We start from the raw sequence: 51,651 nt of genomic DNA on the forward strand, positions 1-51,651 counted from the left end.
TACCGCAGACTTTTCCCTGCGCGCAGCTCCTGTGCCAAGTGCGCAATTGCGCACCGCTTCTCTCACTGCGGTCAAGCCAGCCGTCTCTCGATTTTTTGCAAAGTGAAGCCAGCCGCTCCAACATTTCAAGTGCTCCCGATTCGCAGACTTTATGGCAAATACACGGAGGCGGTTGAGAAAGTCAGTGATGCAGATTCTACAGCGTGGACCAACTTCCCGTTTTTCAAAATAAAATGTGGGTTATTGAAAGCCAATAAAAAGAGACGTGTCAGTATGATCCTGCACTGGTTTTGAATCATGTCACATGACCTAGAGGCTATTGACAAAAATGATATTTTTCATTAAAAAATAATTAAAAAAATATATCAGGAGTAATAATAAAGTACTATGACCCTGCACTGATTTTGAGGCATTAGGTCACATTGCCTGGAAACTATTGAGCTAACGTGCTAATATTTACATTAAAAATTAATAAAAAAAATATCAGGAGTAATAAACTATAAGAAAAAGAGGTGTATCTCAACCACCCAGTCTAGTACTATGATCCTGCACTGATTTTGAGTCATTAGGTCACATGAACTGGAAGCTATTGAACTAAAATGCCATTTCAAAAATTTATATAAAAAAATATGAGGTTTAAACTCCAATAAAAAGAAGTGTTTCCGAAACAGCCAATGTAGTAGGCAAAGTCCCTTAAAGAGAACAAGAATGACACAACCTTCTCTGATTCTGGTGATGCAAATATTTCATGTGATACAATAAACACATACATACTTGTGTCTCATAAATCAGAGGTATATTTCACTCATCTATTGTTACAATTTACTACTGAATAATTTTCTGGATTCTGACTATCCACTTGAGAATATAGTTAAAATTGTAAACTAAGCTGTATTCTAAATGTTGCAGAGGAGAAAGTGGTCTCCATGCTTGTGTCTATATTACTGAAACTGTAAAACAAGAAACACGAAGTTGAACGGACGGCTTCATTTTACACAACGTAGTCTTGCAGCACGTCAAATCCACCACTTCCGTTTCTGATCTTTCACAATAAGAGCCACAGATATAGGTTTAAAACAAACGCCATTTCTCTGAATGTGCGCATGCGCGAGTTCGAGTGACACGCCACGTGACGTCACATCGAATATTTGGCTCAACGGTCCTTGTGACGTCATCAAACGCTTTCTGACGTCACTCACCCAGAACATATAAATACTTCTTGAAACCAAGAAACAGGCTTTTTGATCCAAAGAAGTTGAGGCAACGCTCTTTTCTTAGAATTTCAAAATATCATTCTGAAACCACTGTTTACCGATAGACACATTGATAATTAAACCTTACTGGACACAGTTAACAGTTAACAGACAGTTCCAATACCGCTGATTTAAAAAACACAGCGAAGAGTAACACATTAAAAAACAATAAATATTAAGTTTCAAACAAAAACCGAAAATATGTCTGAAACAGACCAATCCCAATCCCAGATAGGTGACATCCTGCTCATAATACCAGAGCATCTTCTGCCCATAGTGTACAAATATTTTCACAGAATCTCTGCAGCACAGTGGAACTTGTTAGCTGCGGGGACATGCGACTCAGACACAGAGGCAACACTGGTTGATATGTTCACTGAAATTGTACAGACAATCTCTGCACAAGTTCTGAGATATGTCCTTCCACTATTTCAGGAACGCATGTTAAACCGTGCATCTGGTACAAGTGACGTTTTAGTTCTCCCTGATCTGGAAGTCTCCATTGCCGAGACTTTTGCTGATGCTTTTCAGGTCCCACAGGAAAAATGTGAGAGTGCAGAAAAACTGACAGAACTGGTGAGGACTGAGATTTTAGAAAAGGTGATTTCTCTTGTATCTGTGGCCACTGGGGAATCATTTTTGCCAAGGGAGCCTGCCATTTTTGTCTCTAGCTCCACGTTCAGTATAATGTCTCTTCGAGACATGGTGCGTCATGCTACCACATGTCTGAAGACATATTTAGGTAAATTGAACTCTCAGTGCCTGGGACTGCAGCCAGAAAGCACAGAATTTTCCCCACACGAGAGCACAGAATCTGGAGAACAGTACACGGAAAGATGTAAATCATCTCAGAGTGTAAAATCTAAGAACTCTCAATCTGAGAGAAATACCCCAGAAATGAAAGGAACACAGGGACCTGAATCACGTGACAGCATAAAATCTAAACTCTCTGTCTCCTCAGTAACTGAAGCTGTGAGTGACATCCTCACCAAATGGTCCAGCGATACAGTGGACACCAAAGCAAAGACTGGCAAAGCTTTGGTGTCTCTCAGCCCCTCTCCAGATACTCATGATCTAGCAGTTGAAATTGTCAATGATATAATTGATGCCCTTCATTATCCTGACTTTGGAGATGTAGCTGAATGCAGAAAGACAAGTACCTCACAGAGACCTCATTTTAATTTAGAGATAGTACTTAACAAGGTGAAAGACTTTTTTGCAACACGTGCCACACCTAAAGAAGACACCACCAACATCAGGTTTTCCAGGTTTGTCAAAAAACAGTTTGAAAAAACAGTGGCAGAGTTGAAGAGCTTATTTGCGACAAATAAATCCAATTTCCTTGTGAGTCTCAAACAGAGTTCAGAAGAGAAAATCTATGTTGAAAACCCTTTACCAGAATCCCCAAGGCCCACATCTGCTTGCAGTCAGACCAGCAAAAGATCTTCTCCTCTAGATTTTGAGACCATTAAAAGCGAGGTAGAGGCCATATGCGATGAATTAAAACTAACAAAGAAACAGTCAACACATTCCACAAAAATACCAAATTGCATCATGTCCAGTGGCAAGATAAGGAAGTTTGCAAAGGAACTGACTGATAAAATGTATGATCATATGATATGTAGCTGGACATATCACCGTCCCTCAGTTCCAGATGGCAAAAGTCTCTCAGACTCTGTCATCTCTCAGCTCAGGTTGAGGGAACATGGCACTCTACACCACTTTTCTCCTGAAGTTCTGTACGCCATGACAGAGGACGCAGTTGTAAAGTTCTTGCAGCGGGTGTTTCTCTGGATGGAAAACGAGCCTTCATATGAGACAAGTCACAGTGATGAAGTGTTCGGTGTGCTAACCGACATTGAAGACCTTATCACAACAACCCTACAAGAAGAAAACACTGGGCCTGAGCCCCCTGAAGCCAGCGACAACCAGGCAACAGCACGCTCTCTTTCAAGTTATCCATCACCTAGTGATGCCACACTGATTCCAATCAGTGATGATGAGAGTGATGGCTTGAATGATAGTCAGCTGTTGATAAGACAGAAGTTTGAGGAGGCTACGGACAATATCATCCTCCCCCCAGAGGATTCTCACGCCATAGTGAACAAGTATTTTAACAGAATCTCTGTAACACAGTGGAGCTTGTTAGCTGCGGGGACACGCGATGTAGAAACAGAGGCAACACTGGCTGATATGTTGATTGAAATCATACAGACACATTCTGCAGGTGTCCTAGCAATGGTTCGTGAACGGATGTGCAGGAATAATTCTCAGGCTGATGTGAGCAAAGCCTTGGAGAACCTCAACATTCGACTAGGAGTCTCCTTCAGTGATAGCTTTGCTGATGCTCTTCATGTCCCACAGGAAAAATGTGAGAGTGCAGAAAAGCTGACAGAAATGGTGGAGAGGGAGATTTCTCAGAAGGTGACCTCTCTTGTGTCTGTTGCCACCAAGACTTCTGTTTTGCCAGAAGAGCCTGCTGTGTTTGTTTCTAGCTCCATGTCGAGCTCAACAGCTCTTCGTAGCATGGTGTTACAAGCTATCGCATGTATAAAGAAGTATTTAAGTAAACTGTGTTGTCATCCAAAAAGCACAGACTTTGCAATAGAAATCTCAAAGCCAGAAGAACCAGAGCGGGGTGAATCATGTCAGAGCATTAAATCCAAGATCTCTGTCATCTCAGTGACAAAAGCTGTGAGTGACATTCTCACCAAATGGTCCACTGATACACCAGACCTCAAAACAGAGGCTAACAATGATACTATTCCTGTCAGCACCGGCCTGGATGCTGAGTTTATAGCAAGTGGAATTGCCAATGATATAATTGATGACCTGCATTCACCTGACTTAAAAGATATCGCTGGATGCAGTGACAACAGCACTTCAACGGGACCTCAGTTTAATCTGGGAAAAACAGTGAGCAAGGTGAAGGACTTTTTTACTTCACAAGCTGGACATGAAGAAGACACTGCCCATAGCACTCAAATATTTAACAAACACAGCTTTTCTGAATTTCTCAAAAACCAGCATGAAAAAACATTGGGGGAGCTGAAGAACGCATTTATGAAAGAAGAAGCCGCCTACATTGTGAGTCTCGAACCGGCTTCAGAGAAGGATGGCTGTGCTGAAGCCATTTCAACAGGAGCTATTCCAAAATCCTCAAGGTCCAAATCTGCTTGCAGTCAGACCAGCAAAAGAACCATCCATGTATTAAAGAAGTCTTCTACAGTAGATTTTGAGACTATTAAAAATGATCTTGAAATGTTATTTAATAAATTAAACCTGACAGGGACACCTGCAACACACATGCAAAAAAGGCTGCACAACATCATGTCCAGTGATGAGATCAGGAAGTTTTCAAAGGAACTGACTGATAAAATGTATGATAATTTGATGGATACCAAGACATATGAGCGTCCCATATTTCAAGTAAGAAAATGTCTCTCAGACTCCGTCATCTCTCAGCGCAGGAGGGACACCACCACTCAGTTCCACCTTTCTCCTGAAGTTCTGTATGTCATGACCGAGGACGCAGTAAGAAAGTTCTTGCAACACGTGTTTCTCTGGATGGAGAACGAGCCATCACATAAGACATGTGAGCAAGTGTCTGGTGCAGTAACCGACATCAACCACCTAATCACAACCCTACAAGAAGAAATAAACAGCAGCAGACAGCAGTCCCCTGAGGCCAGCAACAGCCAGACAACAGCACGTTCTCACCCAAGTCAATTGCCAGCTAATCCAGCTAATCATGCTGCACCGAAAGAAGACCTAACACCAGAGTTTCTTGAAGCCAGGGACAGACAGATGTCATCCCCTGTAGCAGAGAGGACAATGAACAGCATCATCTTGGCTTTGCTTTACAAGGTCTTCATTAAGGGCGGTAAGGAAGCACGACGTCGTACATGGCTTCAGCATGACTTTGATTCCCTTGTCAATCGTCTGCGAGACAAGGTGCTGAATGAGATCGATGTCGATGAGGTTACAGCAGGAATAATCACTGAGAAGATGAAAGAAATCAACAAGGCCATGATGAAAGACCTTACCAAGGAGTTCGGCCCCCCAAGACGCCTCCTGAGGGTTGCAATGGTGTCATCAAGATATCCATCTTTTGATGATGCTGTTGTGAAATATCTCAAAATCCATCTTAATGACCTCACCAGTCCACGCCCAAAGATGCCCAAAGTTGCCAGGATTTTCTCAGCAGTGGGAAAAGCCATCACCAAGTATTTCATGTTCTGCACGTCAGTCACCTACTCTAAATAACCAAGCCCCCACCTATCACTGACCCCCACTTCTTTTAACATCTGGAATCTCACAGTGGGCATTTTGATTTTAAAGTGGACGTGTTCCATTTAGGTATGTAGGCAAGCCACAGCTAAATCGAATACAACCACACTTGAGTTTGAAAAGTCAAATTGTCCACTGTGAGAGACGTCCTGAGCCGCATGGCAGCTCAGTGTTTTAACACTGTGGCCTCACAGCAAAAGTTAGGGCTGGATTCTCAGCCTTAATCATTGCTGTAGGAGTCTCTATATGTTCCCTTTTCTCCGGGTGCTCCGGTTTTTGGCACATTTCAATATTTGAAATGAAAAAAAAACACACAAACAAACAAACAAACACTGTGAGAGACGTCCAGAGCCACATGGCAGCTCAGTGTTTTAACACTGTGGCCTCACAGCAATAGTTAGGGCTGGATTCTCAGCCTTAATCATTGCTGTATGGAGTCTCTATACTGTCCTTGTTATGGTCCCTTTTCTCCGGGTGCTCCGGTTTTTGCCACATTTCAATATTTGAAATGAAAAAAAAAAACACAAACAAACACTGTGAGAGACGTCCAGAGCCGCATGGCAGCTCAGTGTTTTAAAATTGTGGCCTCACAGCAATAGTTAAGGCTGGATTCTCAGCCTTAATCATTGCTGTATGGAGTCTCTATACCGTCCTTGTTACTTTGGTTTTTCTCCGGGTGCTCCGGTTTTTGCCACATTTCAATATTTGAAATGAAAAAAAAACAACAACAACAAACGAACAAACAAACAAACAAACACAGCAAGAAAAAAATAGATGAAAAATAAACTAAAACATCTAAGTCTCTTTTTGGTAATGTTACAAATACTCGACTTGATTCTAAAAAAATCTTGAATGTGTTCATTAAGTGTGTGTTTCATTTTCAGTTCAATACAACAAAATGAGCTCCACAGTAGTTAATGTAAATTTTGTCTGATTGAATTAACAAGAAAACCTTAAGTGCGTTTGCCATTGCTAAAACTTTAAAAGACTGAACTGCAAGGGAAAAATCTTTGCTGAAGTTTTCTGAGTTACAAGTTCATATTAAAACACCACAGCATTTACTTCTATCACAGAGAGAACTGTATGGTGTGTTAACGTATAAGAATAAAGTTTTTAGTCAGACAACAAGACAGAAAATTACTCTAAGTGTATCATTTAATAATATGTCAGATTTCAAAGCCTTCATCATGAGACCCACACATCCTCAAACCGTTTCATGGGGAGCTCAGGTTATGTCTTGTAGGATTCTTGTTGTCGTTCTGTTCTATTGTGTAGGAGAATAGAGCTACATGTGTTGTACGGTACACAATGCGTTTCTTTTTTTTCCCAAACATATTTTTATTAAACTTTTTTCCCAAAACCTTGCGTGGAAAGGGACAGTGTAAAATAAAGCACTAGTAGAAGTGCAGAAATACAGGCATTTAAACCTGACAAAGATACAGAAAATAAAATAGATAAATAAATTGAAAAATAAAAAAATGAAATAAAAAAAATAAATAAAATAAAAATGAAGGACAAGAGTTCAGGAAGTCTGACAGACTAGAAGCTTGACTGTGGGCATAAAGAACTGTTCCATGTTCTGACTATCTGACGGATGTTCTCATTATGATTTCCTGTTTCACAAATGGGTGAATTTTCGAACATGTAAACCCCTTCACACACACCAAAAAAACAAAAAACAAACAAAAACAAACAAACAAACAAACAAACAAACTCTTTAACTCTGCCACTGCCGGTCCCAAGCCCGGATAACAAAAGAGGAGGGGAGAGTGAGACTTTATAGTGACTAACCACAAATATGTTACGAAAAAAGGAGATAAAAATAAGTAAATAAATATGTTTATGAGAGGAAAGGGGGGTCACCAACATCAATCAATATGGTTAATTCTGTGAGAGTCATAAATATGCACCCCAAATTACAAAAGATTTGGATGAAAGATTTTCAAGATACACTAACTCTAAAACTGAAAGTTTGACCTGATGGTGGCGCTGCAGGAAAGGTCATATCATCACCAAAACCAATAGGGTTCATACTCTTGTGGTCATTAATGTTGTCAGTAAATTTGAGAAGATTTGGATGGAAACTTTTCAAGATAAATTAATTCTAATTTAAAAGTTTGGCCTGATGGTGGCGCTAGAGGACAGGTCAAGGTTTCATTATCAAGGGGTTATTTATGTATTCAACAAATAAACAAAGTGCCTGACACAAAAACTTGGTCAACAATTTTCTGTAAATCATTTTCTGGAGGCAAATATCCCTGGGGTCAGATGGACCCCAAGGGTAAAATGTGTTAAATGGATAATAGGAGGATTAAACTGTTGAACAATTATAATCCAGAACTGCTGGACATGAGGACACCTCCATAAACACAATGAATAAATGATCTGACAGCAGATTAACATTTAGTACAAAGTTCTGACAGAGTTGGATTCATTCTGTGTCTGGCTTCAGGAGTGAAGCCGATGCAAAATCTTGAATTGCCTCTCCATGGCAGAGTTAGACACCAGGACCTTGGAGGGCTGGCTGCACAGAGCATCCCAGTCCTCAGGCTCTGTTTTACCAAAGTCAGATTCCCATCTGCCTTTTATTTTAGCAGAATTATCTACATTCGAGATTATAGAAACTCTTATGAAGCTTTTTAGTGAAAGATTTAAGTATATAATTTACCATTAGGGATTCTATAGGAGAAACAGCCAGTCCTCCAGTGAAATCTTTCAAATTACACAGAATAAAGTTTTGAACTAGTAAGAATTTAATGAAATCCCCATTGGTGACCCCATATTTGCTTTTCACTTGATGGAATGTGAGGACTGAGCCTCCCTGAATCATATCCCCAACAACTTTGATACCGTTGTGCTTCCAGTCAGCGAGGCCAACCTGAAGTCCAGGCTGACAGTCGCATGAATAGGAGTTAACAAAGAGAAGCAGTTACTGTACCCTTCCAGTTTCCTGACTTCACACCAAATGTTTAGCAGATTCTTTAAAAGCACATTATCTTTTATTAGTGTTGCAACTCTGTCAGGAGAGATATATAACAAATGCTGCAAGGGGATCCTACCTAAAGAAGCTGATTCGCAACTGAGCCAGACAGAATCAGTATCACCTATGAAACTTGAACTGTGCAGCCCACAGGTAAAATGAAAATAAAGGTGCTGGTAAGCCACCAGTTTTAACAATACAACGACCAACATCTGAAAGAAATACAGGAGATGTGGGAGGATATTCATTTTGATCAAATGAATACGACCTAGAAGGGACCGGAGCAGACCACACCACCTATCAAGGTCCCTTTTTATCATTTGTAAGAGACGGGCAACATTTAATTTATATAGGTCCTTTAAACACGGTGAGACGTTTATACCTAAGTATAGGAATCCTGCTGGAGACCAGCGAACATTGTTGTCGGGGAGTAGCTGGATACAATTATTATTTTTTTTAATGGTTTATTTATTAGTAAAGTTGAGGCTTCAAGTAGCATACAACTGCAATTTAACATTTTTCAACAATACAAATAGAAGAAAAAGAAAGAAAAAAGAAAGAAAAGACCAAACAACAATAAAGAGAAGACAAACAAAGGGGAAAAACAAGGATCTACAAGAAAAGAAGTGTACTGTGCACTTTGTCTTCCCTTATAATAACAACTTGAAAAAACAAAACAACCCCCCAACCCCACAAAACCCCTGTATTTAATGATTCTTTGCACTCAGAGTAGTGTTAACCTATAAAAACTGCCATGTTTATAATGTAAATATGAAACTGTATTTGTGTATACACATACATATGTATATACACACACACACATATTCACACACACATATAAAGAGAAAAAAAAATGAAGTCCAGTTGCAAGTAAAACTACAGGTCAATCATCACATTTAAGATGAGGTAAAGCATCTATGAAGGCTCCCCATATCTTTCTAAACGTTGTGGGCCTTTTTCTGACATTATAGAGAATCTTCTCCGGAGTACAGTATGATGTTAATTCATTGATCCAGTGTCCTTGTGAGGGAGGGAAGTCAGATTTCCAGTTTACTAAAATACATTTTTTCCCAGCAGTACTAGCAAATAAAATGAAGCGCTTGACAGAGTTGTATAGTTTCATTTGATTCAATTCTCCAAGGATCCAAATTTTTGGATCTAGTGGAATAGTAATTTGTATAATATCTGAGGTAGTTTTGCTGCATACAATTCTGAATTTTACTCAGAGTTATTGGTTTGCACAGATCGTCTCTTTGTTCATCTGCTATTTTTGGTAAATCCACCATTGCAGAAAAAAAAGTCAATCATATCTTGCTTTGAGAGAGGATAAAAAGTGGACAGCTATTGATTAGGTTTGTTAGCAAACTCATACATCCTTTGCCTCATGAAAAACAGATTTTTCAGCCTTCTTTGTTAGTAAACTCTCTAATGCTGCCTCAACCACTTGTGTATTATTTCTTAGTTCTTCTTCTTCATCTTCTGATGGAGATAAGTTGTATTTAGTCTGGAGTTCATGCAGTTCCATCTTGAGTTTCCTTTGCTCTGTTCTACTGTTCTTATAGTGGTATAAGGTATGATCAGGCCTCGAACATAGGCATTCATGGTATCCCACAGCAGACCAGCAGAAACATCAGGGGTCTTTTAGAAAAATCTCAAAACTGGTTCAGAAACGCACTGTATCTCCAAGGTCGGCTTTGACCCACAGGATTCAAGTTATTTAAGGTTATGTGTTGTGATCTATCAGATCAGTCTGATCAGCTGCAACGTCCAATCAGTTATTAAGGGGGCGTGTCAGCCAGTCAAAAGACTTCCGTGAAAGCTGCATTCATGTAACCTCGATCTTCGCTCCTCCAAACCTAAATAAGAGACTTGGGACGGACAAGCAAGCTGGCACACCAGCGGAACTACCACTCCCACATTTCACATTTTATTTTTTCCCGTTTCACTATCCAGTTAAAAATCTATGTTAATTGCAGGTCCGTGATGCTCAGTTTTCATTTAATCTGCGTTTCTGGCGATCCAGGTCATAAAAATTAACTTTATGACTAATAGCCAGTGGAGTGGAAGCGTCTGTCCCCCAGACGAGAGGCGGTGCGCAACTGCGCATGTGGCACAAGAGCTGCGCGCAGCGAAACGTTTTTGACCGCCTCTCTAATAATTAAAGTAAATCATTAAAGAAAACACGAAGACTTAAGTGCTCTGGAAAATATTCTCCTGATAGTTCTATTATTCCATTTTCAATTCCTGGTCGATCCATCTGATCAGGGATGTCAGATTTAATTAAAATTGTGGTCAAGTGGAACTCGTAATTAATGCTGTTAGATGTGGAATGTAAAATGTATGGACTAGTTAAGAGTATGCACAGTACTTACTGAATAATCCATTATTTAAAACCAATCATAAAATTATGACCTGAAATATACTTGAGTATATTAAATGTAAAATTATGCAAGTGGTTGGGAGACAAACAACATATCTACTTCATATCTACATTATATGGACAGTATATACTGTATGTGCATAGAAGTACCAAAATTCACAGAAAAAGTTAGCATAAGCATGTGCCCATATGATAACAATTCAAATTTTATTTAGGAAAATGTCTCCTATTTCTTCCTCTTTTTGTTTTAAGTTTCACGTTGCGCAAAGGTAGTATTTATTGCAGTGGTAGATTGTTTCACAGTATTCGGGGTCACTGAGTTTATGGTTTCGTGGTGCAAAAACAGCCACTAGACACTTATCACCACTAGGTGGCCGCACAGGCCAGATTCTGGTGTTTCCAACGTATTGTCTTCATCATGCTTCCTCTCCAAAAAGAGAGGGAGAGAGAGAGAGAGACTTGAAAACACAGGGAGAGTTTTGCAGAGAGTTAGACATCCAGGCTCTGTGGATTTCTCTGTTGCATGGCCTGGTCATTAACACAAAGCAGCCAGAGTGGGAGGTCGTGGAGCTTTTCTCATCTTGCATGCTGTCTGATGATGAGAGGGTCCCAGCAACAGTGAGACCCACAACACTCATGCTTTCTGTCTCCAGCCTCTGAGTTACCCTCACTGCTCTGCTCCACTTTGGATTATCCGTAGATTTTTTTCTATGCTGAAGACGTCTGTGGATGATTGAAAGAAGAATCTGCAAGGAGGATTAACTTTGCCACCAACTTTTACTTTATTGAAGTTATTCATCACCTCATCTGTATGAGGTTTTGTGCAGCTGGAATAATGCCTCGGTGCTCCTGGTTTCCTGTGGTGTTTGGTGCTGTGCTGGTTGTTCTGGCTGCTGGGAATGCTGGACCGAACCAGGACAGGAGGCAGGCTGGGGCGTCCTCATGCTTTGGAGGCTTTGATCTTTACTTTGTTTTGGACAAGTGAGTTATCTGACACACATTACCTGACACATCATAGTCAAGTGAAAGCAAGTCATTTAAACATCTGTGAGAAACATACAGACAATATATTAGTTTTGATTCAGAGAGTTTGTTAACTTGCATTGTGGACTGAGCTTGACTGGAATATTTCACCTGTCTCTGCTGATGGTCATAACATATTGCTTTGTGCATTATCATGAAAGCACATTCATGCAGAAAGTAAATATTTATTTTTTTATGTTACTCTTGTGCTTCTCCCATTATGGTCTGCAAAATGTTTTCATGATGCCTTCCTCATCTCTGTTATCCTTACGCCCCCTGGTGTCATGTCATGCAGGAGAGTGAATGGATGGACTGATGATGCATTACTCTGATAGGCTGTGATCTTCATGTCAACTTTATATATATATGTCTACAACTGGTAATAATTTGCAGTGTGTTAGGTGTTCCCATTCATCAGTCAGCTGCAGGCTGCACAGGCTGTAAGCATCACAGTTAATTGTGTTTGGTGTTCAAGATAGGAGATGCAGTTCACAACCCCAATTCCAAAAAAGTTTGAACACTGTGTAAAATTCAAATAAAAACAGAATGCAATGATTTGCAAATACTTTTGACATGTATGCAATTGAATACTTTACGAAGACAAGATGTTTTATGTTTAAACTGATTAACTTTTTTGTAAATATTCACTCATTCTGAATTTGATGCCAGCAACATGTTGCAAAAAATTTGGGACAAGGGCAACAAAACACTGAGAAAGTTGTGAAATACTCAGAAAGCACGTGTTTGGAACATCCAAAAGGTAAACAAGTTAATTGGTAACAGGTGACAGTGTCATGATTGGAAATTGAAGAGACGTCCTCAAAAGGTTCAGTTATTCACAAGCATGGATGGGGTGAGGTTCACCACTTTGTGAGAAACTGTGTGGGTAAACAGTCCAACAGTTTAAGAACAATGTTTCTCAACCCAAAACTGCAGGAATTTTGATATTTCACCATCTACGGCACACACTATCATTAAAAGAGTCAGAGAATCAAGAGAAATCTCTGCATATAAGGGTCAAGGCTGAAAACCAGCATTGAATGTCTGTGACCTTTGACCCCTCAGGCAGCACTGCATTAAAACTCACAGAATTGTATAAAGGATACTACATGGGCTCAGGAACACTAAGTCAGGAATCCATAATATCGTTAAAAGATTCAGAGAATCCAGAGAAATCTCTGCACAAAAGGGGCAAAATGCCTGTGACCTTTGACCCTTCAGGCATCACTGCATTGAAAATACATAATTGTATAAATGATCCTACATGGGCTGTGGAACAACCTAGCCATATATCAACAACATACAGAAATGTTGCAGACTTCTCTGAGGTCTGAGCTCATCTGAGATGGACTGATGCAAAGTAGAAAAGTGTGCTGTGGTCTGACGAGTCCACATTTCAGATGGATGCAGTGTCATCAGGCTAAAGAGGAAAGGGACCATCCAGATTGTTACCAGCACTAACTTCAAAAGACAGCGTCTGTGATGTATGGGGGTGTGTTAGTGCCCATGGCATCATGGGTAACTGTCACATCTGTAAAGGCCCAATTAAGGCTGAAAGGTACATACAGGTTTTGGAGCGACACATGCTGCCATCCAGACGACGTCTTTTTCAGAGATGTCGCTGCTTATTTCAGTAAAATCAATGCTAAGACACACACAGACTTTGTCGTAAAATAGTTCAGGTACTAGACTGTACTGTAAATTAGTGTCCTCAGCTTCCAAACACTTAAAGAAAAGGTGACATTTGTAACTTAAAGTTGGTTTGAACATTAAATATAATGTCTACTGTAATTAATTGAATGTAGGTCAAACAGTTTTTGCAGACCATTGCATTGTTTTTAATTTACAGTTTATACAGTTTTTTGGAATTTGTGTTGTATTTATCATCATAAAACAGGGTTGTACAGTGAGATTTAGATAATTGTCTTCCCAGTCATTCATCCCTATCAACATAATATATACAATGTGGGAAGTTTTTACCCAGAATTGCTTGCCAGCAAGTGCATAAATGAACTGCATCCTTAAATTTTCTCATCTTCTTGGAGTTCTAAGTGTATCTCAAGTAGGACACAGGATGTTTGTGCTTCCTGCAAATAATTTTGGATACATTTGTCTTGATTTAGAAGCAGTTTCCATGTTTATCTAACCTGGTTTTCGGTGATCTGTGTGTTTCCTTTCAGACATGCAACATGGTCACCTGATCAAAGCCGCCACACTGAACATTTATTTGATCATATCAGTAATATTTTATGGGTCTTTTAGTTTGTTATCATTTTTACAGTTATCTGGAGGATATACATGATGCATTTGCAAGTAAGACTTCAATTTCCATGCTCTACAAATTTAGCTAATCAGGAGTTGAGCAATCTCATCAGTAAAGTCAGTCAAGTGAAAACAGTTCTCCAAATGGGTCAGTGTCATATATGAGCAGTGTTTACCTGAGATTTCCTGACTGGCTCTTGTAGGGAATAAATATGCACACAGCTCCTCTGGCACTGACAATAAACTTACCCAGGCTGTTGCCTTTGGACTCCATCAGGGTACTTACCTTATGACATTTGTGTTTTCCTAACCAGGCTTTAAACTACTTGTTTTTATTACATTTTTACCACAAACCAAACTGTTTGCCAAATAGGTCAACAACATTTATCACTCAACTCATTCAACCCAACATTTTTCTTATCTGGAAGATTTGATTGGAGGGTTGCAGCCTGACATCGCCCTCTCTTTAGCTCTCCCTCCAGAGATGGTGATGGATTTTCCAGCTGTCCTACAGTTCATGTCAGTGCCAGCTCCAGGCACACTGCTGTTCCCCTCAAGGGAAATTAGGCAATTGTGTGTAACAGAGAGTAATTGTTAGCGTGAGCCATGTTTTAATGACACAGATTTATATTAAATGTGCAACGTGACAGCATTTATTGTCGGGCATCAGTTCACTGCATTAGCTGTTTCCTTTTACTGTCTTTTCTCCAGGTGGAATCTGAGGTCGCTTTGCTCCTTCTTAGCAGTGATGTCCTCCACCTGCCCTCACTGTCCTCTCACAGTATCTGCCTGATCTCTCTCCTCTTCTCCTCTTCTCTCTTCTCCGTGTCTGCACTGCCCTTTCTCCATTACGTCCAGATGTTCCAGTGTTTCAGCCTGTTGGCTGGGCTGTTTGTGCTGGGACTTGTGTCATGGTAACAATGGAAACATAGGTGTTTTAAGAAATGATGCAGGGGGGTGTGGGGTTATAAAAACAGCTTTAATAAAAGACATTTTGATAAGAAGCAACAGTGATACACGCAATCTTACAAACTGTTTTGTGTTAACCTGATACAACTGATAATAATTAGATTAGATGACAGATAAGTCTACTGAGAAGCTTCTCTCCTCCTAAGCTTTTAATCCCTGTATTTATTTATTCTCTAACAACAGAGCACATCAAGTAAAAATGTGAATTGAGCCTGCACAGTTTTGAGAGGGAGTTCAAGATGGTTAACATCCTCTCTGACCTAGTTGTGATGACAGAGCTGGTTGCATGAAGGCTTAATGAGGGAACATTCATCTGACTCCAATAACACTGATTTAATTGCAGGTACATTATAAAGATGTTAACGGTAATCTGAGGACTCCGACTTCAGTGCTACTTCTCACAGTAAACCAGCTGTGCTGCCCACAGCGTTTACTCATGCATAACTGTTCTGCAGGTTGTCTCTATTGTCCTTTTCCATGGATGGATCATTGACCTACTGGGCAAAGATGCAAAATGACAAATTCAGAACTGCTACAAAGCCTTGCAAAATGAAGAGGAAAAAAAGACCACAGAGGCACAAAACAACCACAAAGAGACACAAAATTACCATAGAACAGCTACAAAGAGATGCTAAGCAACTAAGAAACACAACAAAGAATAACAAAATGATGACTAAAGGACATGAAATTACCACAGAGGGACATGAAATAACTTAAAAGAGACACAAAATGACTGCAAAGAGATCCAATATGACCATAAAACCACTACTAAGAGATGCTAAACTACAAAGAAATGTAAAACAACCATAAGGAGACACAAATTGACTACAAAGACATGAGAAACTAAAAAGAGTCACAGAATGACCACAGAGACACAAAACTATGACACAAAAGAGACACAAAAGAACTACAAAGAGACTCATAATGGCCGTAAGGAGAAACAAAATGGAAAGAGATACAAAACTACAATAAGACACAAAACAACAGCAAAGCAAAGAGACACAAAAAGACTACAAAGGGATGCAAAACTGTGAGACAAAATAACAAAATGCCACAAAATGACTGCAAAGAGATGCAAAATAACTGTAAAACAACTACAAAGAGATGCTAAGCAACTACAAAGAGTAACAAAACAACAGTTGAGAGACAAAAAATGACCACAGAGGCACAAAACTACGACAAAGAGACACAAAGTAACCACAAACAGCCCAAAGGGGTCCATTTTGTCACAACCCATTCATGGGTTTTTATTATTATTATTGTTAACGTGACAGCAGTAGTACAGAGAAAGGTTGGTGTGATTTTGAGAAAAGACATGCTCACATTAATTGGACGTTTCTCTTCTCAGATCTGGGAGTGTGCAGAATCACTGGACAGAAATCTACCACTTTGTCGAACATCTAGCTCATAAATTCATAAGGTAAACAGTTGTGTCATCAAGCGTCTGTGGGAAAACATGCAAAAGGAACTGATTACTGATCTAACAGAGAATATTTTCCTCTTTTCTTTGCCCCAGTCCACAGTTGCGGATGTCGTTCATTGTGTTTTCCACTGAGGGACGGATCTTAATGAGCCTGACAGAAGACAGGTGGGTGCAGATCCCCTCAGAACTGATTTTAATCCTTCACTTTTCTCTCATCCAGCTGAAGGGAATGAGCGTAATACCAGATTTGGACACAGGTCGCACACAGTTAAGATCCCCCTGAATGTTTATGACCAAGAGGAGATTCCAGACAGATACTTTCCTTCACTGTGATCTGTCTGTAGTGTCTTCGGTCTGGACAACTACTTCATCATGTAGTTTTTGACACATTGTGGGCAGCGTGTGCGTCTAATCTTTCCTTCCTTTCAGCAGAGTGTCTCAGCAGCCACAAAATCTTTTCACTGTTTCCCAGCTTCCCCTCATATCTTATTCTACAAAGGAGTCATTTCCTGTCTATCTGCGTGACGGTTTCTCGAGCCAATACTCACCAATGCTGTTTCAATTCATTCATCTGTAACACATTGCCGATATTTTCTGCAAATGCTGCCCTTATGGAAACTATTATTGTGTTACCACGCCTCACAGTGTCTGGCTTTACTCAAAAGTATGTTCACAAATGAGCCTGACAAAATAAATATTTTCAATTAGATCAGATTATCAACAGTGTGGATTATCTCGTCCTCTGTATGTCCGCTCAGGGAACGCATTCGCAAAGGTCTGGAGGAGCTCCAGGGGGTGACTCCCGGAGGAGACACCTTCATGCACGAGGGCATCCTGAGGGTGAGCGGCCTTTCCGAGCTGGCATCTGCTTTTCCTCTGCTCTGGCTCCAGAACAAACGCCACACGGCCCAGAGAGTTAAACGGCTGTTGTGTTAGAGCACGGAGAAGTTCCTGTATTCACTGCATGCTCCCAGATAGATAAAGTCTACTTCTTCAAACCTGCTTTTCTTTTTTTCACAGGCCAGTGAGCAGATATACTATGGAAACACTGAGGGTGTGTATTAGTTTTCTTACACAGTAAATTATTTTTAACGTAGTGTGCTGTACAAAGCAGAATACTTTTGAATGTATCATTGATTTTTGCCTGTTTATTTTGGTTTTTGCATAGTGCCAGTGGTTCCTAAAATACCTCTGAGGGGCAAAGTTGGATGTGGTTTGGACATTAGTCACATATTTGATGACTGTTGACTTGACAAAGACTTGCAAGTTGACTTGGACGTCACTTGACAAAGACTTGCAAGTTGACTTGGACGTCACCTGGACTTAAACCTTTTGACTGGAAAATACTTGATACGTCCCCCCAAGCCCAAAGATTAAAGCGTGCCACAAGCACTTTATATATTTTAATTTAGAACAGTAACACTTTATTAAGCACTAGTTTTAAAGATAATATCGTTCACTTACAAAACTGGGAAGGTGGTCAAAAAAATACAAGTAAAAAAATTTTTTTATTTATATTATAGCGCACCTTTTTAAACGTTACAAAGTGCTTCACACAAAGCAACTTCATGACAAGCAGATTGTAAAAACAATTTGATCATAAAAACAATTTCCAAGCAAATAAAACTTGCAAAAGGACACTCAATAAAATTCAAGCAAATAAAACTGATAAAACCAGCAGAGAGGGGCTCTCAGTAAAAATCAAAGCAAATTAAACATATGAAACCAGTGACAACGAAAATCAAGTAAAATCAGGAAAGACTGAATTAAAAGAAGTCAAAGTGTCGAAAATTACAGATGGAGACTCACAACTTTCAACTTTGTTCAACATTTGAAGTTGCACAAAGAACAGCATAGTCAAGGCTAATATAATAATAATAATAATAATAATATTATAACATTAGCTTCACAGCTAAGAAACTTGGTAAATCAGTGAGGCTGGAAACTTACCGTTGCATTATGACTTGTTTGGGACCTGAAACGCAAATTTTAGGAGTTGTATAGTCTGACTCAGTGGATGTAGACTGTGGGTCTAAGCCTGCAGTTGGCCGTCGGCATCCTCTATTTGTGTTTTGAAAATCCCTGTTGCTACCATTTTGTCTTTTGCTGGGGTTTAGTCATTTTAATTCCAGGCCTCGCCCACGTGCAAATGTTCCACCTAAACAGGATTTAATATACAGTCTATGGCTCCAACGCACTATATGGACTGTTGTGCTCATTTTTTGTATGTGCAATTTCTACATGTTGCTCTTTTTAAAGTGCAACACAAACTTATCTTTAGTTTGCTCCATGACTTAGACCTTTGTGACGGCTCAGTCATTTCTTATCTTAAATTCGACTGTGAGTTATCAGAAAAGTGATTTGATTATACATTACTATCAAACAGCTGTAATCTTAATAATGCTGCATGCTTGCTTTCCTTTTAGGATAAGATTAGAGTGTGAAATCGCAGCAGGGTGACCAAATCTTGTGTGTCTGCAGGTTATCGCACTGCCAGTGTTATCATAGCTCTGACAGATGGAGAGCTGCACGAGGATCTCTTCTACTACGCAGAGAGAGAGGTGAGAGAGATGAAAAGAGGTTAAATGGGTCAGGCAAATTATAACCAGATGAAACGTGTGATTGATGCACGTGATGGAGCAGATCAAACACAGTCCACCTATACATGAACACTTTGATCCTCTTCCTCTATAGTCTGGAAAAACGGGGTCAGAGTCAGATTTATACGTCCGAGCCCAGTCGTTCTTCTCACATCTGCGCTGGGATCTGATGATTTATTTGCTCCTCAGACCATTCAGGAACTACAGGTGAGGGCGTTCAAAAGCCTGATCCTTTAATCAGCTTGGAGTGCCCTCAGACACATGTTGAGGGCAGGGACAGAGTGGGGCTGACCTTCCTAGTAGCTGCATATGTTTCTTTTGACAGCTGTGGGTGGCCTTAGGTCATCATTTAGTGTCAATACCAGAATCCACAGGCATTATTACTTGGAAATTATTTGTTTGGCACTCAGGCGTCTGTGTGAATCAACACAGTATTGTTAATGACGTCTGAATAATATTATTCACCGGGAACACGGTGTTGCCCAACTTCTTGTAAAATCTTGTTAGTGTCCAGACAAACACGGGCCTTTTTGACTTGCTGTTATGAAATGCCGAGGTGTAATTGAATGCAGGTGCTGAGCTTCTTCCTGTTTTTGCTGTGAATCTGTTGCATACCTGACAGGCCAACCGCTCCAGAAGTCTGGGTGCCACAGTTTACTGCGTGGGGGTGAAGGACTTCAATGAGACACAGGTTTGTTTTGTTTTTGTCTGTACCTTAATGTCTCCTGACAGCTAAGCTTCAGGGATTTAAATGGATAGTATTTTTGTACAGTCAAAGCTTTGTAAAGCAAGCTTTTATTTTGAAAAAAAATTAGTGTGTTTTGTTGATATAATGTACTTTTCTTCTTTATATAAACTTGAATCTTTGAGTTTCAAAGATTACAGGCATCTCAATTAAAGATTTTTAGTTAATTATCAAAATGTAGTGCTTGAGGACAACTACACACCATCACTAAAAATGCTTGTTTTTGCCACTGACAGGCTCACATTCGTTTTAAGTGTTTCACAATCTTATGGAAAGGATCCCTACAGAGAGAGATAGTAGTAGCACAGGAAACAGGAAAGGAGAAACTTGCTCCACTGTTATTGGAGCACAGAGCAAAAGGGGGTGGGACTTAGGAAGGGTTAATTATGCTGTAAGCTTAACTAATAAGTGTGCAGTTGTCACTTGTGATTGTAATAACTTGTTTCCTCTCTAGCTGGCAAAGATCGCTGACAGTAAGGACCACGTCTTCCCTGTAAATGATGGATTTGAGGCCTTGCAAGGAGTCATCGACTCAGTAAGCTGCTCACAAACATGTTCAGACAGCGTTTACATTGAATATATCACCAATAGGACCACTGAGGACTGAGCATGTTGCTTCCAGTAACATGTCTTAAAGGTCCACAGGAAATCTTCTTACTTTAATGGATTTCATGTTATCTCTCCCATCGCTTTGTCTTTAATCCATCAACGCACTGATCAAATAGCACACAGGAAACAGGACAAAATAAGTTTGAAGCACGTTAAGTTATTCCATCCATGGAGTCTGTCCAGGGACAGAATTCCAGGAAAACCTGCTGCGACTGTGACTTTCCCGCTTTTGATCATCACAGTTGACGTCTGGCCAAAGGCGATCAAAGTGCGTGCTGTATCTCCTAAGACCCACCTCAGTGCGTTGACTTCAATTTTTTGTATTTTCTAGCCGGAGAAGTCAAAAACAGTTTGAGGTGAAGGGTCTGTTGTCACTGGGATACAAGGTTTGTTGAGCAGAGTTAAAGGTCACGCAGCTGACTGTCATCTGGAGCAGATTAGCTGCAAACCGAAAGCTGTTGCTTCTTGTTCATGTGAGCGGGGCAGTGGGTCATGAATCAGTCTCCTTCATTCTAAAGCTGTGGTTCCCACACCAAAATAATAAGGGATTAATTCCAAAACTGTGTTGTCAACAAATAACGGAATTTTTTTCATTCAAACCCTTTACCTTTGGTTAGTGTCTCTTTTCTAGTATAAACTTTGCAGTTTTCCTTTTAACAACCCAACAGAGAATCCTTACCAAAAGAATAATAATGATTCATTATCACAGAGCTTGAAAGGTCACAGAGTGGAACTTAGCAGAACTAAGTAGGACCAGTGGCGGATTAGTGAAAATCTTTAGTGTTAGTTATTTTTTAACTGGGATGTTTAATGCATTAAACAGTAGCAGACATTCAATCGAAAGAGGTTTCTGATTCTCCAAATTTTCGGTCAAAAATTGCTCCCAATTCCAGTGCTGCTCTGCACAGCGTTCACGCTCACCTCTCCGAACTGTATCCTCAGATGCTAATGCAGAGATGTAGTTTTAAAAAGTCTCTTCGTCTGTGCTTTTAAGAACGCTTCAGCCTCTGAGATGTTTGTTTGCTTTGATGAGTTCTGTCATGCCTTTCGTCTCGTTTCCTCAGATCCTGAAGAAGTCCTGCATCGAGATCCTGGCAGCAGAGCCCTCCAGCATCTGTGCAGGAGGTAAGATGAGGAGATTGACCCTACATGATTGAACCCATATTGGCCCTGGCTACCTGCTGTATTTGTAAAACTAATACAATGATATAATTTGCTTCTTTAAATATATTGTTTTCTTTTTTCTAACCTTATTAAAACCCAGTTTGTGTAAAAGTAATGAAGTGCTAATCCTTGCACATTTGGTGAAGGTGATAAATAAAAAAAAACATTACATTATTACACTAAATAAGGAAATATTTTGTAATTTATCTCATACACAAACAACTATTTTCCTTAAAGTCATACACTGACAAAGAGATGAGCTTTATGTTATTCCTCATATAATCATGTGACCTATGTTATGAGTCAGTTAGACTCCAGAGGGGTTGATGTCTTACAGTATGAATAAACTATTTATAAAACTTCACTAACAGTAATTGCATTAGACTTGTTTGGAAGGAAATGCTAAATATAAATTCAAAATCATGTTTATTGGCAATTCTCATAAAATTAGGTCATTAAAAATCAGTTTGATAGAATGATATTAAATAATAAATGATGTTAACGAGGGCTCAGGTTCTCCACAGGGTTTGCACAAAGTCTGGAAAGTCTGCAAAAACACTTAATTATAACATTTATGGTCAGATTTCGATTTTCAACAGAATATGGTGTTTCATCTCCACAATCACCAAACTAAACTAAAATCTATTAATATTTTAAAAGAAACAATCCAGTTGACATATTTGTTTACATGTTTTGATCATGATTATTTATTGCTTGGAGACCATCAAAGTTATAAAAATATAAACATTTGGTAAACTAAACAAAGTGTCAATATACATACATTGCAGTGGGTTTAAAGGAATTCTGTAAACTTTTTTTGTAATTGCATTTATACCAATGATTTAACTGTGACAATAAAGGCTTCAAGAGTCTGGAATTTTTTGGTTTAGGTGCCTTGAAAGTAGTTTTATTCTTAGAAAGCTGTGCAATCTCTGTGTCCAGGACCCCAAACAGAACATTTAGGGTTGACGATGACATTATGTCAACATAAACTGCCAACATAGGTGATGCTAATATGTATATTGTTCTATTAATTACAATATTTCAGTATTTCACACATATGTCAATACAATGATAACAAAATCCCTCTCTCTCACTGAAGGCATTTCGAGACAGACTGTGACGAGGCAGTAGTGGTTGTTGAGGGTGTCACATAACATGATGAGATTCTGTGCTTGCAATCATGGAAGAAGTCAGCCTTCAAGACTTTCTGCTAGAAAGCCCTTCCTAACAGTAAGGCTTTAGAGACTCAGGTGACACAGTATACAGAGCAACAAGGTCCTCACTAGGTTGTTGTGTATAAATGGATTAAGCACATGACTTCCACCCAGTGGAGTTTGACTACCATGTGAAGCCTCTTGTTGATTTAGTTGACTTATTAAGTTTTTTTTTATTGTAGTTTGGTTAGGTTTAGGCAACAAAAATAGTTTGACTGTGCAACAAAACCACTTGGTTAAGTTTACAAAAACATCATGAAGGCTAACTTCTTTGGGTGTCACAAATCGACCTTAATGGTTCATTTATTTTAAATTCTGGAGGTGATGTTTGTGTTTCTCCTCTGCTCACTCAGAGTCCTTCCAAGTGGTGGTGAGAGGAAATGGATTCCTCCACGCGCGCAATGTCGATAAGGTCCTGTGCAGCTTCCGCATCAACGACACCCTTACGAAGAGTGAGTGAAACATCACTGCCCCGGACTCACTACATGCACTGTTTCATCACACGAGTGTTTAAACGGAATATGCATCGACTCAAAGCATCAAAGCTGATCGCACAGCTCAGTTACAATAAAAACAGCTGGAATAAACAGATGAGTGTGCAGACTGTTGTAAAAAAAAAAATCCATCCGAATTACAGCAAACTGAGCTTCCCAAAAGTCAAACACCAAGTCCACAGCTGCACAGCTGGACTCCTGTGATCAAACAAACAGTCATGCTGGTGTTACTGGTATCATGGCTTTTTTGTTTTAAACAACACATTGGGTGATTTTACGGCCTGGGATTGAGCTATAAAGGAGAGATAAAGGAGAACGAGCACCACACACGAGGCAGGAGGAGGAGAAAGCCTTAGGCACACAACCAGTTTCCCTACCGGTCTTTACTCGTGGCTTAGCGTAATAGCTGTTAAAGCCACTTCCTACCAGGCCTGCCACAGTAGCTGCAGGAGGTGCTGCTCTAATTACAAAGCAAGATTTTCACCAGCACTGAGGCACAAACAAGATGTCTGCTCCTCTGAGGGAGAGGTGTTTTTTGTTCTAACGTGATGACATGTCAGCGCTCACGTCAGTGCTTCTCCAATGTGTCTGGAAGGTTAGTTTAGAAATGTAGTCTGTGACTGATTACGAGTTATTAGGGGTGTCACAATTTCAGTATTACATTGGAAATTAGCTTTCAGTTGCAGTCAACGATTCTCACAGTATTTTTTTCTCTCCACACAAGCATACTTGTGGCCCACGGCACGTATTCAAAAGAAAGAACAATACTTCAAAGACAACCAAGATGATGTAATAAACCAGATAATGTACGGTCAGTGGATCATTATTGCGAAATAAACCCCTCAGGATGAGTCACGACCCGTCTGATTTGTGTCGGGATTCTGTGTCACCCCGTCGGAGTTTATTTCACAATAAAGACCCACTTGCTGTACATTATCCCTTAGTTGATACCATGTAGACTATCTTTTTGAGTTATTTGAAATGAATTGAATTTGAAAATGTAAGCAACAGTTATCAGAGTATAAAACCAGAAATCTGTTGAACTTTATGAATAAAAACTCAAATACCATAGGGATCAGTGCTAAAAAAAATATGTTTAAATAAAAAAATATATATAATCTCATCATGTCCTTGAAATCGAAAGTCAAATAAAATCATGGATTTTCACAGTTGTGACATCCCTACTAGTGATCCTGTTAAAAATGTAACAAGAAATCAAGTAAGTTATTACATTTAATTACTTTTTGATTACTTTTACATCTACATCATCATCATCTTGAAGATGCTCAGACAGTCAGACAGTTTAATTTATGACTGATTGTTGTTACTGGAGCATTTTGATTGACAGCATTTGTACAAGTGGTAAACAAGCTATAGACTGTGGCATTATGTTAGAGCCCTTTTCTGATTTCATGAGGAAAATATTGTTGAATTTCCAGCACTGAAAGGCGTTGTTGTCGGAAGACATGGCCACCCACCTCGTTGTGGCTGGTTGGTCTCGGGCATGACAGACTCAGGTTGCTTAGACAAGAGCAATGATTGGCTAATTAAAGGCAGTGCAAAATCAAACAAGAGAACCATAAAAAAAATTTGAAGTGCATACTGGTCAATGAATGGAGCCTGTGTAGACACAGAGAGAGCTTGTTGTCAGCCATCCTACCCTTCATGGTGCTGCACTCAAATTTGTCCCAACGGCTTTGCTGATCTGCGTTGTCTATGCTAAAAGAACAGAACTAATGTTGAGTTCCTTTTACACTGGACAAAAAACCCACTAACACCCACTAACATCTGAACTTTGTCTTCAGTGGGAAAAGGTACAATCAACATTCACTCCTGGGTCAAATGACTCTGCAGTAGTCACGGGTATTTGCCAGCTCCCGCTCTGATTGGCAGTGATGGAAACATGACAACAGGGTGGACATGCTAATTTTCACTTTTCGGTGGAGGCAGTGAAGGCTTGTCGCCACCATCACTAACTTTTTGCTCATTTTTCATACATGTGTGCTGCTTGGTTTTGCTTGGTTTGACAGCAGAGATCGGTCTGCTTGAAGGTGTGCGATTACCGATGTCTTTCGTCTTTCTTTCGTCGAGCAGCTGAACGGTGGATTCCTATAAATTCTTCACAATAACAGTCCCTCTTTACTTTATCTAAAAGCTTTTATCATGAAACAGAAAAATAAGGAAATGTTGGGTTTTCATCAGCACAACTCCTACACAGTTGAGAGTAAACGTGAGACAGTAAAATAATGCAGATACCTGAAAATACAAACAGTGACACGGAAGAGAAACTGAACTTCAAACCACAGAGATCAGGAAAAAACAGGGAAGCAAACCTGTATATACATGTCAGTTTTGATGTAAAAACGTTAATTCTGCATATAAGCTTTTTACCAAAAATAATATAGCTGGATGTAAACACCAACATTTTGATTAATAGTAGTTTTCTCGATAACTATAATGAATTACAGTCACATTTATTTTGTAATTAGACTGTCAGTCAGTTTATTGTCTTCTATATTCTCAGACAGAGGAAGGTTTTGTAGGAAAATGTCCTGTTGGCAACTCTCTTAGAGGTTTCTTGTATACAAGTGGTCTGCTTTGGAGTTTAGTACCATGTTGCATGACGGTTAACCATCTTTTGTACTTTCTCATGTATGTGCTGTATACTGAATGCACGATAGCACACATGCAGTACTTATTAGCTATACAGAGAGACTGTTTTCTTCACTGTAACGGTGGTTACTTTGCCATCAACATTCCTGTCTTTCAATCAATTCTTGCAACGAAGTTAAAAAAAAAAAAGTCTCCCTAAGAATTAATCAAACATTAACAATTCTTCAGGATTGTAATTGTTTCTGCGTGATACAACATCCAACTTCCTGCAGACAAACAGCAGACATGGAAACAATTTGAGTAAAATCATCTCCTCATGTCAATCCCATTATGTTTGTATACTCCTCCTTCAGATACATTCACTTCTCTAGATTGTTTACACACATTTCTCTGGAACTTGTTTGCTTCACATCGGGGTAAACTGTAATGAAAATAATTAGGCCACGGTTAGCTCGCCTGGAGATGAATGTGTGATCGGCTATAAGGAAAACCATTTCTCTTCCTCTCTCCGAAGCATTTTTATACTTGCCCTCGCTGGCTCCCCTGCTCCTCCAGTCCTCTGTATGCTTCATGGCGAAATGGTGAAAAGGAAAGCGGCAATATGTACCTGCATGTGTTGAGCAGATGAATCGATGTTTGAGTTTGTGTCTCCAGGAAAATGTAGCAGCAAGTACAGTCAGGTGGACTGGGATTTGGCAGGTCCTGACCTCCATTGTCTCAGTGACAGATGTTGCAACTATAGTGCCATGGACGATACTGAACTGTGTGAATGATGGGAGACAAGACTTTAAAGGTTTAGGAGGAACTATTGCCAAAATACAGCAGAAAATGAATGTAATATTAATATTTTCATTAGTCTATAATCACTGGAAAATAAGAATCGATGTGTTTTTGTTACCTTTGGAAAGAGTCAGGCTAGCTGTTTCCAGTCTTTGATATGGTGAGCTACATCTGTGGGCTGTAGCTTCATATTTATTGTACAGTCTATCAAACACGAATTAGTGCATTTCCCAAACAGCTGAACAATTCCTTCAAATGCAGCCCCAGTTCCAATAAAGTTAGGACTGAACTCATTACAGTGCAAAGACAAGATACTTCATGTTCAAACTGAACTTTTGTAAATATACGCTCATTCTGAATTTGATGCCAGCAACATGCTCCAAAAAGTTGGGACAGAAGCATGTTTACCACTGTGTTACATCTTCTTTTCTTTAAACAACCCGCAGTAAGTGTTTGATAACTGAGGATACTAATTGTGGAAAAAAGTTAAAAGTGAAATTCTTTCTCATTCTTGCCTGATAGAGGATTTCAGTTGCTCAACAGTCCGGGGTCTCTGTTGTTGTATTTTGTCATCGTCTGGATGGCAGCATGTGTTGCTCCAACACCTGTATGTACCTTTCAGCATAAATGGGGCCCTCACAGATGTGACAGTTACCCATGATGCCATGGGCACTAACACACCCTCATACCATCACAGATGGTGGCTTTTGAAGTGAGAGCTGGTAACAATCTGGATGGTCCTTTTCCTCTTTAGCCCGAAGGAAATCGGAAATGTGGACTCGTCAGACCACAGCACACTTTTCCACTTTGTATCAGTCCGTCTCAGATGAGCTCGGGCCTCAGGGAAGTCCGCAGTCTGTTTGTGGATGCTGTTGATATATGGCTTTCGCTTTGCACGGTAGAGTTTTAACCGGCATTTGCTGATGCAGTGACAAACTGTGTTTACTGGCAACAGTTGTCCAAAGTGTTCCTTAGCCCATGTAGGATCTTTTATACAATTATGTGAGTTTTTAATGCAGTGCTGCTTGAGGGGTCAAAGGTCGCAGGCATTCATTCTTTTTTGGCTTTGGCTGTTATGTGCAGAGATTTCTCTGGATTCTCTGTTAATGATGTTTTGGACTGTAGATGGTGAAATCCCTAAATTACTGCAATTTTGTGTTGAGAAACATTGATCTTAAACTGTTGAAGTGTTCGCCCACGCCGTTTTTCACAGAGTGGTGAACCTCGCCTCATCCGTGCTTGTGAAGAGCTGAGCCTTCGAGGATGTCTCTTCAATATCCAGTCATGATCCAGTCACCCGTTACCTATTAACCTGTTTACCTTTTGAATGTTCCAAAAACATGTTTTCTGAACATTTCACAGATTTCCAAGTCTTTTGTTGTCCCTGTCCCAATTGTTTTGCAACATGTTGCAGTAATCAAATTATGTAGAATAAGTGTATATTAACTAAAATGCTACAATTTATCAGTTTGAACATTAAATATTTTTCTTTGTACTGTATTAAACTGAATACAAGTTGAAAATGATTTGCAAATCAACTGTTTTCTTTTACACAGTGTCCTAACCTTTTTGGAAGTAGGGTCGTAACAGCCATTGCTCTAATGGTTAGAACAATAAACCAGCAAAAAATAACTAACATAAACCACCATGTTCTGGGGGTCGCAAACACCAAGCTGATTATTCTGGGGGATACAACTCAAACAGGTTGAGAAGCACTGGACTTGGCAACTAATCGCACACATTCCTGCTGCAAATTGACCTTGCAGACAGTCCGCCACAGTCAATAGTCTCTCAAAGATCGTACGTTTACCGGCATCTTAAGCGGTAATTCCAAATAATTTACTGGTTAAAGTTGAACTCTGGGCACTTGTCTGCACCACACCGTAAAACATGACCTCTCTCTGAGCACGGGGAGTAAACAGTCTAATAAAACATCATGACGCGGATTGCTCAGAATGTTTGCCAGCATCTTTATCCTCAGGGGATTTAACCAGTGGAATTCTGACGAATCAAGTCCCGTCAGCTCTGGACTTTGCTGTAATTTGTCGTTTAAAAGGCTCTCAGTCATGCTTTGATAGTGTGAGGCCATTCTGAGTGCAAGGTGGGTGCAGAGATGAACTCTTAGCGGGACCGTATCTGGGCCAGTTTATATTGGCGCTGATCTGTTTTTGGCAGCTCAGTTTCTGCCCCCCCCCCCCGTCCTACACGGTGTTTCTAGAGAGGAGCAGCCGCGACCCATGCGGGTCTGTTGATTTCCTCAGTTCTGGAGTATGCTCTCCCCCTGCCAGGATAAACAGACAGGCTTGGGCGACGATGCTTGTTGGAGCCGGTCTCCTAAAAGCCAGCTGGACGAGGAGAGGACCTAGATTCGCCTGAAAAACAAAAGCTGGGGCGAAGTTGTTGGGATTGGTGTTTCTGAGAGGGATACAGATGTCTTCAGACAGCAGACAACAAAAAGCACTTGTTTAGAAGAATCGCCCCTCTCAGACAGTTTGTTAATCGAGTTACAGTGAAAGATGTGACATCATTTAGCTTCTGTGCAAAGTTCAGCCTCGCTTATTGGATTCAAATGGAGTCATGCAGCGTTTTTCAGGCAATAACTAATCTTACTGTAATAAGACTAAACCATGACATCAATGAGAGGTGCAGGCTTGGGGAGTAATGGATTACAGGTAACAGGATTATGTAGTTTGGATACGTAACTGTTACAGTTACAGATAAAACATAAAACATAATATCAGGCTAAACAATTTTCACATATTTGGTATTGACATAATCCAAAAGTAAAGGACATCACTTTAATCTTGACTACATAATTATCAGGTAGTTAGTAATTGTATCAGAATACATTTTGAAAGTAATCCTTCCCACCCTGGAAAGGTGGTCCAGATCATGGTTTGTGATTCAGGTTTATATGTCAGTGAATGTTTGGCTGATTTTTTATGACCCTTCTCTTCCAGTGGTGAAGCCTTTGATTGTGGAGGATACATATCTTCTCTGCCCTGCACCGATACTCCAAGATGAGGGGATGTAAGTCCTGTAATTTATTTTAATAAATGTGCGGTTTCATATGACACCATCTACTTTTTGCACGAATGACAGCCAAGACATTTTTCTTTTTCGTTTCCAGGGCAGCAAACCTTTATGTCAGTATGAATGAAGGTCTCAGTTTCATCTCCAGTTCAGTCACCATTACCACTGTGGGCTGTGTGAGTACAATATAAATCAAATCAAACCTTATTTATACAACGCCTTTCATGCAAAATTGTAATACAAAACACTTTTATTTTTAAACTCTGAGTCTTTTTATTGGAATTTAAAACCACACAAAATGCGTGATGTAGTTGGATAGACATAATATGCTCCCCTCCACATGTTTTTGCTCCAACGGGGCCACATCCCTATAAAAGTATTACTGTACCATTTAATCATCAGAATTTAGTTCATTAATTTCATCACATATATACAAATAAATAAATGCAATGTGACAGAAATCATAGTTGAAGAAAACACACAATACAAACAAATAAATGAATAATAACTGGTTTAAGCAAAACATACAGACAATAAAAATGTAACTGAAAGTAAAAAAAAAAAAAAAGTTAAAACTCCAATATCATTGGCGTCTGTTCTTTCTATATAGGTTAAAAATGGTTACTGTATAATATAAAATGTTTGTCTTGGAGGATAGTGAATCTTCTCCAACACCAAGTGATGCATAAGATCTTTAATCCACATCTTTAAAGGTTGGAAGGAATTTCTCCTTCAATTTAAAGAGTATAACTAAAAAAGATGCAAAAACTGTCATGCCTTTTGCCTGGTTTAAACGTAGCTAGCTTCACTTTAGACCAGTGAAGGTGATGCAAAAAGACATTTCAACACGATTGTTTAAGTGAAGAAAATTCTGGCGCGTCCAAGTGCTGATTTGTTCGATGCAACTACTGAGCGCTTGTATTGGATTATATTCCCTTGAAGACATGGTTATGTAAATTTGTGTGTCATCTGCATAATTAGGGTAACATTAAAGTTTTACTTCGCAGAAACAGCATGTTTACTGCAGTCACAAAACTGTTGGCTCTCCAGCTTCTTGCACCATAACCATGTCTACATTCAGCTGCAGAAATAGTCTAACAGGAGGCCGTAGTCCATTAAAGGCTCGTTGTGGTTTGAGATTTATTTTCATGAATACAAACAGTTAAAAAGTGATGAGCACAGTGTGCTGTCATGCTGATTTGGACACGTTCTGGACGTCTGGTTGGCCGATCAGATTGTATAACCCAAAATTCTAATCAGGTTCTAGAAGCACGTCAGGGATTTCCTACAGTATCTCTCTCCGGACCTTTGCTCCAGTAATTAAAACCTTGGTCTTATCTTTGTTCAGCTGCAGAAAGTTGTGACATCCACAGGTTGATATGATCGATGCACTGAAACAGTTTATCAATAAGTACAGCCTTAGGCGATAAAGATATGTACAGCTGTGTATCATCGGCATAGCTATGAAAATTAATACCCTGTGATATAATGGACCAGCATTTAGCTTTAACACTGCACTGTTTTGGGTAATGGTGGATTCCAACATGCTAACACTAACAACAGATAAACTAATGCAACCAATCCAAACAGTGCAATACAAACTTAAGAAGACGTCTAAATGATGGATGCAGATTAATTAAAATATTTTAGTAGTCAGCAGAATCCGTCTTTAAGTACAGTTCCATGGAAGATAAAACTAAAAGAGCCTGTTTCCCCCTCAAAGCATTATAAGCATCAGAGAAGAGGTTTACATATTTGTATTGCTTTGTGCAGTCAGCCAGTGTGTCGGTGTTGACGTGTCTGTCTCTGTCACAGTCTGATGGGACCATCCTGGCCATAGCTCTGCTCATCCTGATGCTGCTCCTGGTCTTGGCTCTCCTCTGGTGGTTCTGGCCTCTGTGCTGCACCGTGGTGAGTCTTCTCAAACGCTGATACACATGCTGCTTTACAGATAGCTTCTGCTCCACTCTTTTTCAAATTACAGATGGCTTCAAACACCGTTGGAATGCAGTGATATTGCTCGCGGATAATAAGACAGAGAGAGATGTCTTTACCAGGTCTGTCTCGTCTGGCGAACACCCCCCTTAGGCATCTTATTAACCTAGACAACATTCCCATGGTGAGAAGGTTAGGGTGTGCGAGTCAGTAAGGGCGTAGGGCCCTTTAGGATTCCTGCAGCTGAATTTAGTCCACAACCAAAAGAGGTCAAGGCCACCGGCTGGACGTGTGGGGAAGTAATTATGCTGCTGTTGAAATAATTTGCGTTTCCAAGAGGTCACAGCAGGTGACCTCGGAGCAAAGACGCTCACAAGGCCAAGCTGAAGCTGCCTGAGCAACAGCATGTTTGTCCTCTTTGGCTGAGGTGCAACTCTGAAAGAAAGACAAGTTTTAATTTTGCTGTTGTGGCTGCATAAATAAGAAGTGGATTATCTTGAGTAGAACCAGATCATTATTTATGGGAAGAGACAAATTTTCAAATGTATTTTTTTGGTGCTTTAAGCACCAGAAGCTGGGTGTCATTTAGTTCCATTAAACTGGAGAGAAGGCAGACATCTCTATGGCTGGTATCTCCAAAACTCTGCAACTCCCACCAAAAAAAAAAGTCTAGATGGATAAATACCACTACAGGCCAGGGGAGAATATGTATTTTTGATTTTAAGTTGATGCTATAGCATCCAAACTTGGCATTGTTACTAGTCTTGGTACAGGTGTCACTATAATATGTAATATTTCTGGAATAAAATGTCTAAACGTGTCGGGGCAATGCATATACTTAGGTGAGTTCTGTACTTACATTATCCCCATTATCCTGTCATATCTTCACCTGTTCTGTTAAAATAATGTTTAAAAACTCCACTAGGCACTAATTAACCGTGTCATTGAAGAAATTGTAAACCTATGATGCAATATGCTAATAAAAGGTTATTTTTTTTCATCAGTGCCTCACAATGTCTCTCTGTGTATTTATTCAGTGGAAGACCTAAACTGGTCAGCGTTAGCAAACTCTTCCATCAGCAACGAGGCAGAATAATTTCAATTTCCAGCCAGTGGTGTGGAAACAAACACTCACACGATATAGCTTGTTTGGGGTTGAAAGGTTTAGAATCAAGATAACTCACCAGAAATGTTTTTAAAAAAGTCTTTATGTCAGTCATCTTATCTGCTCTGGATACAGCAAACAGAGGAAAAACACAGTGTGTGCCATTATTTAGACAGTGGTCAAACTGCCAGCATCACAACATTTCAACAAACTCTCTTGTTAACCAGCCTCATTGTCAAAATCTATATTTCCCCCTTCAAATGAAGAGTGTATTGTCTCTTTGAGAATCCACTCCAATGTTTCCAGCACTGGAAACAGGAAAGTTGAGAACTGCCAGAGAGAGATGTCGGCTTTTACAACATGGCTGTCCCTCCCTTCACTCTCTCTGTTCTTGTCCATTTAGTTTCTGTGCAGCCAGCGAGTGTGTTTAGGAAAGCGATGCTGGGTTACCATGGGGAATCGCTCCATGCTCCAGGATTTGGAGAAGCATGGAGGAAAATGACAAATAAGGATCAGAATCACTTAATTTGCCAACTGCATTTGATGTAGAAGAAACTGTCTTCATTAGAACTGGTGAAAAAAACACACTGACAGCTCATGTGGTGACTTACACTCTTAGAAATAAAGGTGCAAGAACCACAAAGGGTTCTTCAGCCTGTCCCCATAAGAGAACCCCTTTTTGTTACTGGTAGAGCTTTTTAGAAATCTTCAACTTGAAACCTCTTCAGAGAGTTTTACTTAGAACCCAACATAAAAGGTTATATCTAGAACCATCTGTGGGAGGTTCCACCCTATGAAGGGTTCGACAGAGAAGCCCTCTGTCATGCAGTGGTTCCATCCTGATGTTCTAATCAGAACATTTCCACCTTTTAAGAGTGCCAACAATAACCCACCGAGGGGTCCTACTGAGAACCTCTGTATTCCAAGGGTTTTATCAAGAACAAATCCAGGGGGTTCTATCAAGAACCTTTTTATATTCCAAGGGTTTTATCTAGCACCCACTCAGGGGGTTCTGTTGAGAACCTTTTTATAATCCAAGGGTTTTATTAGAAACCACTAACGGGGTTCTAATGAGAACTTTTTTTATATTCCAAGGGTTTTATCCAGAACACACTGAGAGGGTTCTACAGAGAATCATTTTATATTCCAAGGTTTTATCTAGAATCCAACAGAGGTTCTACAGAGAACTTTTTTATATTATGGTACAAAAACCACCTTTGACAAGAGAGTTCCTCAGCAGTCCTTGAACTCTTTCTTTCAAAAAGGGTTCTTTGGGTGAAAAGGGTTCTTAATGGAACCCTTGGTCTTACAAAGAACTATTGACCAACACTTTCTTTGATAAAGGGCACCTCAGAAGCAAATGGTTCTGGGTAGAGCCTCAGTCCCTCGGGGAGAACCCTGTTAGAACCCTTATCTCTAAGATTGTAGAAACAAGGCATAAGTCATAGATGAAACTGAACTCTTCGTGCAGCCCTGCAGTGTAGCAGCTGTGTAACATTCTTTAGATGGACAAAAAGTAATAATCAGATAAATAAGAAAAACAAAAAGCATAAATACTATAAAGTTTTATGGATAACTTTGCTTTATACAGAATATAAGAGCAAATATTACACTATTTATGTGCCTGTAACTCTTCCCTCCTCTCCTAATCAACAACGTCAGGCCAAAAAATCTGGCGAGCAGATTTCTAGGTCAGTGCATTGCTCTTGTAAAGTAGTCAAGAGGAAAAAACAATTCCTCAGCCATGTGTTGTTGTGTAACCGTCTTGCTGCGCACAGAAAACACATTGCTCTGACATGCAGATTAAATAAAAATCTATTTTGATACACATGTTTGTGACTTTTTGTTGTCACCTTCCTCTCTTCTCTCATGCAATCCTTTTTTTTTTTCCACCCACAGATCATCCATGAACCCCCACCGCCGCCTGTGGAGGAGAGCTCGGTAAGAGCTGCACCGTCTCCGTCTGTTTCTCGCGACTCCAAAAACAGCTCATTATTTAAGATTCAGACAGTTGCCAGTGTTTAGGTTGTGTAATTGTTTGAGTTTATTCGGACATTTAAAACCTCAATGAGCGTGCAGCGTCATTCACTCGCCTCCTGGCACTGAACCATGATTTCACTCGTTTAGTAAATCATCAAATGTGGGTTGACGCCCTCTTAGGATAACAGTGAAATCATGACTTTTACCGTTTTTTTCCCCCTCTCCTCTTTTAAAGAGGATAATTTTGTTTTCGAGACTTTAATTTATGTTTTTCACATCACTTGATGATGTGAAATTAAAATTTAACTGACTAATAACATTTCTCATGATTTTAAGCACTGGATTCATGGTATTAAAATGCATGTTGACTGCCAAGAATCTAGGGGTTTGAGTAACTAATTACAAATCCTCAAATTACTGCAGTTTAGTAGTATTTTGGGGGTACTTCTCCTTATGTCCTACTCTACGTAGCTACTTTTAAAATAATAGAGTACTGAGTGCAATTTTAATTAATTTAATTAATTAATTTGCATTTTTGTAGTCAATAAGGCTATCTGATGTCAGATGGGCCAATGAAAACCAGGACATATGGACGACCCAAAATGCTGCAGTCAGCACAGTTTTGTCACCGCCCCTCGGCGCCTGATACTGAAGCACAGGGTACCCTTTAGCGACTGTGTCTGACGCAGCCAGAAACCCTTTTTAACCCATTGTTAACACTGTGAAATGTTCATGGTTTGGTGAGGTGTAGATGCCAAAAATACTTGGTTTAGGATTGCGTTTACAGTAGGCTTGTTTGAGGCGGCTACAGGAGGCAGCGACAAAACCTGCAGTCGATGTAGGAATAAACAGGAAGTGATGGAAATATTTATTTCCTGTTACATCATCTGTAGGCTACCTGTAGTTTATAGACTGTGATCAGATAGTCATAATTGAAATAATGAAGTATGTTCCTGATCACTGATGAAGTTGAAGCAGAAGAGATCCCCCTCTGGTCTTTTAGGGGTAAAGCATGTTGTAACTGCTCGTACTGATACATCATTATCAATCGCACAAAATATGTTTGTTAACAGATTAAACCTTCATTGCACAACATAAAACTAATCTAAACTAAAATCAAAGCTTGTCAGCTCATTGGTTAGGTGACAGCCAAGGCTGCGTTCAGCCCCAACAAAACATGGTAAAATGTATATTTAAACAGAAATGGCCTGTTGCACAGCGTTGAAGAAACATTTGCGCAATGTCTTCGGACTGATTTTGCAGTCAGTGGAGAGCAGCTACGGCCACCTTGATCTCGTGAGGTCATTGTCACCCACATGTGCACGACGTCAGAGCAAGTCGGGATCAAATCTAAACGGCATGCGCTGTGTGGCGATCACAGTTGATCGAGTCTGTGCAGGCTTGGCTTTTGACTATTGTCAAATACTATATTTTGAGCCTATTGACTAGGTTACATTTGTGATGTGACATTACTGAAACAACTCGCAAAATGAAAATCACACAATGAAAGTCAGGTGTCACTGAAGCAGCTCACTACACAAGTAAAATGACACACGTGAAGCGACTTGCAACATGAAAGTCACGCGACAAAAGTCCTGTGATGCACAAAATGTCAACTTGCAACTTTTAAAATCATTTTGATTTCACATGGGACACGAACCTCAGCCTCCTAGGGTTTGTTTGAGCCGTCCACCTCCTCCATGTGTGGACTTTTTCCCTCTTTATACTATGTCAGCAGCCTGGGGTGTCTCATACAGAGAGATGTGGGTTTCTCTTTCTTCAGTGGTTTTACAATGAAGTCACTTGAAAAGTGTGTTGGTGTGTTGCTTTCAGATGTGGGCACCGTTTCTGTGAGTCGCAGAGGGGCGGTGACATAACGTCAGCATGTGATGAGTTGGGGAGGACTAATGGGGGGAATAATTTAGACTGAAAATTTGGAGACACAGAAACCCCTTTGGGTTTAATTGCTGCTACTGATAATGCATTAAACATGCAAGTAGCTGATACTCTAATTAGTTTTTTAGCAAAAGTGTATTTAAATGTTTTTCCAACACCAGTACTTTTACTTGCAATGAAGTAATATACTCCCAGAATCACAATGCAGTACAAGCAAGCTAACATGCAAATGTGTGGGACAAACCAGGCTGGATTTATTTGTACCAATTAAACTGAAAATTAAATTTAACTGGTGAATTTATACCCAAAACAGACTCAGATGACAACTGTGGTCTCAAAGACAACTTTCAGGCCTCATTACGGCTTCCTCTGTCTGACATCCTGGTAGATTATGAGTCAGACAGGGTGTATTAAAGGAGCTGAAACATCATAAGTTTGGCCAGTGGGCTTTGTAATTTCCTCTGATCTGACAGCCAGCACAGTGGGGACAAAATTTAAGGGCTGGGTTTGGTATGGGACGAGCAGACAGAAAGGAATTTACTTGCCCGGTGACCAGTGAGAGGGTATTTATATCAGGTAGTGCCAACGTAAAAACAGTGAAAGGCTCACTTACCCTTTTATTGTCCCTTAAATGTAGCTGCTTAGTCTGTCAAGTGGCTCGATAATTAATATATCGCAATTAAACCTGCTCCCTCTCACTCCCCCACAGGACGATGAAGACTTTGAAGCCCCAAAGAAGAAATGGCCGACTGTAGATGCCTCCTACTACGGAGGAAGAGGAGTTGGGGGGATCAAAAGGATGGAGGTGAGATCGAGTAAATCTCTAAATGATCTGTTGCGTTAAATGACCAGGGTGAAGTTCTTAAAAGCAACCTGCTTTTAAGATATTACAGGTTTACACGTGTGGATTGCTGAAAATCTCTAATTACAGGGATAGTTTGGATTATTTGACGTGAGGTTGTATGAGGTAATTATCCATAGTCATCCACAGGCAGTTCTCACGCCCCCAGTTCAGAGGAGGAGACTGGTGAAGCTAAGCCACGGATCACCTGTAAAAATCAATATCAGTTTAAGTGTACACGATATTTAGAATATTTTGCCTAAAGGAAACCACCATCACATGACCAAAATTTCACTCTATCCAAAGCAACCAGGTTACTTTAAGGCACAGAAGAAAGACTGTGGATGTGCATCAGAAAACATACATTATTCTCCATACAGGCTTGCCTACAACATGGCCATAACACAGTATGAAAAGTGCTTTAGTAAGTGTACAGTCCACTCTTTGATATTTTTAATGTCACAGTACAATCAGTCTAAGGGGTCAACAATAGAACAGATAACTACATTCCCCCAAAATACATTTACATTCAAACTTAATTGGGACACAGCCCATCTGTGCCATCTGTCAGCTTACAAGCGGAAGACGGCATGACTTGTCCTCAACTGATTAAATTACTTAATTAGACTCTAAAGTCTCTGTAAGTTCCTTTTCAAACAAGAGGCTATTTAGTCTGTACAAGTATTCCAGCCTTAGCTGCAGGCATTGCAATGTTTACTACACCACTAATCTCCCATGATGCTCGCTGGGATCACGGTTACTTGTGCATGCATCACCTTGTTTGATTGGTAGGCAGGCTGTGCATAAGAGTGGACCAAAATAAGTTAGAATGTTTTAGTCTTTTAATGAACAGTTTTTATAATTAAACCACAATAGCCTTAATTTAATTTAATTTTACTACAGTTATAACTAAACATTTACTCTGCGCCTGATTTTTTTTTTTGTGTCAGCTGGTTCTTTGGGTGGCACAGGCACATCCTGGCACACCCGTGGCAGTAACACACAAAAAAAATAACATATGAAAGCAGGTGTAGACCAGCAACTCAGGTGTTATGCCACGTAAAAGGGCTATTTTTGTCTGGTTTCTTTAAAAGGAGCAATATTTTCCTTATATGATGGTAGTTTTTCTTCAGAAAAGGCTGCCTGACGGCAAAGTAAAGCAGTTAAAATATTCTAAATATAGTGTACACTTAAAGTGATATTGATTTTTTCAGGTGGCTAAAACATGTTTTGCTGCTGACCCTGTCCACAGCAGTGAATTGCATGGCTTCCTACACCTGCTTTTCCTCAAAAACTTATGGATAAGTACTACATATCTCATACAGTCACTCATGAAAACCCCAAATTGCCTTACCGTACATAAATTGCACCTGTGCTGCATTGAATCATCTATGAATTTAAAATCTGACAGATTCACAATTGTCCACTCCTGACCATCTTTTTTCAGATTTGTAAAAAAACAAAAACAAAAGAATAGTGTATATCTCCATCATAAAACTCTGACTCTCCATACTGTCCTTTATAAGGTTCGCTGGGGTGAGAAAGGTTCCACCGAAGAAGGCGCGAAGCTGGAAAAGGCCAAAAACGCCAAAGTGAAGATGCCTGAGCAGGAGTATGTGCTGGCCCCCACGCGGGTTCTCAACAACGGCATGCACAAACCCCCGGGGCCGCGCAAGTGGTACTCGCCCATCAAGGTAACAGCAGCCAGGAGGAAACTGTCTGGGGGATGTTTGGTCTGCAGATGCGCTTTCAAGTCCCATTGTTGACAAAAGTGAAACATGGCAAACATAGGAATTATTAGTGTCATCTGTCCGACATAAAAATAATACTAGTAATGTTGGAGGATTTGTGAGATATTTGTTCAACACGTCTGGGAATATAGCTCAGCTGACATTTAATTAATAAAAGTGTTCATGGTTGTTTAACAGCTCTGCTGGGACAAATGCCCTCCTCAGCTGTTAGCATGTGTACTGCATGAAGTACAACATCTGTTACAAATTACTGCCATGTTAATCTGGCTGAGGATATGTAAGTAATAGCATTATTAAAATGTTGTAGCAAAAATAGCATGAGATGTGTTAAGGTAATAACGCTTAGGTGACTACTGGCACACGGTCCCTTCCTCCAGGGCCAGCATGGGGTTAAAGGAGTCGTTCCAAAGCCTTCCCAGTCAGTGGGGGATTGCTAATAGAAACCAGACTCCTGTTGGACTGACCTCCAGGGAGCAGGGCTGCACAGCCAGCAGTTTTGTGAAGAAAAACAGCTGCATTCTCTGCCCTTATCCTCAAAGTATTCGCTGTTTGAAAACTATGAAGAGACAGTTCACAATGAAACCATTTCGGTGCGTCACTGTGAAATGGCTGTAGCAGTTGGATAATACTGGACATTACAGCCGGAGTTCGGTGCACAGTGTGGAACTGTGTTTTTGAATGGTCATGAGATACAACAATCCTGATCAGGTTTTTGTCAGCAATAAAGAGCAGCTGCCTTTTCCTTAAAAATAAATTTATTTTAAGATTATTCTTGGGGAGAATGAGGTAGCATGAGGTACTTTCTACATTTGATGATCTAAATGCAAAATAAAAGTGTATTTGTTTCAAATAATAGTTACTATACAAAACCTCAGGTTGTTGCACACCATGGAAAAGTTATGTAATTATCACTGTTTTAAAACAATGACCAACCAAAAACAGCTAACCCATCAAAGCTGCAAGCAACATGTTTTTCAGACTTGCAGTTTTTCACTCACAGGTCTCACACATCAGAAATGCTCTCTTTTTAATCCACACTGCAGTCTGCACCAGCTCCATACATCTCATGTCCCAGCTGTGTCAGGCATAAACTTGATCTGAAGCGTTTATTTACATTTTAAGTCTGTTTTTTCCACAATAAATGCATCAACTCAAGGCTGGTTCCCAGAGCTGCTTTTTATTTTACTGCCACTAGACAACTTCACTGTTCCAATCACTAAAACCTGTCTGCTCTTAGCGCACCCACCAGAACTTTATTTTTCCCCTTTCTCTCTTTTGCTGATCTCTGCACACAGCAGTGCTTATGCCACAATCATATGCACTGTGTTGATGAAAAGTAGATCAGGAATATTGACTCATTTCAAAAGACTAACTGCACAGAAAGATGCTCACTGCTGGATAATATGGACAGACGCTTCAGAGTGGCATGAAAGAGGTCATCATGAGAGCATGAGAATGTGATGCTAATCTAAAGTTTGTGGTCTAGACACAGGTTTAGTCCTCTGGCACAACTTGCCCCAGTGTAGGGATAAAATGAGCATGTGGACTAGTATAACAACAAAATGGACTGGTATATATACACTGAAGGACTGATGAGAGAATGAGCCACAGGTGTGGAGATGGGCGGGGAAAACCAGGTGCAGGCACTGAGCAAATGCATGGACTGAGAGGGAGGCATGATCTGAAATGACAGGAGAGTTAAAACAAACTAAGAGTTGGGATTCCTGACACAGACAGCTTATTTCATATAAAGAGTAATAAACAAAAAAAAATAAAAAGAAGCTAATAGTAAATGTAGTCATTTAAAGTTTTAAGTTACTTTACATGACATACATAACATAGTTATTTTAACTGCACCACAATCTTTTTCTTAGCCATGCAGCTTTACCACTAAACCTAACCAAACTGCAAGTGTTTCACAATGTAAACCATGTCACACGAGTTATGTCACATGACTAACTTAACATAAAACTCAGGTAAATTGGCAGTCGACCTATTCTGTCATGTGTGCATGAGGACCTGATGGTTAATGACCATGGACTTATCTATTTTAATTAAGAAACAAGACTGATAACTTGATGATGAATTCACTTGGCATGGCAAGTCTTCTTTTGCTCCCGTTTACTTACCTCTCTCTATATATATATGTGCTTGAGTCTAAGCTGGATATAGTACTGTGAGCTGTACTGTCTTTATTTATGATCACATGATTACTTTTGTTTATGGTTAGCTAGATACAATGTGTGGCTCATTTCACCCACTAGCTTGACTTACCCTGCTAAAATTTTGATTTCTCCTCTGTTTCCATAGAGCAAACTGGATGCATTGTGGGTGCTTTTAAGAAAAGGCTACGACCGTGTGTCTGTAATGAGACCTCACCCAGGTGACAAGGTAAGAATAACACAAAAGTCACACAGGTAGGCCTCAAACGTGCCTTCGTTTTACAAACTGATGTCAGGCCTTGGCTGTTGCATTAGCGCTTGGCAAAGGGTGAGATTCTTTTGTATCTGAAAATGTTGAGAACCAGCTGTGAGTAATGAAGTGTGCACAGAGAGGCTCATGGGGAAACTTGTGGTGAGATGGGATTTAGACTGCAGCGTCTGGCTACAGTACGCTGAGATGTAAAGACGTCTGCTCAAGTCATTATAAAGAGACAAATTCCTCAAAGGCCAGCTGTAGTGTGGGGGGGGATAACAGCACAATGACCTCTGCTGCTGGCAGCTGACACAGTCTGAGTGAAGTCTGTATATATCATTCCTCACCCACATGAATTTATGTAATGCTTCATATTTCCCTGAGTAAGAAATGTTGATCTAAGAGCAGCTATTAACCTCAAAGCTACAACCTCCAATTCCACTGTTGAGCACGTGAAGTCGTACTTCAAGCAAGACTGAGAAATAATTTCACTTAACTCGAACAGTTGTTGTCATCAGTTCCCAAACACGTACAGACTGTTGTTAAAAGAAAAGGTGATGTATCACAGCGGTAAACATGCTCCTGTCCCAGCTTTTTGGGAACGTATTGCAAGCATCAAATTTAGAATGAGCGTATACTTACAAAGTTTAATCAGTCTGGACATGAAATATTCTGTCTTTGTGCTGTATTCAAGGTCAAAAAGTTTTTGCAAATTGTTGCGTTCTGTTTTTATTTACATTTTATAGAAAGCATTAACTTTTATATTTCCTCCTCAGTTTTTTTCTACATTTTAACAAGTATTATTTAGCATAATTTCTAGTCAAGGTTACTTTACTGTTTTTGCGTAATGTCTGGTGTAAAATACATTCCTTTTTATATAGTGTGGGGAGGGGCTGGTCCTATTGTTTTCATGAAGCTGTATATGGTGGCACACATCTGTTTTGATGTTCAAGTCTTATATACAGTATAGTATAATAGATATAGGGAGGAAGAAACAATCCTCATGTGGCCACAGTCTGACTCACTGAATGCACACTGCTTGTATAAGTCCTGCCATTGGTCGCTTGCTTCAAGCGGTACTGCAGTGTCTGCAAACAAGAACAACCTCGTAGCTGCATTCTGCACACAGAAAATGGCAAATTAGCACCTGGGATCTAATGGTATGAAGGTAAACAAGCTGTTACCTTTTCTTTTGCAGAGATGTAGTCATTTTAACGCACCTCCCGATGTGCAAATGTTCCACCACAAGTTCCCCCTTGACACTTTTTTGCAGCAGCACCATTGCTGCATCCTGGGCTTAGTGACCAAGACATTTGTGACCGGTTTAAAGAAATGCAAATAAGAATGTGTATATGTGCAGCCAGACCTTCCTCCAGCACTGACCACTGTTGAGAGAGGTGATTAAAGTTATAAAGTTATTCTTTTGTACAGTGAGGCCTGTTTCCCAGAATCACTGCAGCCTTTTCCAGTGAACGGATGTGGTTTTTCCTGTGATTTCTTTATTTTTGTTGAGTATAGATGACTTATAGCACAATACATATGTGACAAATTTGACTTAATGGAAACTTTAAATTATGCAATAAAATATATTCATCTGATGATGTTGATGTCTGTTGTACATCCTCTGGCAAGCCCATCACAGCCTGCTGCAACAGTACAAAGTCTTCTGCAGGGACAACCAGTGTCAACATAATGAGACACTAATGCAACACATTGAGACTCTCTATAAAAGCACCGCAGCTCTGGACAGAGAAAACACCACAGAGACCATGAGGTCCTTCAGACACAGTTCAGTGACTGTAAAAATAACATGATCTTCTGAACAGAGTGAGAGACCTGAGAGAAAGCTGGCGAAGGAGGAAAAAGTCTCACGCTCCAAAAAATAAATTTTGGAGCCTACTATGCAGAAGAGACTGAAGACACTGAAGAGCAAAGATAGACAGAGGATTTCTGACACAACAGGACAACAGGACAAAGAGGATAACTTGAACATCCGTCACATGGCCATAAAGTGAGGTGGGGGAGGAGGAGGAGGCCATAGGAAGAAGAAACTTGTGCATCAATAGAAGGACTCAAGAGAAGAGCAGGAGAGATGACTTCCTCAAGACTCCCTCATTGTGGGAAGTGAAAGAGAAGGGGAGCAAAGACAAAGATAGCTTTAAAAAAGAAGGACACAAGCATCTCAAACAAAATCTTGTTGGCGTCACATGCAAGTGAAGAATCACTGCAGCGCAAAAACGAACCCCTCCCATAGGAGACCATGTTTCCACAGGAGCTGTCCATAAATCCACTGGCCTTGAAGGCAGAGCAGGACAGCTTGGAGCAAGACACAGAGAGTACGAAAGAACATGAGAACCTGAGTGATTTGTCTGACCAGTCCAATGGGAAGGCCGTGTGCCGTGCCCTGCAAAATGAACTTTGGCACCCTAAAACAATGTTTAACGAACAGAAGGATGTGAATAAAATATTGAGGTTTGAAGCCAAGAAGGGGTAGAATGAGCTTGGACAACTCCTTAAGGGAGTGGAAGGTGAATTAGGGTCAAAAATGACCACATCAACAAGATGAGGTCAGAGACGGAAATGGGAGAACTCTGTGTTCATGCACAAAATCAGTCAAAGTTGATGGAAAATGCAAAAAATTGCAGCTGCTGTAGAAATTCAACCTCTGGGGAAAATGCACTACATAATTATTTCCTGGATGTATATATGTATTTATTTTGTTTTATATTTTTACCCAGCATCAGCTCATCCATCGGCCACCTTCTCCCGCCCGTGCTCTAAGCAAAGTCTAGACATGACATAAGTGGCTTTCCTGCTGGTTATGTCCTCACGTCTGTGGCGAACTTAGCTTCATAAACAATGTAACAGGAATTACATGTTTAGTGTTTAGTCCACCAAATAATACGTGTTGCCTGGCTTCAATCGCCCGGCCTCGATCTCAACTATCACCGCGATCTCATCTTCCAAAAAGTTAACTCTTTCCTTTTGTCCCATGGCTATTCCTGAATCGCTGGTTGTGAGCCAGGTTCCATCAATTTTAAGTTCTAGATTTATAAATCACAGGAGGGTAAGTTACAAATGGGCCTTGCAGAACCTTAGTGAGATTTTTTTATGCTCAGTATCAGAAGTATAAATCTGAGAACACTTTTATAAATGAGATCCGTAGGGATTATGGGTGCAGTCATTCCCTGTTGCTCTGTCATTATTGAACTTTTGCCAGTGTATCGGTATACTGTACAGTGCGCTAGAATATTAATAACAAAATAATAATAATAGACAAAATAAATCCTTAAAAAAAACTAATGAGTGGTTCTGTAATGTTTCAGTCCAAATGCGGATGCACATTAGTCTCCTGCAGTGTTTTGTTATTGTATTATCTGATCTAAACTGATGTAAATCAGCGTGGCGTGCTGCAATAAATATTTTCAGCTTGGACTAAACAGGCTACAACAAGCAACAGCTATGGTTCTGGTTTGGTCTGATTGTTACATCACAAAAATAATGATTTGGCTCTGACTTGAGCTTTGGCATCTAGTCAGATTGATCTCATGTTTATTTGTCAACCAGTCAGCGAGGCCAGTTTATCTTGCCTCCAGGTTACGTGCAGTGCAGTGATAAACTGAGGAAATGCACCGACTGTCCAGCAATATGCAAATTTATAGAGAAACTACACCAGGGGCCTGCTGGAAAATAATCAGCCTGGACAGTGAAGCAATCTTTAAGGTGGACTAGCTCACCTTATTGCACTCACATTCAGAGGGTCAGAGGGTCACATTCCTTCTTTTTTTTTCCAGTACAGTAAGTACAGCAGAGCTAACACACCACTCTGTAATTAGAAGTGCACAGGAGTGAGTCCCCCACACTATAAAGCTCTTCATTAGTGCGCTGGAAAAAAAAAGCTGGGCTCTCGTATCCTTCATGATTTGCAGTAAACAAGCTTGTTCTGGTTGCAATTAAGAGTCTCTTGTCAAAGCCTTGCTTTTATAACTTCCCCTAAATGAATGCAGCGGTGGGAGGGAAGAGGACGGTTGATCCTACTGCCTATCTGAGAGAAACCCAAGTCAGGTTCCTGTAACGTGTCTTATATTTCTGAGCCTATGAAGACTGCTTTAATTATTAGTAAAGGAAAAACACAGCAGGTTAATAAACAGAGATGGGAAGTAATTAAGTACAAATACTTTGTTGCTGTACTAGATTTTTCAGGTTGAGTATTTATTTTTCAGACAACTTTTTACTTTTACTCCCTTTGTTTTTATACAAATATCTGTACTACAATTTCAAAACAGACTCATGACTTTAGTTTTAAGGCAATTTGGGGGAATTATTTTTATTTTACATCATTGTGTGCTGCCGTCCCAAAACAAAGAAAAGACAACTCCATGTGTATCCATCAGTGCATATAAAGCATGACAGAAGCAATAAGACGTAAACAATGTGATGAGAAGAAAAGAACGTACCAAGACAAAAAAAATGTAACAAGACAAAAAAAGATATGACCTAACAAGCTGAAAACGACGTAAAAGATGTGACAAGACAAAAACAGCATAACAAGACATAACAAGAAGAAAACGACGCAGGAAGACAAAAACACTGAGACTTAAGAAGAAAAAGAAAAGACATAACAAGATTAAACAAGACAAAAACCATCTAACAAAATGAAAATCACATAAGAAGTAGGAAGACTAAACGTAACTAGACGTAAACAACGTAACAAGATGAGAACAATGTTACAAGACGTAAGAAGACACGAAGATGAAACAACAGAAAATTAATGCAACAAGACGTAAGAAGACATTCATCAGTACTGACTGATTTTTAGGTTCGCTTTAACTACAATACAGTGCAGGAGTCCAAGAGACATTAAAGACACTATATTCTCTGTCCCTCAGGCACTAAAGGAATAAAAATAGGTTGAGTTTGGTTTTCCATCCTTGCTGTATGTGTGATATACAACATTTAGCCTGGTTTTGTCTTAGAGGTCATTTTGCCCCGCTGTTAAATGAGAGGCACAGTGCAGCGCTGTCAGCCCACATCAGTCCTCTGCAACTCCCTGATCCCCTCAGTGCAGCTGCTCCTGGGGTGTAGCTTGTTTCTGGAATCTGATAGTCTCTCATGAATGACCTCACTTCAGTTTGGACCGGGGAAGAGTGGTGGCAGGTTATTCTGTCCAGCTGAATAGAGCATTATCATAGTTGCCCATAACTAAAGCTGTGACTGAGAAATACGGCACATGGGGAGGTTTGTTGGCATTAAAACACAGTCATGTAGGTGTGTGTGTGTGTGTGTGCGAACAAAAGGCAAGTAGTCACAGTACCATCTGCTGTAGTCATCAGTCCATGCAATTTGTTAGGGAAAGCAGCAAGGGACATTTTTATATCTTAGACTAATTCAGCTGTCAAAGCTGGGAAGTTATGTATTTTATCAAAGAAAGGCTATTTAGAAAAGCAAAATCTTTCAAGCGAGGATGTCATTTTCCAAGCTCCAGAATATGAAACTAATATATTTGACCAAAGAGGCGTAATGAGAAACAAACACAACATTTGAAAAACATTATATTCATTAGACTACATGTCCTTCAATTGTCAGAATGTGAATGACAAATTAGATAGTAGGTCATACAGAACTTGTCAGAAAATGCATGAAAACAAAGTTAGCTTTAGCCTGGTAGCTAGCTAAATAATTAAAATAGAACATAAAATGACATGTCAAGATTAATTTTCATCCAGTGTTAGAAAAAAAAGCTATCAAACTGCCATTTTAATGTTTTATTTACTATATTGTGTTCCCAAAACCACACACAATGAAACAAAGAAAGTCAAGTCCATGGCCTGTCCACCACTTTCTGCTAACAATCCCACAATGCAATGCGCTGCACTTTATTGTTGTTTGTACACTAAGTTTTTGTTTTGTTCCTCTAAAATCTGGTCTGTTTTCACATTTCAGGGCAGATGCATGAACTTCACCCGGACCAAGTCTCCCCCTCCTCACTACCCACACTACAACCACCAACCGTCTCCCATCTACAAACCTCCACCTGCGCCGCAGGGCACCCTCCCACCGACCCCTGGCAGCCCTCCATCATCCCCGTCGTTCTCCCCCTGCAACCTCCCGCCGCTGCCCCCGACGCCTCCTCCCACCTCCAACACTCCCTCCCCTCCCATCACGCCCCCCCCTTACACACCACCCCCGAACCGGGCTCTTCCTCCGACCTTGCACATACCTGCCCCACCAGCGCTCCCGCCCACACCTCCGCCCTCCGCCTCCCCGACCGGTTCCCTGCCCCCTCCTCCGCAGGGACCTCCACCGGGACGAGCCCCTCCACCCGCTCGCCCACCGCCTCGCCCCGGCCTGTAGAGCTCCGGCAGCCAACAGGAGAGAGTTTAACAGGATTTTAAAAGGCAACTCAGAGCCCCCCCCCACCCCCCCGCAATCAGCACATGACCATCTATGATTGTACCAAGCGAGTGCGAGGACACTTGAACGCCTCGTGCCACGCTTCGGCGGCTCGCTGTGGCCTTTCTGCCTTGTGAAGTGGAGCCGTGAGGACTTGTCTCCAGCTATTTGTCTACAGTGACTTTTGTACACATTTAGCCCAATAGTGCAATTGCTCTGATGCTTGAATTACACAGACATTCCCTGCAAATGAGGTCATGCAGGCCAGCTCAAAAAACATTTGCCTCCGTGGTCCTCGGAGCTGCTTCGGGCCCCGCTGTCCCCTCTACGATCATACAAGATTGGATGAATCCTGACCAAGCAGGCGAACAACAGCTTGCACTGATGCCTCTGTATAAAGTCCCTCGACGTGTTCAGAATGATCATGACACTAAATTATGTTTAACATTCCTGTCTTTCCCAATAAGAGATAAAAGACTCATATTGCAGATGTTCCACACACACAGACTTAGAAGAATCTGAAAACCCCCATTTTTGTACTCTTGAATGTTGAGCAATTGCATGCAATAGTGTCGGCATTTTTGTTCTTTTTATAACGTTTCTACCTTGTTTTGTACAACATAAACACATTTTTTATTTGTGCTTTTATCGTCGAGTCAACCACATTTTCTGAGTTTTAATTTTGGACTTTAGAAAAACAATAATTTGCTGATAAACATATGTACAGTAACAGTATTGAAACAGCGGTGTAAAATATCCGGGGCCTCATTTATGAAAATGTTCTTTGGACCTGAACTTAGATTATTTCCGACAGTGTGCTTAGGTTCGATTCATAAAAGATACTGAGCATAAAAAGTTCTGCAAAGAAAATGTGTAACTTAAGCAGCTGTGATCTATAAATCTCATCTTAACTTATTGACACCACCTGCTTTAAAATCAGTAATTTCCCCTGATATAACGAGCCACAGATGAGGACTTTGTTAGGAACACTGTAAAAAAAGAAAGCTGGGAAAACTCAGGATTTCAGGGCAACTATCTTCAAAATCATCAAAATCAAACTCTGACATTTTGAAATAAACTTCACTTCACTAAAAAGTTTTTCCAACCTATAATCTTTCAAGATAATTAACTTTTCTTCTTAGAAAAACATGAATCTCTAAATTCTGGAAACAAACATTTTGTAGGTCTGTTGAGTACAGTTTTTGGACACAGAATTCTTTGGGTTTCTCAAACTCAACAATTGAAGTTTATCTAAAGAAGAAAACACTTTTTCGAACCTTTAGTTTGAATCTGACTTAAAACTTGACAGTTGCTGTAAAATTATGAGTTTTCTCCTCTTTTTTTTTAATTATTTTATTATTTTATCTTTATTGAGATTGAAGCTGGGCAACACATATTATTCAGGGGAGTAAATAAACTGAACATGTTTCTTGGGAGTGTGTTGCTATTTTAGTTCACCACAGGCTGCAGTACCCTGACATGACCAGCAGGAAAATCAAGTCTACACTTTGCATAGAGAAAAGATCATTTCCACCTTCCATAAATAACTACTCATACCTGGTTTTCTATTTAAGTCATACTTAAGATCAAAACCAATCAAATCAAGTCCATCTCATAAATGAGGCCCCTGAACTTGTCCTTCCAACTTTTTGACTTCCAACCTAATTTGAGTCACAGCTGGCCTATTTTTTTTGTGCACATGAGAGTAAACTAGTCCTGTTACTATAACTGACCTGACCAAGATGACTGCAATCACGGCTACAGTTGCATATGCTCTGACTATCAACATGTGGACAAAAGTACGTCAGAGTCAGGGAAACGCTTTGCACATCATCTTGCTCGTCCTCCCACGGCCTCTAGCAATATGTGTAAATAATCATTTTTATATAACCATGTGTGTTCAGATATCTGTGTGCGTGTGTGTGTGTGTCAGAAAGATAGAGAGAGACTTGTCTACTACGTGTGTATTTGTGACAGCCGGTCCGTCAGTTTGCCAGTTTTATCAGCTTAAAACATGATAAATGCATTGTTTCATGGGTTATATAAAGTTCAGTTAGATTAAATAAAAGGTTAAAGGGATAGTTCAGGGTTTTTTGAAGTGGGATTGTATGAGGCACTTATCATAGTCAGTGTATTAGCTACAGTAGATGGCTGCTGGCACGCCTGCTATTTATAAAATCAGCTACTCACTGCTTTGGGCATTGTACGCTGTATTTAGAATATTTTCGCTGCTTTGCCAGACAGCCTTTTCTGATGGTAAACCACCGTTATGCAAGCCACATATCCCTCCCCCCACAGCCACCAGACTCCACTGGCAAAGACAGTCATTTTACCTCACAGAAAATGGGAGTTGCTGGTCTACCGCTGCTGATTGGTTAATTTGTTTGGGTTATTGTGTGCTTTCAGTAAATCTAAATTAACACAGAAGTCACACAATAACCCAAACAAACTAACTGATCAGGCAGCAGTGAACCAGCAACTCCCGTGTTCTGTGAGATAAAATGAAGATGTTTGGAGAGAGCAATATTTGAATGTCAGGAAAAGGCACACAGCAAAGTAAAAAGGTGAAAATATTCTAAATATAGTGTACATTTAAACTGATATTGATTTTTTTTAAGTGGCTGAAATACATTTTCATGGTAACCTTGTCCTCAGCAGTACATTACCGAGCTTCTTACACCGGTACTCCTGCTACCTCTCCAAACTGGGGCGTACTGACCGCCATCCATACCCTTAGGAATAATAGTTTCAAAAGGGCTCCTCCTGAGGGGTTCTACCTAGAACCATTTCCTTGAAGAAACGGTTCATCAAGTCTTTGTAAGACTACAGGTTCAAGTAGGAACCATTTTCATCTAAAGACATGGATCTTCAAGAACTGGTGAAATCCTCGAAGAACTCTTTTGTCACGGTTTCTTTGTACTATAATATAAAGGTGTTCTCTGTAGAACCTCCCTGGTGGGTTCTAGATAAAAGTCTTGGAATATAAAAAGGGTTTGCGATAGAACCACGTGGGTTGACACTGGTTAGCACTCTTAGAAGTTGGAAACGTTCTGGATAGAATGCCCAGAGAGGGTTCTGGGTGGAACCATTGTACCATAGAGGGGTTCTTCCTGAGAAACTCTCATAGGGGGTTCTCTGTGGAACCCGTCACAGATGGCTCAAGGTATAACCCTTTAGCTTGGGTTCTCTGAAAGAGTTCCAAGTGGAACCTTTGAAAAAAAGTTCAAAAAGGGTTGTCCTGTGGAAACAAGATGAAGAACCGTTTATGGTTCTAGCGAGAGTCTTTATTTCTAAGCGTGTACTGTGGGTAGTACACTGACTGTGGATAAGTACCTCATACAGCCTCACTTCAAATAACCCAGACTATCCCTTTAATGTCACACCGTCCTGTGATCAGAGGAGTCTCTGCAGAATTCAGATTACGAACTCGTCCTTCAGTAATCAGGAAGTCTCTTATAAATGTCATAATGGCATAACTGAAGACTGCATGTAACGTTCCA

General features: G+C 40.1%; 1 protein-coding gene across 1 annotated transcript; it reads left to right on the plus strand.

Moving 5' to 3' along the window:
* The first annotated feature begins 11,396 nt into the window (after window positions 1–11,396).
* Window positions 11,397–48,173, plus strand: antxr1a (ANTXR cell adhesion molecule 1a). Its single transcript, XM_084728031.1, has 18 exons — window positions 11,397–11,884; window positions 16,506–16,577; window positions 16,674–16,745; window positions 17,339–17,420; window positions 17,601–17,634; window positions 19,062–19,141; window positions 19,803–19,871; window positions 20,380–20,460; window positions 21,599–21,659; window positions 23,269–23,367; window positions 29,763–29,832; window positions 29,933–30,011; window positions 31,651–31,746; window positions 34,775–34,816; window positions 37,461–37,556; window positions 39,119–39,286; window positions 41,654–41,734; window positions 47,702–48,173. Exons 1-18 carry the CDS (start codon window positions 11,715–11,717, stop codon window positions 48,110–48,112), a joined length of 1,863 nt encoding a protein of 620 aa, XP_084584157.1. The 5' UTR covers window positions 11,397–11,714; the 3' UTR covers window positions 48,113–48,173.
* Window positions 48,174–51,651: the final 3,478 nt, after the last annotated feature.

This window comes from Lutjanus erythropterus, chromosome 10, assembly GCF_056507025.1.
Source record: "Lutjanus erythropterus isolate fLutEry1 chromosome 10, fLutEry1.hap2, whole genome shotgun sequence".
NCBI lineage: Eukaryota > Metazoa > Chordata > Actinopteri > Lutjaniformes > Lutjanidae > Lutjanus > Lutjanus erythropterus.

Excerpts from the sequence above, each read along its gene's own strand:
- antxr1a (XM_084728031.1), top strand. The coding sequence starts at position 11,715 with ATGAGGTTTTGTGCAGCTGGAATAATGCCTCGGTGCTCCTGGTTTCCT. Across the intron at positions 19,142-19,802 it reads TCTACTACGCAGAGAGAGAG|GCCAACCGCTCCAGAAGTCT; the intron begins GTGAGAGAGATG and ends CATACCTGACAG. Across the intron at positions 23,368-29,762 it reads CAACGACACCCTTACGAAGA|TGGTGAAGCCTTTGATTGTG; the intron begins GTGAGTGAAACA and ends CTTCTCTTCCAG.